General features: G+C 36.7%; 2 protein-coding genes across 13 annotated transcripts; one reads left to right on the top strand and one right to left on the bottom strand.

Moving 5' to 3' along the window:
* Window positions 1-21,431: 21,431 nt before the first annotated feature.
* RCHY1 (ring finger and CHY zinc finger domain containing 1) lies at window positions 21,432-56,973 on the bottom strand. 7 transcript variants are annotated; one of them, XM_055297320.2, is made up of 9 exons: window positions 56,688-56,973; window positions 51,671-51,790; window positions 51,308-51,423; window positions 36,268-36,346; window positions 34,057-34,101; window positions 33,892-33,950; window positions 33,779-33,805; window positions 32,751-32,871; window positions 21,432-24,943 (listed from the first exon to the last, which is right to left on the bottom strand). In XM_055297320.2, exons 1-9 carry the CDS (start codon window positions 56,775-56,777, stop codon window positions 24,815-24,817), a joined length of 786 nt encoding a protein of 261 aa, XP_055153295.1. In that variant the 5' UTR covers window positions 56,778-56,973; the 3' UTR covers window positions 21,432-24,814. The 7 variants fall into 7 exon arrangements, with proteins under 7 accessions (XP_055153295.1, XP_055153297.1, XP_055153298.1 ...); XM_055297322.2 differs by having other exon boundaries at window positions 56,732-56,917; XM_055297323.2 differs by lacking the exon at window positions 51,671-51,790 and having other exon boundaries at window positions 56,688-56,907.
* On the top strand, window positions 56,371-71,485 carry THAP6 (THAP domain containing 6). Of its 6 annotated transcripts, none has more exons than XM_055297330.2 (5): window positions 56,371-56,572; window positions 57,924-58,023; window positions 59,243-59,450; window positions 63,224-63,349; window positions 68,417-71,485. In XM_055297330.2, the coding sequence occupies exons 2-5, from the start codon at window positions 57,944-57,946 to the stop codon at window positions 68,669-68,671; spliced, it is 669 nt and encodes a 222-aa protein (XP_055153305.1). In that variant the 5' UTR covers window positions 56,371-56,572; window positions 57,924-57,943; the 3' UTR covers window positions 68,672-71,485. The 6 variants fall into 6 exon arrangements, with proteins under 6 accessions (XP_055153305.1, XP_055153307.1, XP_055153303.1 ...); XM_055297332.2 differs by having other exon boundaries at window positions 56,466-56,489; XM_055297328.2 differs by lacking the exon at window positions 56,371-56,572 and adding an exon at window positions 56,878-57,011.
* Window positions 71,486-72,089: the final 604 nt, after the last annotated feature.

The raw sequence follows: 72,089 nt of genomic DNA, 5'->3' as shown, positions 1-72,089 counted from the left end.
CCCCCACCTGCCCTCCAGAAAATATCCTTTATATAGCAAGCTTATATATCCTTTACAGAACCAGCATGTGCAGCTGGTTACACCTCCGACTTTTCTTGCAAAACTTGTGACTGCTAAGGAGGTTAGATAAGCATCTTACAAGGGGTTGTCTATTGTTTAAAGTTCTTGCTACAGAACATGTTGATATACAGGGGTCAAACGTCAGACACCATGGCAGTTTCGATTCAATATAGTGTCACTCTTGCCATGCAAGAGTCTGTTTTCCTAGACTTCACCCTTTAACACTGGCCCTTACAATCTCACATACCTGCCTCTTTCGCAATAGTCCCTGCACCAAGAGGGAGGGTGCTTAATGTTGTATAGCTTTAATAGCGGTGCATGGGCAATGGAAAACAGAGCAGGCTCAGCAGGACTCCAAATGAAGGCGATTCACATGCTTTGCTGAATCATCTCTAGTCTTTGGAATACCATGGTTCTGGTTTCCTCGGAAGAAGAAAAACAATGAGAGATACATAACATTAGTAATGTGAATAGCAGAAATAAAATGCACACAGGGATTACAATCAAAGAGAGAAATTATATGTCAGAATAGAAAGAAAGAAAACCTTATTCCATTAGGGAGCCAACTAAAAACATCATGAAGAAAATGAAAACCCAGTTCTTCTTTACAGATTTATTGTAGCCAGGATTTAACCCAAATTGTAGATAAATAATAAAAACTTAAAAACAATGGTCAGGGGTAAAATCTAATAAGCAGGTGTGTTATGGTTTTGTTCTGAAATATAATTTTCCTCTCTTCAGTCCCCCTTCCCTACCAAAAAGAAATAGTAAGACCAATTTATTTGCAAAATAAATTTTAGACTTATTATACTTGACCTGATCATTTGCATAAAGTGCAAGAATAGCAGTTGGCCATATAAGCTCCTTTAAATTTGCCTTTGCTGGAACTTTTTCATAAGGATTTTGAGATTAAACTTTTAAAAGCCTCTAGATGCTTAGAAGCCAAGCCAAGGACTTGCCATCCTGTAATGGCTGTATAAATTGGATGAATTCCTTTCTTCTCAAGGTCTCAAAATATCTTGAGGTTCCCGGGCCTGTCAGAAAGTTAACACTCTTTACTTACCACAAGGTCAGCAATCTTGTAAGTGAAGTATATAGACAAGGTACCGGGCCAGTCTTTCCAAGGGGGTTTGTATTGGCTCTGTAAAGTCAACCTGAATTCCTCAAAACTGTTTGGTCATATCGGAAAATTACCAGTGTTTCCAATATGTCCTGTTATAAAAGAAAACATTCTTATTGAAGTTATGCAAATAAATATATTGCTATAAAAATAATAATACTCTTGAATAGTTTACAAATTTTGGAGAAATTCGGTACAGAGAAAGGTAAATGTTTCCATTTTGCTCATAAAAGTATAATTTACCCAATGGCTGTAAGCAACTTTTCTTTTCTCTTTTTACTGTAGGTAAACTTTTCTTTTGTTGTTATTGTTTGTTTTTTGTTTGTTTGTTTTGTTTTGTGTTGAGACGAGGTTTTACTCCCGTTGCCCAGTCTGGAGTGCAATGGTGTAATCTTGGCTTACTGCAACCTCCACCTCCTGGACTCAAGCAATTCACCTGCCTTAGCCTTCTGAGTAGCTGGGATTACAGGTGCATACCACCCCGCCCAGCTAATTTTTGTATTTTCTGTAGTGATGGGTTTTTGCCATGTTGCCCAGGCTGGTCTCCAACTCCTGAGCTTAAGCAATCCACCCACCTTGGCCTCCCAAAGTGCATGGATTACAGGTGTTAGCCACCATACCCAGCCATAAAGTTTTCTTGACTCTGGAAAACAATATATAAAAGAATCAGCAATGTTTCAAACAAAAAGTCATTTTTAAAAAATCATTTTTTAGTCTTTCATCAGTTCAGTCCCGTGTAATTCTTGTTCTGCTTGATGTTGAGTTAGCAATTTCATGAAGACATCAATTTTTTATTAGAATTCCGGATATTTTTACCTAGTCCAATGGTATGATCTCCGAAGTTATCCTTAAAACCTGTATTCCTGATTTGTTGTCAGAGTCCTTTCCATTAATTTCCTTGAACACCAAACACTTTAGAATTTGCAAAAAGCTTTTAGAAAAAAAGCATCAGAATAAAACAATTTACTGCATATACCAAGACATATAAGATTTTAGGACTCTCATAATTTCAGAATACATATTAATAACATAGTCTTAGAAATACAACTCAAGGAAGCTAAATATCATTTCTTATTTGACAATGTTTCCCATATAATTTTAACATACCAAATAAGCCAAATATGTCTCTGTTGGCCTTTCAGATAGGGATTGGGGATTAAACCAAGACCAGAGGACCTAGGAGATCAAGTCATGCAACTACTGGACAGAAGAGCATGCATGTCAAAGGAACAGCAAATGCCAACACTATCTGGCATGTTCTAGAAGCCATGAAGAGGTCAGTGTGGCTGGCAGAAATAACAAGTGGGAGAGAAGGGAGCCAGGTAATGGGGCCAGATCATATAGGGCCTAGTAAGGAAGGAGAGAGGGAGAAAGAGAAGATGGGGTGAAGAAAGGTTGGCCAACATTTTGGGGGAATTAGTTTATGTTAAAAACAGAAGAATATTGGCAATTTTCTCCTCTGTCCACATATCAAATAACTCTCTCAAAGAGCCTGATGGCTTCACCTGACATCTCAGAAAAAATTTACAGTAGCACACTTAGCAAAGCCTCCTATTACCCTAGTTTTGTTTCTTCCATTTCATGAGGTGCTTAACAGCAGTGTGAGACACAAAACCCTGCCTGATTATGAACTAATAAATAAATAGAGTAAAATAAAATGAGAGCCTCAGAAACTCAGCAGCTTCTCTCTCAGTTGTAAATACTGTTCTTCTTCATCATTTGTCTGTGTTCCTGCATGGCATTAGGTTGCTGCTCCGGACTGGTCAGGGGAATGGGTAAGACACACTGAGTTTCTACCTACCACTTCCTAGCCACGTGACCCTCTGCTACAACCCCAGTTAGAGTCACTCCAGTCTTGTCCCTGGACTGCAACAGCATCTTAACTGGTTCTCCTGATTTTTTTGTTGTTTTGTTTTGTTTTGTTTTGTTTTAGAGTCTCACTCTGTCTCCTAGGCTGGAGTGCAGTGGCGTGATCTCAGCTCATTGCAACCTCAACCTCCTGGGTTCAAGTGATTATCCCACCTCAGCCTCCCGAATACTGGGATTACAGGTGTCCGCCACCATGTCTGGCTAATTTGTGTATTTTAAGTACAGACAGGGTTTCACCATGTTGGTCAAGCTGGTCTCGAACTCTTGACCTCAAGTGATCCACCGACCTCAGCCTCCCAAAGTGCTGGGATTACAGGCATGAGCCACCACACCCAGCCTGGTTCTTCTGTTTCTTGCCTCACTATAGGCTATTCTCCAGGTGTGAAATAATAAATATATATTTTGGTCTCCACCCCCAGTTCCTGATGTAGAGCTCCTAAAGCTATGGTAGATAGGGGTGCTACGAGAATCTTTTGTTCTAGTATTTGGTGTTTGACCACAGTTCCTAATGCAGAACTCCTAAGGCCTTTGTAACTTCCTGAGTGATAAGAGACATAGAGTTCCTAAATCACTTGGAATTTTCTGCACAATAGCAGCATTTTTTGAACTAATGAGGTGACTCTTGGTGGGCTCCTGGATAGCTTCAGGATGGGGCTGGTTGCCAAGGGAACCAATCGTGTGATAAGAGGATTGGACCCTCCAACCTCCTACCCCCCACACACCCGACCAGCTAGAAGGGGAGAGAGGCTGAAGGTTGAGTTGATCATCAATGGCCAGTGATTAAATTAGTCATGCCTATGTAATGAAGCCTCCATAAAAGCCCCAAAGGAGAGCTCGGAGAGCTTCCAGGTTGCTGGACATGTGGAGGTACATGGAGGGTAGCATGCCCAGACAGGACGTGGAAGTTCCACACCATTCCTCACCCTATGCATCTCTTCAGCTGATCATTCATCTGTATGCCTTGTAATATCCTTTATAATAAACTAGTAAATGTGTTTCCTGTGTTCTGTGAGCCATCCTAGCAAATTAATCAAACCCAAAAATGGGGTCATGAGAATTCCAATTTATAGCCAGTCAGTCAGCATTATAAGTGACAATCTACTACTTGCCACTTGGCATGTATAGTGTGGGGGCAGTCTTGTGGGACTGACTTATGGGATGTGACTTATGGGATGTGACTCTAACTCCAGGTAGCATCAGAATTGAATTGGAAGACACCCAGCTGGTGTCTGCTGGAGGATTTTGGTGACCAGAGGGGAATAGGGTTGTGTCGACTGTGTAAGAAAACCTCTTGTGTCTCTTACAGACCAGGCAACTACCAAAATGATATTTAAAGGTAAAATCAGATGAACTGTCTTTCTTAGAACTGTCCAGAGCTTCCCAATGACCAGAATAAACATCTACACTTCTTGACACGGCATTCCAAGATCTATGTGAATGGACCAGCTTTTAAACTCTCCAGCATGCCTTGTTCTACTCACACCCAGCACCATGCTCCAACCACTCTGGCCTCTTTCTTTCTCCCTAAAGAAGCCACACTTGGTTCCATCTCGGGTGCTCTGCGTCTGCTGTTCTTTGTGCTTGGCATGCTCTGTGCCCCCCAGCCTGCCCCATCCCCCACGACAGCATGCTTCTCTCCTTCCCATTTTCAATTCTCGCCTCAGAAATGCCTGAGTGGACCACCCTAGCTAAAGCAACTGTCCCCAATCAGACCCTCTCCTTCACAATACTCTATCTTCTTTATAGCACATATCACTGCCTTATTTATGTGTTTGTTATCTATCTCCTCCCATTAGAATACAAGTCCCTTAATAAAGGTAGGGACTTCATCTGACCTAATCACTGCTATATCCTCATGCCTTAAACAGTGCTTGTCCATAGTAAATGTTCAATAAATATATGTGATGCATTAATTACCATTACTTTCTGAATACAATCCAAATTTCTTATCATGAAAATCAAGTACTACATCATCTGCTGTTGGCTTATGTCTTCAGGCTCATCTGCTGCTGCTCCACTCTGCTCCAGGAAGCAACTGGGAGCCACTGTAAAGTATTGATTGTCTGATAAGTCTAAAAAGAGTAACTCTAAGTATATGAATGGCTTCTATAAAGTCTTTACCACAATCCAAATACTGAGAGAGAGGGAGGAAAGTAGAGAGGGAGGGAAGGAGGAAAGTGGAGAGGGAGGGAGGGAGGAAGGAAAGTGGGGAGGAAGAAAGGGAGGGAGGGAGGGAGGGAGGAAGAGAAGGGAAAAAGGAAGAGAAACAGACTTGCATGTGTTGGACATAAGTCACGGTGGGTAAAGGATATAAAAGCATCAGAATAAGAAGCTTACTTCTCATAGAGGGGGATTTGAATAAAGGGAAGAATTAGAATAAAGGATGGGGGGTTCTAAATGGAAAATTACAAAGATAGAAGATTTTATGTGTTATAAGTTGATATGGTTTGGCTTGTGTTTCCACCCAAATCTCATCTCAAATTGTAATCCCCACATGCTTAGGGAGAGAACTGGTGGGAGGAGATTGGATCATGGGGGTGGATTCCTTCATGCTGTTATCATGATAGCGAGGGAGTTCTCATGAGATCTGATGGTTTAAAAGTGTTTGGCAGTTCCCACCTCATTCTTACTCTCTCCTGCCACCATGTAAGATGTGCCTTGCTTCCCCTTCGCCTTCTGCTATGATTATAAATTTCCTGAGGCCTCTCCAGCCATGCGGAACTGTGAGTCAATTAAACCTCTTTTATTTATAAATTATCCAGTCTCAGGTAGTATCTTTATAGCACTGTGAAAATGGACTAATATATAAGCAAGAAAAGTGTTATAAGACATTGGTAATTTGCTACAGAAGTTTACTTATACATTTTAATTATTTAACTAGACAGGAATTACCTTTCTTCTTTTTTGTGGAATCCCCAAAGGCTTGAGTACAGCATTCCTCATGCAGTGGACAGACAACAAATTCTTACTAAGCAAATAAATGAATGGATGAGAATTGAGGGTCTGTGGGGTAGAAAGGGATGAGAGATAGGTAGTTGACAGCAAGGAAAAGCTCATTCCTTCTTTGACAAAATCAAGAACATCTCCATGGACGTAATCCAAGGATCCATCCCAAGGTCGGGGTCAGACCGAGAATCATGCTTCAGCAATGGAAAAAAACACAGTGGAAAATTATTCTTTACAAGAGTGGATGTGAGCCTGTAAGTGCATTCATCCATGTAGAGAAAAGGAAACCTATACCTGGCCCTCTAACTGGAGCTACTGTATGCTTTCAGGGCAAAGAGATAATTTTTAAGCATTTGAATAGAAAACATTAACAAAACCACCACTGAGAAGCACAATATCTCTTCTATCCTCCGACTTCACTGCAAACAGGAAAATGGCTTCCAAGGTCAGCTGTAAGGGTAAGGTAAGGCTGAACAGCAGCCAGAAGGAAAAGAGGGAATCTGCCTCTTTCAACATATTCTATGGAAATGCAGTCCCAGAGCATCTGAAAAACAAAAACAAAACAAAAAGACAAAAAAAAAACAGTGTGCTAAGTGTCTAGGAACAGCAGGCTGATGAGGACAGGCTGCCCTGAGTTCCTGCTCTGCTTTCAGCATCTGAGCCACACTTTCCCTTGGGCATGTCAACAGCACTTATGTCCCTGCAGATGAGCAGCTAGTACAGATTTTTAAAGTAAAAGCATAGCCTCAATTTAAAAGCAAGAAGAGAGAAAAGATAAAGTTCTTCCTTTAAAAATAAGAAGAAAATCATTCTTGCCTACCTTCCTTCCTTCTTTTTTGTTTGTTTTTTGTTTGTTTGTTTATTTGTTTTATGTTAAGTTCTGGGATACAGGTGCAGAACTTGCAGGTTCATTTCATAGGTATACATGTGCCATGGTGGTTTATTGCACATATCAACCCATCATCTAGGTTTTAAGCCTTGCATGCATCAGGTATTTGTCCTAATGCTCTCCTTCCCCTTGCCTCCCATACCCCGACAGGACCTGGAGTGTGATGTTCCCCTCCCTGTGTCCATGTGTTCTCATTGTTCAACTTCCACTTATGAGTAAGAACATGCAGTGTTTGGTCTTCTTTTCCTGTATTAGTTTGCTGAGAATGATGGTTTCCAGCTTCATCCATGTCCCTGTAAAGGACATGAACTCATTCGATTTTATGGCTGCATAGTATTCCATGGTGTATATGTGCCACATTTTCTTTATCCAGTTTATCATTGATGGGCATTTGGGTGGGCTCCAAGTCTTTGCTATTGTAAATAGTGCCACAGTAAACATACGTGTGCATGTGTCTTTAGGGTAGAATGATTTATAATCCATTGGGTATATAGCCAGTAATGGGATTGCTGGGTCAAATGGTATTTCTGGTCCTAGATCTTTGAGGAATTGCCACACTGTCTTCCACAATGGTTGAAGTAATTTACACTCCCACCAACAGTGTAAAAGCATTCCTATTTCTCCACACCCTTGCCAGCATCTTTTGTTTCCTGACTTTTTAATAATCACCATTCTGACTGACATGAGATGGTATCTCATTGTGGTTTTGATTTGTTATTTCTCTAATGACCAGTGATGATGAGCTTTTTTTTCATATGTTTGTTGGCCGCATAAATGTCTTCTTTTGAGAAGTGTCCATTCATATCCTTTGCCCACTTTTTGATGGAGTTGTTTGTCTTTTTCCTGTAAATTTGTTTAAGCTCCTTGTACGTTCTGGATATTAGACCTTTGTCAGATGGGGAAATGGCAAAAATTTTCTCCCATTCTGTAGGTTGCCTGTTCACTCTGATGATAGTTTCTTGTGCTGTGCAGAAGCTCTTTAGTTTAATTGATCCCATTTGTCAATTTTGGATTTTGTTGCAATTGCTTTTGGTATTTTAGTCATGAAGTCTTTGCCCATGCCTGTGTCCTGCATGGTATTGCCTAGATTTTCTTCTAGGTTTTTTATGGTTTTGGGTTTTACATTTGAGTCTTTAATCCAACAATAAGACAAGCAGAGAGCCAAATCATGAGTGAACTCCCATTCACAATTGCTACAAAGTGAATAAAATACTTAAGAATACAACTTATGGCTGAGGACCTTTTTACATGGCTAGCAGATTTAAACCAACAGACTCTCTCACTTTAGAGTTCTCTTTGAAACACCTCCTTTAATTCTAAAATGTCTGTTCTCTCCCCTCCTACCAATAATTCATCCACTTTAGTACTCCATTTTTTGCCTCCTTCATCCTCTTCCCTATACTTTCAATCATTCCACATTTAGTGTCTAGCCAGAGACCCCATAAAAATATACTTTTTAAAAAGTAGATTTGGAAGTAGGTCTTTGAAATCTGATGTGTACAAATAAAATCCCTCCATGTTTTATTTTCTTCATAGTAGCTATCACTGTCTGAGATAATCTTATTTGTTTACTTGTTTATTTTCTGTCTTCCCAAACACACACTAAAATATAAGACTCATGAGAGGAGAGACATTGCCTATTTGCTTACCATCTCCCTATTGCCTAGAAGAGAGTCATAGTGGAAGCTCAAGAAACATTTGGTGTTTGAATTAATAGTTCTCAGATTGTGGAGTTCTTATTTGATTTTGTTATGCCGCATTGCACACCAACCTTGCACATCTCTTTAAAATACGCTGTGTTTCCTAAGAATAACATCTGAAATACAGGCCATGCAATATGCACATCACTCTTCATCACAGCATATTTATAAATGAAAAAACATCAGTTAACACTCTAAATGCTCAACATCTATACATTAAAATATTGTGCAAGGAATTTAAATGATGTTTACAGAGAGACTGTAGTATTACAGGGATATGTGTGCTTTATTATATGAAAAAAGCAGGATACAATATGTATTACATTATGACCACAAACAAGGTTTTTTAGATGTTTAGAAAAAAGATTGTGAGGAAATAAATCAAAATGCTGACAGAGTTGTCTTTGGGTGGTACATTAAGGGCTACCAATTTTCTTTTTCTTCTTCTACTTTTCCACGTTTTTAAATTTTCTATCATGAATATGCGTTACTCTTATAATAAGATAAAAAATGACTGTGTTTTAAGAAAAACTAACTATAACTGCATAGCACTCTCACAATGACAAAGAAGTAGGCATTTTCACTGATTTTGATCCATTTTAAAGCAATAGTTTACAAAATGAAAACATAAGCCACCATTGTTATTTACATTGCCAAGCTGATGAGGGAAATTTTCTCCTTATAGTAATGCTTCAGTCAATAAACAAAAAATGAATAACAGAATATCACCATTTTCAACTCCTAGTAATGGATCTAAGACAATGACCATCACTGGCTACCAGTCATTATGTGTCTCCTAATGAGAAAACACAACATAACCTGCAAGTAGTCTTAGCAAAAATATAACTTAAATTTGATCTGGAGCTTCTGGATCAAGCTAGTTGTTCACAGGAAACACAGGAACTAGAAGAACACAATAAATGATAGTATAGGAATGCAAAATCCACAATGTGGAAAACTCTGTAGGACAAACAAACCAGTTCCCCAACAAATAAATAAAAGGAAAAAAAAGAGTAGGGAGGTAAGGAAGAATCCTATAGATTAAAAGAAACATGAGACACATAGATTAATTGCAACAAATAGGCCTGCACTATCCAACTCAGTAGCCACTACCCACATGTGGCTAGTCCAAATTGAAGTGTGCAAAATACACACCAGATTTCAAAGACTTCGTATGAAAAAATATATATAAAATATCTTATTAGAATATTTTAACTGGTGTGTTGACATAATAATGATAGTATTTTGGTACATTGGCTTAAAACAACAAATTAATTTCACTTTTACTTTTTAAATTAAAAATAAAAATTATATGTGGCTTATATTGCATCTCTATGACAGTATTGCTATTAATATTATTTCGATTCTGATTTAAATACACAAATAATATATATATAAAATAGTTAATTACTTTAGGTTTGATCATGGTATTGTGATTATGCTTTTAAAAATTTTTAAATAGTCCTTATCTTTTATAGCTACATATGAAATATATAGGGATGGAATGATATTATGACCAGGATTTGCTTTAAAATAATGTGATGGGGAAAAGTGGATAAGGGTATAGATAAATAAGAGTGGTCATGAGCTGGTCATGTGGAAATAAATAGGAAATTCACTGTATTAGTCTCTCCACTTTTGCGTATGTTTGACATTTTCCATGATAAAAAGTTAGAAGGGAGTGGGTGAGGCTACAACTGTGAGCATACTTTTAAGAACTAGGAGCAAGACGGTAAGTAGTCTGCCACAGCAACGGACCCCAGACCTGGTATGCTTCACTGTAGACTCCTTATAGGCTACCCCATCCTTGATCTCAAACCCTTCTGTGCTCAACCTCCTTTCTGTTATTTAGCTTTTACTTTGGAAATGCATCCTTGACTTAATTATCTTACCCCAGACCTTCTTTCTGGCCGATGGACCTTAACTTTATGTTTATTATTTCTGGTAACAAATTCCCCCAAAATGTGGTGAATGAAAACAACAATCATTTTATTATTATTTCTTCTGATCCTGGGGGTTGACTAGGTTGAGCTGGGCAGTTCTCACTAGGAGTTTGTCATGTAGTTACAATCAGGAGGTGATTGAGGCTAGAGCCATCCAAAAGCTTCCTCACTCATAAGCCTGTCAGTTAATGCCAGCTGTTGGTTGGGATGTCAGTTCAGGCTGTCAGCCAGAACACCTATACATGGGTTTTCCGTGTGACATGGGCCCCCTCACCATATGGTGGCTAGGTTTCAAGAGCTCGCATCCCAATAGTATCCCAGGTAATAAGTCTATCGCCTTTATGCCATAGTCTAGAAAACATCACTTCAACCATAGTCACAACCCACCAGCATTCAAGGGTAGAAAACATAGGTCCCACATTTTGATGGAAGGAGTGCCAATATCACATTGGAGATGAGCGTGTGGAACAGAAATCTTGTTACAGCCATCATGGAAAATTCTGTCTGTCATACTTTGGATCCCCCTTGTTCTACACATTTATTTCTCTGGCTCTGATTAGTTTCCAATTATTAGCAAGTCAAACAGCAGTTTTTCTGCTTAGAACTATCATCTATCTGATCCTCCTCAGCTTGCACATCATTCTAGCCACTGGTACTGCTTGCCCACAGACTTCTGCCTTTACCTCTTAACTCCCTCTATTCCTCCTTCATCATGTCTTGTCTGCTCCAAAATGTATAAGGACATAACATTAGAAAATAACATTGGCCATATACTCTTGAAAATACCCTACTTTTACAAACCTGACCCAAGAAATACAAACAGGCTGATATGAAATACAGTGAAAATACACATGCTTAATTAAATTTTAAAACTAGTCAATGACTGTGCATTCTTAATGTTTGGTTTATGTCATTATTATATAATGAACAATAAAAGTGCTCAATGTCAGTGTCCTGGAAAAGCTCTTACTTTTAAATACCAGGTAGAAAAAAAAAAAAATCATTCTACATAGAAGATCCCTATCACCAGAAACATTATGGCACCCTCTGCTGTCAGGAAACAAAGTTTAAAGGTACCCTGTGTTCATTTTCCCTGCAGGATTCTCCAGCATCCTGTTCCCATAGGCTGCCAATCATCTTATCCAAATGTAAAAGCATAATTTGGAGAAGTAAAGAAAAGCAAGGGGCTTAATGCGGGCAAGATATTAAAGGTAAAGGTAAAAAATAAAAACACATCAGTGTATGCAGTTCAATGTAAATAAGTCTGAAAGAGGAAAAGAAGCTTTGTATAGAACCTCAAGAGGTAGCCAATATCAAAAATATAATATAGCTATCTTTGTCTAAGCCCTTTATATAAGTAGTTAATCTTGACAAATTGCCCATGAAACATAGAAAGGTTAAATATAGCCCAAGGTCACACAGCAAGTAAATGGCAGAACCAAGATACAAACCCCAGAAATCTGTCTCTAGAGCCTGTATCTTTAATGACTCTGCTCTACTGCCTAATAAATAGCTATGACTACTAATGGGAAAAAAACTTCCTTATGTATATCAAGAACTACTATTAAGTATTATTGCCATTACCTAAAATTGGCTGTCAGGAAAATTTCTTGCCCCACATAAAGCAGAGAAAAAGTAATCCAAGTCTCCCATCCACAATTAAGCCATTCTGAAGTTTAATATTACTTTGCCTTCTAAATTTAGAAACAAATGTGTTCTTTGGAGAAATCAAAATGTATTACACTAACCTCAAAAGTAATTTCTCTCATCACAACCTCACTAAAATCTGTCAGCTGCTTTTACAGAGAATGGATTCCTCCCATAGCAGGCTCAAAGTTTGTGCAACCTGATTGTTTAATCCACCAACCAACTAGTCAACTGAGCAGTCACTCAGGATGTTCCAAATCCAAAGACTGGTTCACTAACCCAGTGAAACCTATAGTGGAGTAGGGAGCCTTTCCTAATGAAGGACAGGGCAACTAGTTCTCTTCCTCCATAGAATAATGAGCCAAATAGTTCTGCACCAGAATGAGAGGGATGCTCAAAAGGTTGGAGAGCTCTGGGCTGCAGACTGAATGAAGCAGGACAAAATTCCTGGTATGGTGGTAGAAGAACATCACGTTCAGTGAGACTCTGTAGGCAGAGTAAGGATCAAGGCCAAATCCACTCAAGGCCATCTGTCCCTGGTCGGACTTCCAAGTCCCCGCTGCTCAGAAACCAGGTGGTAACAGTAGGGCCTAGACTCTGTTCCAGTCGCTGGAGACGATGGAATTGGTACTGTGCACTAGGAGCACACGCTGGAAATCACCTCAATGCTATAAACAGGAAGGGCATGAATCCTAATATCTATTGATGGTCCAGTCACTGTGCCACTGCAGGCACAGTCACTAGTGCTTCAGACTTTCCCTTATTTAAACCTCACAATAAAAACCCCATGAGGCTGTGACCAATATCCCTATTTCACACAGAGGAAAGTGTCTAAGAAATTAAGAACTGACCCAAGGTTACACAGCAGTATGCACAGAATTTGAACTTCTGTTTCCATAGTCCAGGCCATTTCTATTATGTCAAGCTGCCCATACAACAATTAATGACGTTGGGCAACTATGATAGTTGTTTCTGACTCCTCCCCTGAAATTTTAGACTGGCCTACAAGCCAAATGTTTGGATATAAAAACACACCTAGATTGTGATGCTACTGTAACACTAGGAAGTACAGCTTGGGAAGGATACCTCTCCTACTTACCCCAAGTTTTCTGTTCTTCTCTCATATTCCTGTTTCCCTGTTCCAATCCCAGACCATCTCTCTTGAGCTGTATGTTTTGGGTAGGTGTTTCTCAAAGAAGACCACCCTATTTATGCCAGCCTCCAAGGTATTCATATACAGAACCTTAAAGGATAATGATACAGAAAATAAAGAGAAACTCTTCCTTTGCAGGCCTTCTAAGAAAGCTTGGACAAGTAAATTCAAGTTTGCTGGGCTTCAATTTGGCCAAGCAAAACCAGAGTGAGTTGGACTATATGATCTCTAATTCCCTTCCAGCTTTAGAGTCTGTAATTCTATTATTTTTAACTAAATCCACTAATCTTCACAATAAAATAACCACAAAGAAATATATCAACTTATAAAGAGGTCAAAAGAGACAGATTAATTCTGACAAATACTGCTTTGTGCCTAGGACATCAATGTGATTTTTTTTTAAGTGCACAGATTTACATTGGCTGGTATTACTTCATTCTTGAGATGACAGAGTGGAAGGCAGGCCTTGCCTGATGCCACAGCCAACTATCTCCGGAGGTCAGGTCAGTTTTAGAATCTATACCAGAAAGAGGTTATTTATCTCATGCTCCACAAGTTACCTTTGGCCCACAGGCTCTGATTACCTTCTATCCATAGGATGTCAGGGCAATACTAGGGTTGTCTCAGGGTCTTTGGTGTGAGGGATTTCTCCATTTTCTTGACTCAGCTAATTGAATAGAAAAGTCTTCCCCCTTTAGAAGTATTGGAAAGAAAGCCTCCCTCTTTCATGGCTCCACCATTCATCCCACCCCATCAGACAAGGGAGTAACTTGGCAAGATTTGGGGAAAAAGGCATTGCATATGCATGGTTAGGCCCCTTTCTAGGATCTAGCCTTTCCCCAGGCAGCTGCAGTGCTTAGACTCACTCCTCCCTTCCCCAGGGTAGATCCCACTCTGTGGGAAGGAAGGTCTTCAGTCAGCGACTATGTGGGTATGTTCTTAGAGCAAGGAAGAGCAAACTCAGTTTGGCCTTGGTTCCAAGCCACAATGTCTTTTCCAGCTTTATCATCAATATCTGACTCTCATATCTACTTCATGATTGATTCAGAACTTGATTCAGAACTCCAGAATAGGATTATATCCCTTTAAAACTTGGAGAAGGTACTGATCATATTGAGTTCAATTATCAGGCACTGTACTAAGTGATCTAAAGTAATTCAGAATTCAACAAAGGAGATTAGTGTGCAAATAATCTAAGCAAGGCAGAATGTAATAAATCCCAGTCATAGATTCAAACAGATGCTGTTGGGATGCCAAGTAGGGGGTGGAGAGAGAGAATGGGGAACAACAGTCCAGGACAATCAGGATAGGTTTCCAAAAGAAATCTTTTGATGTTGTAACCAGGCCCTGAGAGAAGATCCAGAACCGTACCTGCGTGTCAAGATTCTGCAGGCTCAGGCATGTTCAGCTCCTCGGTGTCCCCATACATTTGTAAAATATGAAGTCAATGGCCAAGTCCCACCTAAGCCCATTCTACTGGCAATGGTTGGAATTAACAGCAGCCTCTAGACAGACTAAACTGTTTTTTGCCATTCTTAGCTCATTCTGAATTCTCTGACTCTAGAAAAATGGAATATGTAAGATGAGGAAAAGGACAGAGTGAAAATGGGACAGAATAGTTGGAAGGAGGTGGGTGATTGCAAGAAGTTTTGACTCCAATTTGAACATATGTTGTTTGCCTCAGGAAAAATAAAAGTGCAACCAGCCTGACACTTTGATCCTGATCAGAGGTTTGCAAGATTAAATACTTGGCATGCCTAAAGGACAAAATCTGGTCAAGAACGATTGTATCACATATCACAGACTGGGCCTCTTTGCTAATTGACATCTACAGAAATTTAAGCTTGACTACTTATTCTAAAATAGAGAATACATAAGTCACAGGTTTACACACCTCCCAAAGACTATACCTTGGCGGTACCTATGTGGCAGAAGCAAGGCAAAAAGTTATCAAGAGTCTATTTCTAAAAACCCCTTACTTATTGAGCCACTTAACATGGATGTTAGAAATCAGTCAATGCACTCCTTTAGCACTTTCTATCAGACACATCCACTTCTCCTAGTGCAGGAACAACCTGAGGTCATTCTATGTCTTACTCATTTTTTTAATAACCCAGCTCTGTACATAATTGGTGCAAAATAAATGTTTGTTAAATGAAGTAAGGGAATCAAACAACCAGATTCCAGCATGACTTAATTAATCCCTATGTGTCCTAGTTTTAGAAAGTGTGATACCATCACATTTTAATCAATATGTTCTAGATTAAACATTTCTGAATTTTTGTGCATGTGTGTACATACACTCACCCTTCTAATCACATCCTTACATATAGTGAAAACTTGGAACACATTATGCTTTATATCTCACTAGAAATTCAACAAATTCTTATTAGTATCTATAAAGCAAGGTACTACAAGAGATGAAGGCTCCATCACTGTCCTCAAAAAGCAATAGGCTCTTTTTCTCATCCCCACTCCCACTGGGTTAGTGTCCTTCCACAGCCCATCTTAGCTCTCATCACGCTGTTATCTCCTATGTTTGTCCTCCACAAGCCAACTGCCAGAGGGCTTTCAGAGTCACAATTGTAGCTCGGCCCTGCAGTTTTATCCAATGGTAAGCTTTATATAAATTGTTTTTATACATTGTTGAAATGAGGGGAATGGCAAAAATTGAGCCACAATAAAGGAAATGGTTAAGTCCTTTAAGACTGGTACAAAGTACTATAGAGTTTAGAAGAGAGAGAGGTTACAAAAGAATCTGGATATTCATTAACATTCATTATATAACATTCATTAACATTAACATTCCAAGCCACAGTCTCCTTTCACAATCAGGGATATAGGCCTGTAATTTTCTTTTCTTATAGTGTGCTTGTCTGGCTTTGGTATCAGGGTAATGCTGGCTTCATAAAATGAGTTTGGAAGTATTTCCTGTTCGATTTTTTGGAAGAGTTTGAGGATTGGTATTAGCTCTTCTTTAAATGTGTGGTAGAATTCCACTATCATCTGTTCCTGGCTTTTCTTTGATGGGAGACTAATTAGATTCTATGTCCTTACTTGTTGGTCTGCTCAGATTTTCTATTTCTTCCTGATTCAGTCTTGAATCAAGACTTGGTAGGTTGTATGTTTCTAGGAATTTATCCATTCCTTCTAAGTTATCCAATTTGTAGGCATAGTTAGTGGTAGTTGATAGTGAAGAAAGTAAACCCTGAGCTGGTCCATGAAGAATAGGCAGGTTTCTGGCCAGGTGCGGTGGCTCATGCCTGTAATTCCAGCACTTTGGGAGACTGAGGTGTGTGGATCACCTGAGGTCAGGAGTTCGAGACCAGCCTGGCCAACATGGTGAAACCCTGTCCCTATTAAAAATACAAAAGTTAGCCTGGTGTGGTGGCAGGTGCCTGTAATCCCAGCTACTCATGAGGCTGAGACAAGAGAATCGCTTGAAACAGGAAGGTGGAGGTTGCAGTGAGCCAAGATTGCACCACTGCACTCTAGCCTGTGCGAAAGAGCAAAACTCTCTCTCAAAAAAAAAACAAAAACAAAAACAAAAAAACCACACACACACAAAGAATAGGCAGGCTTCTGACAACCTTTCCTTAAGAAAGGTTGCTCCATGAGGGAAGCATAAGTGCCAAGGCAAGGTGCAAAAATTAAGAGGAGGCATGTTTAAGAAATGTACATAAGGAAATAATGAAAAATAAAACTGAAAAGTTTGGAACAATATTTGTAAAAACTTGAAAATGAGTAATCTAGGCTTAGACAGATACACAGTGGGGAAGCTGTACATTATTTTGACCAAAACTGTAACGCATTTAAGCTTAGGAAAAGTAATTTGGCAGGATGGATAATAAGGGAGAGAGAAAGTGAAACTGAATATAGGAAGACTAGGTTGGTATGAGAACAAAAACAGATGTATAAGAACAAACAAAGGACAAAAGGCAGACCTGTCAATGTATTAACTGAACGTGAGGAAAAATTCACATGAAAATTACCACAGGAAAAAGTTCACTTAGTAAGAAATAAATTCAGATGAATACAATGCAAACAGTAAACATTTTAAATAAATTTAAACAGAGATGATTACAGTAGCCCCTCTGTATCCACAGGTTCCGCATCTATGGATTCAACCAACCATGGATTTAAAAAAACAACAACAAATCTACAAAGTTTCAAAAAGCAAAACCTGAATTTACCATGTGCTAATACTATGTTAAATCCACACAAATGAAGTTATGTGTAGGCACTGTATTAGGTATTATAAGTAATCTAGAGATTATTTCAGGTATGCAGGAGGATGTCCATAGATTATAGGCAAACACTACACCATTTTATATAAGAGACTTGAGCATTCACAGGTTTTGGTATCCTCAGAGGGTCCTGGAACCAATCCCCACAGATACCACAGGTCGACTGCATTTAAAGTGGCATAGGGTACTTTGAAAAATAAACAAAATTGATAAACCTTTATCCAGACTAAGAAAAAAAGAATGTTAAAATAAGTAAAGTCAGAAATGAAAGTGGAGACACTACAACTGATACTACAAAATGCCAAGGATCATAAGAGACTATTATTAAAAATTATACATCTACAAGTTGGATAACTCAGGAGAAATGGATAAATTCCTAGAAACAAACCATCTAGCAAGACTGGATCCAGAACAAACAGAAAACCTGAACAAAGAAGATTGAATGAATAATAAAAAAAATCTCCCATCAAAGAAAAGCCCAAGATCAGATGGCTGCATGGCAGAATTCTACCAAACATTTAAAGAGGAACTAATACCAATTCTTCTCAAACTCTTCCAAAATTTTGAAAGAGGAATACTTCCAAACTCACTTTATCAGACCAGAATTACCCTGATATGAAAACCTAACAAGGACATTACAAAAAAAGAAAAATTACAGGCCAATATCCCTGATAAAAATCAACGCAAATATCTTCAACAAAATACCAGCAAACTAAATTCAACAGCATATTAAACAGATCATTCACCATGATCAAGTGGGATTTATCCCTGGGATGCAAGAATGGGCCAACATATGCAAATCAATAAATATACCATATTAACAGAATGCAGCACAAAAACCATTTGATCATTTCAATAGACGCAGAAAAAGCATTTGAAAAATTCAACAGCATTTCATGGTAAAAACACTCAACAAATTAAGCACAGAGGGGACGTACCTCAACACAATTAAGGCCATATATGAAAAGCCCACAGCTAACCTCATACTCAATAGCGAAAAGCTGAAAGCTTTTTTTTTTTGAGACGGAGTCTCGCTCTGTCGCCCAGGCTGGAGTGCAACAGAGCAATCTTGGCTCACTGCAAGCTCCGCCTCCCGGGTTCCGGCGATTCTCCTGCCTCAGCCTCCTGAGTAGCTGGGATTACAGGCACCCGCCACCATGCCAGGCTAATTTTTGTATTTTTAGTAGAGACAGGGTTTCACCAAGTTGGCCAGGATGGTCTCGATCTCCTGACCTCATGATCCGCCCACCTCGGCCTCCCAAAGTGGTGAGATTACAGGCATGAGCCATAATGCCTGGCCCTAAAATTAGTAGCATTTATTTACACTGACAATGAACTACTGAAAAAGTAAGAAATCAATCTAATTCTCAATAGCATTAAAAAATACTTAGGAGTAAATTGACTCAAATAAGTGAAAGATCTGCATACTGAAAACTATAAAACACTGATGAAAGAAATAGTAGACAACACAAATAGATGAAAAGGTATCCTGTGTTCCTGGATTGGAAGAATATTGTTGTATTAGTCCGTTCTTGCATTGCTATAAAGAAATACCTGAAAATGGGTAATTTACAAAGAAAAGAGGTTTAATTGTCTCATGGTTCTGCAGGTTGTACAGGAAATATGATACTGGCATCTGCTTCTTGGGAGGCCTCAGGAAACTTTCAACCACAGCAGGAAGTGAAGGGGAAGCAGGCACATGTTACATGGCTACAGCAGAAGGAGGGTGGGGAGGTGCCACACACTTTTAAATGACCAGATCTCGTGAGAGCTCTATCACAAGCACCAAAAGGGGAAATCCACCCCCATGATCCAATCACCTCCCACCAGGCCCAACCTCCACATTGAGGATTACAATAGAACATGAGATTTTGGTGGGGACACAGATCCAAACCATACCCATTGTTAAAATGTCCATACTAGCCAAAACAATCTACAGGTTCAATCCAATCCCTGCGGTGTGACAGGTCCCCCACAAGGTTGCTTAAGGGTGTATGTCCACTGCCCAAATCCTGAATGCTGGGCGATGAGCCAACACCATGGTGTCCAGATGAGGAGCACGTGTCCCTGAGAATCTAAATATTCTAGAGAGTATCTGAGAACATACCAAGAAAAAGTCTTATTGCTCAAACACAATAGGCAAAGAGCCAGGAAATTAGCTTAAAAGCAGTTTAAAGATGGGATGTGGCACAGAGCTCTAGTGATGCCCTGTTGCCATCCAAGACTCTCCTGTAAATAAGTCCTAATAAACTCATCTGCTCCTCAAGCTGGACTTGTCCCAGTCATTCTTTGGTCTCTCGGCTCCTTCCCACTTTGAGTTGGAACATTATAGTCCCAGGTTTTTCTCATAACAACCCCTATCAAAATTCCAATGTCATTTTTCACAAAAATAGAAATAACAATACTATCATCTGTATGGTACCAGAGAAGACCTGAATAGCCAAAGCAATCTTAAACAAAAAGAACAAAGTTGGAGGCATCACACTACCTGACTTCAAAATCTATTATAAAACAATAGTAATCAAAACAGCATGATACTGACGTAAAAACAGATATGTTGACTAGTGGAACAGGAGAGCCCAGAAATAAACCAACACACCTACAGTCAATTGACTTTCAATAAATATGCCAACACTACACAATGAAGCCAGTCTCTTCAATAAATGGTGATGGTAAAACTGAATATACACATGCAGAAGAATGAAATTGGATCCTTATCTCACACCACATATAAAAATCAATTCAAAATCGTTTAAAGACTTAAACATAAGACCTGAAACTATAAAACTACGAGAACAAAACATATAGGAAATGCTCCACAACAGTGATCTGGGCAAAGATTTCTTGGATATAACCCCAAGAACACAGACAACAAAAAATACATGGGGCTTCGTCAAACTAAAAAGCTTCTGCATAGTGAAGGGAATGATAGAAGGAAGAGACAACCCATGAATTCAAAGAAAATATTTATAAATCATACATCTGATAAGGGGCTAATATCCAAAATACATAAGGTACTCAAACCACTAATAAAAAAATGAACTCCATTAAAACATGGGCAAAGGATGTAAACAGATATTCCTAAAAAAGATACAAATGGCCAACAAATATATGAAAAGATGCTCATCATCGCTAATCAGAAAAATGCAAATTAACACAACAAGGTATCACCTTCCTTACACCTGTTAGAATTACTATTATCAAAATGATAAAAGTGTTGACAGGGTGTGGAGAAAAAGGAACACTTGTGCACTGACGGTGGGAATGTAAATTAAAACAGCCAGTATTAAAATCAGCATGGAGACAGAAAACTAAAAATAGAATTACCATATGATCCAGCAATCCCACTTCTGGACATATAGCTAAAGGAACTGAAGTCAGTGTGTCAAAGAGGTATCTGTACCACCATGTTCACTGCAGCATTATTCACAACAGCTAAGATATGGAAGCAACCTTAATGCCCATCATCATATGAATGAAAACAAAATGTGGCATACTCAATGGAATACTATTCAGCCCTATAAAAGAAATAAATCCTGTCACTTGTGACAGGAACCTGGAAGACATTATACTAAATGAAATAACCCAGAAACAAAAAGGTAAATACTATGTGATCTCAGCTATCTGTGCAATCTAAAAAAAGGTGAACTCATAGAAGTAGAATGGTGGTTACCAGAGGCTGGGAGAGAGAAGTGGATGGGAAAAGGGGAGATGCTGATCAAAGCGTACAAAATATCAGTTAGACAAGAGGAATAAACTTTACTGATCTATTACACAGAATGGTGAGTATAATAAATAATGCATTGTACATTTCAAAAATATTGAGATTTTAAGTGTTGATTTACCACAAAAAATGGTATGAGGCAATAAATTTATTACATTGATTTAATCATTCTACACTGTAAACATGTATCAAAACATCACATTGTACTCCATATATAATATACACAATCATCAATTAAAATTTTAATAACAAAGGACAAAAGAAAAATAAAGTGGCATAGTTTTGAACAACTCCCATTTAAAATTAATTCATTTCAAATTAAACTATTCAACTAGCGAATACCTATTAAGTGCCAAGCACTTATAAAATAAGTTGGCTCTTTAGTACTTAGTAAATTTATTTTGATGCATGACCAAAATAAAAGGGAAATTTAACATGTATATCATATGAAAATAGGTTTTAGTGAAGAAATAAAAACTGAATTTGATTTTAAAATCTATGACACTATAAACAAACTACTACTTCAAACATAAGCTAAAGTTAATTCATACAGAGTTCTATGTACTGGTTAAGAAGACCCCAGAAACTAAGAAATGAACAACTTGATATACACTTATTTTTTTTTTTATACATACATCTTTAATGATAAAAGAAGCTGAGATGCTATGCACCAAAAAATTCGTAAGGGTATTGTTATTTTACTTTTTTCAAAAATAATACAAGTAAGCTATAGATACAAATTCTGTGGCAGGGCAACCTGACTTATTTCAGGAACAGATAATTCTAGTGTACTTAAGATCTGTCTAAGTATTTAACATTCTTGTAAGCGTTATAAAAAAGAATAGGAAAAGAATGAAGTTATCTGTTAAAATGTTAACAGTAGTTCTCTCTGAAAGAAGGGATTGTTCAGTTTTTTACCTTCTTACAGAGGTATAACCTATACTTATGAAATCAGAAAAAGAAAAAATATTTAAGGGTAAGATTATGTATTTTAAGTTTTGCATACTGAATGGTAAGGGATGTAGATTTTATTCTGATTGTGAATGAGAATTGTTGAAGGATTTTAATCATCGAGTTGACATGTCATGAACAAATACTTGAAGCAACTCTGGGTACCGAAGCCTAGAGACTTTGAGTGCATTTGAAAATTGCTTCAAGTACATGACTGGATAGCATAAACAAGTGATTGCATATGTACTCTGCATTATTTTGGACATGTTTGGATCCTAAGTTAAAGAATCAGATTGTGAAATAAGACTTTCTAACTAGAGTCACCTAAAAAATGAAAGGTTAATCTATCAAATCATGAGCTCTTCAATGATATAGATGACTAGCTGTGAGTGGTATTTTAGCAAAATGGAAGTTTAGGTCAAAAGCAATGTGGTAAAAGTGGGTTTGGAGTCAGACTTGGATCTGATTCCCAACTCCAACATATAGTGTCTGTTATTTACCCCCAATGTGTCATTTTAACCTCTAGACCTCAGCTTTCTTGTCTATGAGGACAAAACTTACCCCACAGAATCATTGTAGTAATTAATGCTAATGCATGACCCAGCACAGATGTTGAAAACAGAAGAGCCTTATTATTATATACTCACTCCTATTTAAAGATCCAATGATTCAATGATTAAAAACAGTAACATGATTGGTTTGGCAGAATAATACCAAACATAAAAAGTAACACATCTGGACCAAGCGCAGTGGCTCATGCCTGTAATCCCAGCCCTTGGAAGGCCAAGGTAGGAGAACTGCTTGAGCCCAGGAGTTCAAGACCAGCCTGGACAACACACTGAGACTCTGTTTCTACAAAACAATTAAAAATTAGCTGGGCATGGTGGCACACACCTGTAGTCCCAGCTACTCAGGAGGCTGAGATGGAAGGATCAGTTCAGCCCAGGAAGTCAAGGCTGCAGTGAGCTACAATCACTTCACTACACTCTAGCCTAAATGACAGAGCAAAACCACTTCAAAAAAAAAAGTATTAGATCTGGAAAACTAGTCTTTCCTTATCTGTATACTAATTGGTAATACCCAGGAACATCCTTTCCCAAATGAAGATCAGCACTGCTGCTCTGGCCAGGCCAAGGAAACAGATGAAGGGAAAGAACATAAGAAGAGTGGAATACAGAAGACAAGAAGGTGGGATAGAATAAAGATCTGAGTCCCAAACTGCTGCCTTTATCCAGGTGAATAAATTTCAACAAAAGAAGAAATAAATGTGCCAGAATTCTTAGGCTTTCTAGTTAAAAGGCTAACTTCCTTATTCACAGAAGATTCAAATAGCTCAAAGTTGGAAATACAACTGGTGCTCAACAGGTACTTATCAACTGGTAAGTGTACATTTTACTTCCGAGCCTAATGGTAAAGCTATTACAGAGATGATACTGTCAAACTCAGCTGGATCATCAAACATATTTGTTAACTTTGTTCCTGAAGTAAGAGTTATTCCACTACATAAGCCCAAAGAAGTATTATGAAATCAGAGATATTGCCAGGAATATCCCATGCCCTTCCCACTCATCCATCCCCTATTTTCACATGCTTAGGGAAGAAATATTCTATTCATTTACAGTAAGACATCCACTCCTTGCATAAAGAAAAATGAGTACATTGATCAAATATGATGAACACTAGAATGTAGTGCTGTGAGGACAAGGACTTTTATCTTTATTGTTCACTGTTGTCTCTACAGCATCTAGAAACATATCTGCCACATAGCAGTTGCTCAATAAATACTTGCTAAATGAAGGAATGAATGAATGACTCTTTGAAGAAATAATTTTGGGCAACCTAAAAAAAAAAGTTTTCAATGTTGATGTTTTTATTAAGGCTTTGGAAGAGTCTTATTATTTTACATAATAATTTTCCCAACTACTTTTACAGAATACCTCAAAAGAAAGAAAATTTCTTTTACATTATAGAACTGATGATACTGTCCTAATTGAGCCAAACATAGAAAACTTTGGAAAAAACTTTCTATAAAACAGTTTCAATATAATTTTATTAGCAGTTATTACATCAAAATTCACATTTAGAGGATCCAGGGGACTGTCTTAGAAAATTCTAAAGCGTATTTAATTAGGTTTTAACAGTAAGGGAGAACTTAATATAACACAGCCCTTAAAAAGTCAAGAATACTACTGAAAATTAAGTGCAGTTCTATCAAGAACTAGAAATGAACTGCGTGCGTAGTGTCACTTAAAGCAAAGTTTCATGAAAATATAATACCCTTCTATGAATGTATCAGTGGCAAACATCATTGGCTTCCAAAAAACTGACACTAAAGGAATTTCCAATCAAAACACAAGCACAGTGGCTTTCATTCAATATAGAGCTATGATAATTCTATCAAAAGACCCTAAATCCTTACATACTTGTAATATGATTTTATGCTGTGACACTAGTACAAAACACATCAACTCTAATGCATAGATGATGACACATGATAACATGATACCAAGGAAAGCCTTTCTCTATATCAGAAAATGCCAAGTTCTCCAGTACTGCGTAGGCTCATCATTGCTGATCCAGTGAAATTCTACGTCCTCCAGCTTGAGCAGTATTATAGGATTCACAAATCTTACATTTCATGCCTAATATATGAAACTGAACAGTGGATCGTCCATTACAGTCATTGCAGAGAATCTGGAAAAAGATTAATTCAAATTAACTATTTTAAACCTTATAAATACAAGTAGCATTGTCTGCTCATAATCCCTTGAAAACCATATTAAAGATGTGAAAATACATGCATAAGTCTAAACATTTCCAAAAGTAGAAATTTCTTTTTATTTTTTCACTGAAAACTCTAAAAAGCTATTAAGGTGGCTCTGAATTCAGAAAATGAAAAGGCAGATTTGAGCAAAAAAAAAGCTTATTTTAAAATAGTTTCCAAATATTAAATATTATAAATATTACAAGCAAGAAAATTAACCTAGGCATAATCAGATGAATACCTGATACTTATAATTCAAAATAACAACATGATTTCATTATTTTTCCATCAGAAATGTATCTCAGTTAATAAAACCAAAATTTTTACACAAATAATATTTTTGCTTATTTTTTAGGTTTAGTATACTGTTCCCTGTCTTCTCTGCCTTAGGAATGAATTAAATTCCAAAAAGAGTAGTTCCTAAAATTGAGTAAATAGAGAGGCTCTTCGCTCATCCCTACAATAACAATAAGATGCCGTTTAAGAATTAATTTCTTCTAGTGCTAAGAACCTGAAAAATAACAAAGGTGTTAACCTGAAAATCAATACATTACTATGCAAGAAAAGCACTAGTTTTTGAATAGTCACACTATAAGCAGAAAATTTCCAAATTTGCTCTAAATTATAATTTGGAAAATAATTATTTAAAAAATATGATCTAAATGGAGAAAGTGGATTAGTGGTTGCCTAGGCCTGGGGTGTTAGGGAATGACTGCTAATGGGTACGAGTGTTTCCTTTTTGGGATGATAAAAATGTTCTAAAATTGTGGTGATGTTTGTATAACTACATGAACATTTTAAAAAGCACCAAATTGTACAATTTAAATGAATGAACTGTATAATATGTGAATTGTATCTTAATGAAGCCATTATTTCAAAAAATTATCTACATGGAACATAGCACACTTCAGCCTCTAGTCAATCACATGATTATCGGTTAGTATTCCAAAAGTGATTTTTCATTGCCCTAACAATTTAATTATCCACATGAATTATGAAACACTCCAGTGTAAATAAAACAAAAAATAATTTTCATTTGGCTTTGCTACATGGTTTTTATCCTCCTATGCTGAAGTATCTGAAGATGTTCAGAAAATGTGTAATATAAACCAAAACTTATCTAGCCAGAAAACTAGGCTTTCTCATTCTAATCTAAAACTCAATATCATGTATGGCTGAGAAGAGACAGCAAACACATCTTAATTAAAGGAAAAAAGATGATCACTCTCCATAAGCCAAAAGGCACAGAAACAACCTTTTATGCTTTAGGTTGCAAGCTAATTGCAACCAAATAAAGAAAGTCAAGACCCTCCAAATCTATTCTGGTTCGGGGCTGCCTGATTCACAAATTGTTTCTCAATTAAGTTCTGTTAAATTTAATTTGTGTAAGGTTTTGCTTCAAACAGCTGGCAACAGAAGTGGGATTTGAAGTACAGCTTTCAGTGACCGCCAGGAGCACCAAGGGACCCAGTAAGGTACCTAACGTTAGGTCCTTTGTGTCCACTGCTCTCTCGCAGCCATTAGGAATCATGGTAAGTTCTCAGATTCTAAAGCTCTGCGGATTTGTGTTTTGAGCTATCCAAGTTTTTCTGAACACATTTTCTATCTGAACTGGATTCAGAAGTCGCAACAAAAACTGGACTGGGTCCAGGATCCAACTGCCTTGGATCTAGCTAAAGAACTCTTATGTCTGACTGGGTCAGGCAGAAGCACAGTAAATGGCAAAACAGCAGGGGGTGCAAATTTTGGCTTTTGGAAATTCACAGGGTTTTTTGTGTCCTGCCCTTTTCAATTCTTCTTCTTGCACGTTTAAGTAGGGAAAAATCACTGGTTAAGTTTACCAAGGAAATATGAGAGCCAAAGCCAAGATTCAAGGTGAAAATGGGATCCTTAATTTCTGAAGACCTGAGCAATCCACCTTCTGGCTCTGCCTACATTTACAAGTGTAAGTATTAGGCCCCAGAAGCAGCACTTTTTAAACATTTTATAGAAGGATAAAATGCCATTTGCTTATAGAAATGGCAAAACCTTACTAAAGGTAATTTAAAATTATAATGGAATGTCCCAAATGAACACTTAAAACTACACTTTAAGAAGTGCATTTGATGATGGCCATTAGGAGCTGTTAAAAACCAAACCAAAAAAAAAAAGTGCATTTGAAAATGAGGGCTCCCAAATTAGACTCAGCTAAGAATGCCTATTGAGTGAAGCTTCTAAAAATATTTCAATATTTTTATTGCCTTAAAAAAAGATGTTTTAAAAGGCAAATAAAAAGCTTAACTAACTGATAAGAGAAATTAAATCTACTAGCCTTTTGGCTTAGTTACTATACTGCCCTGAAGACTAAAAGAAAGCTAGCCTGGATAAAATGTTTATAAAATATAGGCCCTCAGGGCCAGGCGCGGTGGCTCAAGCCTGTAATCCCAGCACTTTGGGAGGCCGAGGCGGGTGGATCACGAGGTCAAGAGATCGAGACCATCCTGGCTAACACAGTGAAACCCCGTCTCTACTAAAAAATACAAAAAAAAAAATTAGCCGGGCGTGTTGGCGGGCGCCTGTGGTCCCAGCTACTCGGGAGGCTGAGGCAGGAGAATGGCGTGAACCCAGGAGGTGGAGGTTGTGGTGAGCCGAGATCGCGCCACTGCACTCCAGCCTGGGGGACAGAGAAAGACTCCGTCTCAAAAAAAATAAAAAATAAAAAAATAAAAATAAAAATAAAAATAAAAATAAAAATAAAATATAGGCCCTCAGGTAAAGCTGACTTGCCTCTTTTTCAGATCTATCCATACTGTGCCCAGGCATGGACATGGACACTAAGATACTTCTGTTTAATTTTTGAGTAAACTGCAAACAATAAAAAAGAACGCTTTCTTTCCCCTACTGTCTTAGTGGGCTCCACCCTGAACTCAGTAATTTTAGCTAAGAAACAGTAGTTAAATTTTTAAAAACCATCTATGGAACTAAAGTATACCTTTCTGGCATTCAACTGGCTATACTGAAGGCTATCCTGAAACCCTTTGGTAAAATCAATTTTTATCTATAAAGGAAATTTCCATTTGTAAAGGTGTCTGTCTGTGTACATTAGGAACTCTTATCACTATTTCAAATTTCCATAGTAAGTCATACCTTTGTTTAAGGTGACTGGCCATCTTGTCTTAACTTTTACTCACACCATTTTTTCCTTGGTTTGAGCAAATGATGGTACAATATTTACGTCTAAAGTCTTAGCTGTGTGCTTTTAAGATATACATTTTCTACCTTGTTTGACCTAAGAATTGGCCCTTTAGAAATGCATATTTAGGGCTGCCTAGCTAACAATTGCTTAGGGCAATGAAACAGGTTAATTGGAAAACTGATAGTCTGAATGGGGAATAGAAAAACTATTTAAAAGCCAGCAAATGAGAATCCTTTAGGAAAGCTCTAAGATCTGCTTCTGCCTGTGTCTGTATTCCTATAGGTGTTATGTGTATGTGATAACATTTGGTAAATAAAGCAGGTTTTTATATTGTTAGTAAATAGGAGTGGCTTCAGAGGTGTCTGTTGAATATAATTCAACACTTGCTTATTTGACTGTGAGCTTGTTTTGGGTTTTGAACCTCTAGATTCTGAAGTCTGGCTAGGTGAGGCCTGGGTACATGTTCTCAGTGCCTAGACCCGTAGCTACAAGGCAGAATCAAGCCCACTAGGGCTTCTTCTTCCCTGTCTTAGCTTTGCCTCCTGGCTATTCTGGGAGGGGTTCCATCCTCCAGGCATCATCTTTACAGCTCTGTCTTCTGTTCAAAGCTCTGTAAGTGGTATGTAAATTCAGGACTCAGGCTCTGCCCTTCATAGCCCTCCTGGTTGACATATGACTACTTGAGACTCAAGATGACTGGGAAAACATTAGAGAGGGTACACCTGTGTCCTAATTTCAATTTTTTTTCAGTAATTTAAAATCTTACAGTCATATGTTTAAGTAAATAATCATAAAACTTTTAAGTCATTTGTAAGTTAAAATGCTAAAACATTAATTATAAGTTTAAGTTTATATACTTTGGCATTTTATTTTTATATAGTATAGAAAAGCTAAATATATTTAGATATCTTAATAAATAATAATTTAAGGAAACATCCTTCCAAAAAATTAAAATGGCTTCCATCTATAAATACTGATACAAAACAGTTCAAAATTACTTCCTAGCGTTTTCACTGGAAATTAGGATTACTAAGAGTTAAAACCGTAGTTAATGTAATTAAAACTACTAGATGTAAGAAAAACAATTCCCTATATGGAGTGTAAAAACAAGCAAGATATACTTTTGGTGAGACAAGCTGCAAAGGCATGTGTTTAAAAAAATTCAGCTTTAGGAGGCCAAGGCGGGCAGATCACAAGGTCAGGAGTTTGAGACCAGCCTGGCCAATACGGTGAAACCCCATCTCTACTAAAAGTACAAAAATTAGCCGGGCGTGGTGGTACGCACTTGTAGTCCCAGCTACTCGGGAGGCTGAGGCAGAAGAATTGCTTAAACCCTGGAGGCGGAGGCTGCAGTGAGCCAAGATTGCTCCACTGCACTCCAGCCTGGGTGACAGAGCAAGACTCCGTCCAAAAAAAAAAATATGGTCTAGTTTGAAGTTGCTTAACGGTTGTTTCAAATTGAAGGAATAAAAAAGTGTAGGTTAAAATACAGAACGTTCAAAAGAAAGAATTTTAAAAGTTTATAAGGGAATATAAAAGATTTATGGAAATCTTACATGGTAAAAAACTGACAGATTGGATGGATTTGTTTATAAGGTTTTATTAAAATTAGCTTTAGTCCTAACAATACAAAGGTAAAATCTGGTTTTCTCTCTTGAACAAAGATTTCATGTAGTATTAATAAGACAGTAAAATATTTTTGTTTACTTTTTGGGGAAACTTCAAACAAAAAGAGGAGACAAGGGGAAACAGATTTTGTCTCCCGCTGTCTCAGGACTTTTGATTGTTTAGAAAACTTGAGTTTCAAAGAGTAAAGGTTTTTGCTTTTTAAAACCTGTTAATTCTCATATTGGCTAAATAAATGACTATTATTTTACAGTGACTTGTGATCCTATTTTGGTCAAGCGTTTTAAATCTTTGACACACTTGACAAGCTTCCCAAAATCAAATTTCAACTTCAAAATTAAGTCTTTTTTTTTTTTTTTTTTTTTTTTACCTCTAACTTTGGCATGCTACAAAGGGCTCCTGCAGCATCCAAAAGAGAGAAAAAAAGGATTTTTTGATCTGTTAAATTACATAGGAAGCACTGTCAAATAAGAAATGATATTTAACCTTTGTGTTATATTTTTATTAAGATTTATTCCAAAATTATATGAGATTCTAAAATTCTTCATGTCGGGGTATGTGCTATCAGTCTTAATTATGGTTACTGTGTTATTGCAGGCCACAGAAATAACCAATTTCCTTGCCAATCATGTCTTTAACTATAACCATTTTAAGTTGTTTCCACAGTTAACTGCTTAATTCTGATGCAGTTTCTCTGAAAATTAGACAAGCAAGCAAAATCCTACAGTACTGTGTCTTCAAGGAGGTTCATGAAAGGATGAAAAGGACCCTGACAAACTCTCTTAAATACAGACTTCTGACAACTTTAGGACTTGGACTGGATAACAATTCCTAGAACTCTAATGGAGAGACTGACTGGTTTATAAAACTGCTAACCCAAGCAGGATAAAAATTAATTGAATACCAAGAAAATACTTTGCCAGATTTTCACACTAAAGCAGTCAGTACTGAAATTGTTTAGATTTCAGTCTACTCCACAATCCAAGTCAAATTACCTATAATAACCCTTCAGTTATCAGTGGTAGGCACCTAACCTGGTATTTAAGAGGACACAAATCCAATGTTAAGCGTGGACTCATGGAGAACCTGGACAGCCACCTGGCCCTTCCTAAATCCTTAAAGCTTCCATTATTAAAAGTTCTGCATTCCAGCCAGGCAAGGTGGCTCATGCCTATAATCCCAGCACTTTGGGAGACCGACGCAGGCAGATCACGAGGTCAGGAGTTCGAGACCAGCGTGGCCAACATGGCAAAACACCGACTCTACTAAAAATACAAAAATTAGCCAGACGTGGTGGTGGGCACCTGTAACCCCAGCTACTCGGGAGGCTGAGGCAGGAGAATTGCTTGAACCCTGGAGGCAGAGGCTGCAGTGAGCCGAGACTGCCACTGCACTCCAGCCTGCACAACAAGAGCAAGACTCTGTCTAAAAAAAAAAAAAAAAAGTCTGCATTTCATGGCTCATCATGGAAAAGATAAAATATTCCAAATGTTATATGTATATATAAAATTTATATATATTGCTAAATTGCTAAAATAATTTATGACCAATGTTTGCTTTGTCAAAACCATAATCCTGGGAAGACAATCAAAACTTCAAGTACATTTCTGCTACCTGATGGGCCATTTAAGTATTTATAGAGGGATTACATTCAATTGTCATTTTGAGTGCACGTTTTCTGGTTGTATAGAAGGTATCCCAGGCAAGAGGGTTAACTCTATTACAGTACCTAAAAGGTTATTATAAAATGTGTTTCTCTCATGGGACATTCCTAGAGAAATCTCCAGTGACAGAGATACTTATTTCACTGGACAAGTTGTAAAATAGTTAAATGAGATATTACAGATACAATAGCATTAGGCAAAACGAACTGAATTGACTGGATTGCTTTGGTCAAAGATATTGCAGATTGATAGCAATCAGATCTACTTGGAGTGGAAAACGTAAGTTGACCCCTTACGAAATAATCACTGGAAGGCCTATATACCTAATAATAAATAGAACCTCATGTATCTTCCACTACCAAACTCTGATATGACTAAATGCCGCAAGGCTTTTATGCATTATGCCAAAGTATATTTTCACCAGGTAAAGAAAATTTTGATGGTCCAATGACTAAGAACAATCAAACCCTTCACAATCTAGAATCTGGAGATTGGGTCTCTGAGAACAACATCAGAGAAAGACTGCCTTTCCCACCTACACTAAAGCTTCTGGACTTTGAACTTTAGGTTCATTATCTCACAATTCAGAAGGGACTCTCCACACTCTTGGAACTGGACACCCATTAGAGACCTTAAGACAAAGTTAACCAGGAAAGTTTCTCCCCAGAAGCAAGCAGCATTTTAGCGTGGACAGTTTTCTCCCAAGATCATGAATCAAGACTTCTCTGTAATTATGACTCTTATCTCTCAATTTGTTCCTTGCTTATGATTCTGTGAACGACAGAAGTGAAAAGGGGGTCTCCTGTGTGCACTCCATAAAAATAAGTCTAAGATGGAATAAAAAGGGTAATAAACACTCACAACCAAAACGAAATCTCAAAAATCAGCAAATATGTTCTCCTGAAATAAAATGTAAAATAATTAAAAATAAAATGTACTTAAAAAGTCCCACCAGTGATCCAACCCTAGTCAGTTATATTACTGACTGACTGACTCTGGCAAGTAATATGTAAACAATTCAGAATAAAGTTTTTGCCTGCCATCTAGTGTTGGGAAAAACTACATAAAGGTATTCTTAAGACTTTTTTTTTCCTGATCTGAGCTACTTAACTAAAATTTAAAAATCATTTTGTGCTTTGCATTAATCATCACATTAGCATCTGTGTCAAACCAGTATATATATATATTTTTTTTTGGCAAATTCAAGCATGAGGGCAAAAATAAGAGTGGCAACAAGGAATCTGCAAAGTTTTAAGTACTGATTCTACTCACATCCACAGTCATATTCTGATATTCTGATGGCATAGGAGTCTGTGCTACTTCATCATCCAGCTGTCTCCAATACCTGGTCATATCTAAAGCAGAGTGCATACATAATGGACATCTGTAGCCTCTGAAAGAGATAGAAAAGGTTATTTTCCAAATATTAAACAAAGAATATATTAATTCAGGTATACAAGAAGATGCAAGCTAACTGCCACATGAACCATTCAAAACAGGCATTTTCCTCTACTTCAAGATAATCTCTTAGGAACCTGGCAACTTTCACACTATAAAACTTTTAAATTAATTCCTGTATACTTATTTAAAACTAAGTCTTTTTCCTCAGTACTCTAAAATGGAGAGGAATTAGTCCATATTCTTTGTAGAATACACTTCATATATTTTTATAAACTAATTAAGCTACTCCTTATCTAAACAACCTTAATTTCTTAATACACTCATGCAAAGAGACTGTATTTGTTTAAAATTTTCAGATATTATTTCCTTTCTAAAAATTTGAAAAAAGAATGCTCTCTCTAGCTCTTCACATTTTTGCTCATCAATCTGCAGAACCAAAATACAGTCTCCTCTTTTCAATTATTTTCATCTAATTTTAATATCCTTTCCATTAATAAAGTCTTAGCTTTAATAATCACTTCACCTACTTTCTTTTAGTTTACTATGCTTGGCCAACATAACAACCTAACAAATTTTTAGCAATATTCTTCAGCATTTTTACAACACTATAACTGCATCTTGCAAAAACTGCGCTTCCTGGTATATATGGCCAGAAAAAAAAGAGGTAACTATCTCAAATTGTGGGAGTAGACAAGGTTTAAGAGAAACATATGGCAAAAGTGTAGTTCTATATCCAAGACGCCTTGTCCAGTTTTAACAATATTCATCTACCCTACCCATTTCAATATAAATAGCCATGCCCAATACAGTATAAGTAACAATGTTTGTCCACCTCCCCACACCACACACACAAAAAAATCAAACATCTTACAATTATTTTTAAAATCCCAAACACTCACTCTTTTAACATTTCTTCATAACACGTTCTGAAAGAAAATATAAGATTATTTTAGTAAAACAAAAACTGTCTCCACTATTTTCAAACATCATTGAAAAAAAGATGTTACCTTACCTATGTAAAAGATGTCCACATGGCAAGACATGAGCAACAACACGGGATGTGTGAATGTCCTATAAAGCAAATAAATGTTAGTGCTTGTATGATGACAACATAAACATCCAAGTATTTTAAATTCAAGAGCTGAGACTTCCACAGTACAAAACATTTTAAGCCTACCTCCAAACATATGGGACAATTCTGTCGGGACACATTTTCAATACACTGTTTGAAAGAGAAATTCACATTAACAAAAGCTTAACTAGATTAAAATGTCAGGTATAACAGTATTAATAATAAAAATTAACAAAACCAACTTACTGAAAATAATAGCTAACATTAATATATGCTTTTTATATGTCAGAAAAGAGTTTTTTAATAGTTATTTAAATCTCACACTATTTCAGGCTTGGCATATTATCTGACACAATGAAAATGCTCAATAAACATTATTGAGATTACCTTCATTTCACAAATAAGGAAAGTGACTTAGGAATTCAAGACACTTACCCAAGATCCAAAGATAATAAGATTTGGAAACTTTGCATATTATGTATGTTTTGCTCCAAAGCCAGTGACCTAAATTAGTGGGCTCAATTACTTACTAATAATATTGGTAATAATAGTTCATATTATTGAAATATACTACATGCCATGTTCAGCACAGTACCTGTATAAGATCAATTAAATCTCACAATCCTAAATGAAATAGGCTATGATTGTTATACCATTTTACAGTTAAAGCAGTGGAGCCCTAGAGAAGCTAAGTAACTTCCAAAGTCACACATTAATAAGAGGCAGAATTAAACTGGAGCTCCAGCAGGCTAACTTCAGAGCCAGAGTTCTTAATTTGACAAGATGTAATGTCTGATTAAATCCAAGGAGGTAAGGGAAAGCACTGTGCCATGGAAGACTCCCAGGTTTTTAATGGAAGCACTTAATAGATGGCAGGACCACTTAGTAATACAGACAATAAAAGATAACTGAAAAACAACATAACAAAAAAACCGTAACCAAAAAATAGATATAAGTTTTTGAAAGATGACAGTATAGTGGGGAGAAAAACCCTCAAAATAATAAGCTTAATAGTAAGTTTAAAAATCTAGACTGTAATCCTAGCTCTGCTATTTACCAGCCCTTGAGATTTTGGACTAGCCACCGCTTTAGTCTTACGTTTCTTATTTATAAAATAAAATTAATACATATTTCATTTGATTCTAAAGTGCACCTCACACATACATTTTAACATCCCCGCAATTACAACATATCTGATCATCAATGGCATCTCTGAGTTGATGGAATGTAAATGCTGAGGTGAGGATGCAATGAATTAGTGTGTGCACACACACTACACATGCTTTGGAAACCAGGACATCATAGAAATGTAATCTATAAGATACTACTAATTCCTGGCTATCTCCATTAGCATAGCTTGCCATCACCCCAAACTCAAGTTTAAAAACCAAACTTAATCTTTTATCTTCAAAAAATTTACAATCTACTAATCAAGTACCTTAAGCTAAGGCTGAAAATCTTCAGAGTCATCTTTACTCTGCCTCATTCTTTTTCCTTAATACCATTACCACATCATATATGTTCATTATTCATCTCAATTTTCCTCACCACTTTACTATTCAGGCCAAGTTCTAGCTAATATTATATTTCTGCAATAACTTCTTATCCTTATCTTCTATCAAACCTACTATACTGCTAAGTAAATGATTTCAGTCTCTTTCCAATTAATGTCTATCTGTCTCTCTCTCTCTCAACAGCTACAATGTTGCTACTTACACTGTTCTCCCTTACCTGGAATTTCCTATACTTGAACAAGTATGATTTACACTTCACTTTACACCAATCCTCCATTCTCTTAATTAAATTCTTACAGTAGATAGAATCAGTAATATAATGTAATACTTTATTAGATTTTTTTTTAAATAATGAAAAAGGGCCTGGGATTGTGACATAATTCCTACATCCAGATTTAAATATGTATGTCTTAATTATAAAAAGAAACAGTAAAATATTTTCTGAATTTTCTTAGAATGTTGTGCTAATTAGGTTACACCATTCAGTATTTCTCCTGTTTTAAAGCTATTCTTAAAAGCAGTACCAATGGTAAGAATCCACAAACCAACCTGGAAGTTGTCAACATTATGCTAGTAAGTGATATAAGCATTCTTACACTATAGAGAAGAAAAGGAACTATAGATCAGCTATTCTGAAGTACATATTTTAAAATATCTACTTGTTAATACTGCTTTTCAAAAAAGCAATATAGTTGCACTGGGAAATACATGAAAATTAGCATGCTTCCAAAACATATTAGAAGTTAAGCTTGTTTCAAAAACACTGTAATACTTTAAAAATTATACAAACTAAATTATATACCTTGTGTCTTCCTTGAAGATTCATAGCTAGGCATAAGTTACATTTCAAACAATGGAAAAAATCTTCCTTTGGACCAATCCTAGCAAAACACATGAAAACCAAAAGATTAGATTATTTTTTACTACAGTCATGATTTGTTCATTATGTAAAACACAGTTTAGTCTCTGTAAAAAAAATTTCCAGCTACAATGGAGAATATGGGATAAACCCCTATCTCCCCAACATCCCTCTCCAAATGTAAGCACTATACACAGAGTGGTATCTACCCTTCTAGGCCTTTTTTTTCTTTTTCTATGAAATTGCAAAAAGAGAGAAACACAGACACACACACACACTTCGGGTTTGATTTCTTACATTAATGGATTCTTTCTACAGATGCCGTTCTGCAACTTTTTTTCACTTAATATATTCTGAGGATTTTGTCTGTCTACACAGAACCACTTCATTCTTCTTAATAGCTACATTAATGGCATGGATGTATACTAATTTTTTTAAATATTCCCTCATAAAGATCATAATTTATGATCTTTAGTTGCTACAATGATACAGTAAACATCCTTGTCCAGACATCATTTAGTTCACATGTTGATTATTTTTTACAAGATTCCTAGAAGTGAAACCACTGAGTCAGAAGATGTTGCAACATTAATTGTGATACTGCCAAACTGACCTCCAAATAGACAGTACCAATTTATACTTCCACCAACACTGCATGAGAGTAAACATGTTCCCCACACTTTGGCTAACATGGTTACTTGTATTATAGACAAACGAAAGATGTCATTTTAATTTGCATTTTTCAAATTATGAGACAGGGACTGTACATTAATGTTTGTGAACTACTTGGATTTCTGCGGATTGTCTGTTCATATGCTCTGTCCATTTTTCTACTGAAGTATTTGTTTTTAACCAATTTACAGGTAAAAAATATATCATGAATATTAGTTTTTTATTTATATAATGAATATCAATGTTTTCATTTGCATGTATTATACTTCTATATCATCAATATCAATTTTTTATTTGCATATTTTATATTTACTTTTCTGGTCTGTAATTTCTCTTAACTTTGTCATATGGCCATTTTTAATTACTATGTAGTAAAAAGTCATCAATATTTTCCTGTATAGCTTATGCTTTCTGTCTCTTGCTTAGGAAACTTTTGTAACCTATAGATCATAAACAGACTCTCCTATGTAGACTTCTAGTACTTACAGCTTTTCATTTTTATATTTTTCTTTAATCCATTTGAAATTTGCTATATATGGCAAAGGTTAGATTGCTACTTGTCTGTAAATTTCTATTCTCCACTTCCTACAATAATAGGGTATTTAGCTAGGCACTGAGCTATTCAGAACTGTCCTGAATAGACTATTTTCCAACATACCTGGAGGTTGGGAACAGAAGAGATACATGAAAATTCTGCATTGTGCCCTCAGGAGGAAAAATATGCCTTCCCTTCACCTAACTGTAGCCTTTCTACAGACCAGAATATGAGGAATTTTAGACTACAGAGACAAGAAAATATCTTATGGGTGACAAGGCAAAAAACAAGAACAGCCTGAGTTCCTGTTTAGCTACACAACTCAGATTTTCCATGAGAAATGAACTTCTGCCTTTCTTGAACCACCATTACTTTGGGTTTCTGTCACAAGACACTAAATCCATATTCTAATGAATACAGTTTGAAGAGTCCATTTTTGGTTTCCAAATGGATAATCAATTATCTTAATACTACCCTTTCCTGATTTAAAATGTCACTTTTGCCATAAATTCATATGTATAAATATTTGTCTGTGTATATACACACACACACACACACACACACACTCTATGTTTGTCCATTTATCTATTCGTCTATTCCTGCACAAATAGCAAACTATTTTAATTACTATAGCTTTATCATGTTTTGATATGTGGAATGGCAATCCACTCTTCATTGTCCTTCCTTCAAAATTTACTCAGCTATTGTGAATTTTCTCTTACAAATGAACTTTAGAATAGCCTGTCAAACTCTGTAAGGAAAATTCTGCAGGGACATTTCCACTACTGCCAAAGATAGAATAACCGAGATCAGATCTACCTTCCCATCTGAAACAATAATGACAAAAGACAGAATAATGAAACAGCAGTTTCACTGAACATCAGACAACAACACAGAGTGATCTGTGAGAGACAAGAAACAAAGTAAGTGAGCCCTAAAATTGCTCGTCTATTGCCTGGAGAGTCTTGAGGCCAGGACAGATTAGAAGAACTAAGGGTGAGACAGAAAGACATCATGATTGAAATGATGAGCTGAGGGAGTCTAGAGAAACCAAGACAGATTCATAGGACAGAGCATCAGATAGGAGAGAGCTGCACAGAGAAACCTCTGAAATATTTAGTAGGATACATATCAGCACATGGGTGTCAGAAAACTACCCAAAGCCAGGGAAACAACCTTCTAAAGAACGAGAATAACAGTACTACTCACACATAGCTAGGAACAGTGCCTGATCCCACCAAACAGACTGGGGAAACTCATAATTCACAGGCTCCGGGTAGAGTATTCAGAAGGATATTGCCTCAATAGTGGAGAACAGCCCTGGGATAAGCCCTTCTGTAGATCTACCTAACAAATTAGAAAAGTAAATCCCAGAAAGTCTAAACTGTTTCCAAGTAACTTAACTGCATCTCAAAACAAAGCTCAAGAAGATTTATAGGAATACAAAAATACCCAGCATTAAACATGATAAAAAGAAAAATCACATCTGATATCCAACCCACAATAACCAGAAAACAAAGAGGCAGAAAAACACAATCTAAAATGAGAAGAATAATCAATCAATCAACCCAGAACGGACACAGATGTTAGAATTAATACAGGGCATTAAAAGTTATTATAACTGTATACTATTACATTAAAAAAGTATTAAATATGGAAAATATGTTTAAAGACCCAGATCAAACTTCTAGACATAAAAACTACAATGTCTGAGATTTTAAAATACACTGATGAAATTAATGGCAAGTTTGATATTGCTAACAAAAAGGTTAGTCAACCTGAAGGCACAGTAATAGAAACTATCTGAAATGAAATAGGAAGAAAAGGGAATTTTTAAAAAATGACAGAGCATGAGTAAGCTGTGAGACAACTTCAAGCAACCTAACATACATGTGTTCAGTTGAGCCTAACGCTGCCTCCTACATATTTGAAGATCGTCCTAAAAGGCTTTGCTGTACATAGTTAACTGTAACCTAACCGGATGTGTTTACATATAGTAACCTACTCTTATACCAATCAATCACCAAGTTTCATCCAATCACAGGCAGTCCTCTGTTCAAACTGTGTTCAAATAAGGCAAATGCTGAGCTGTAACCAATCCAGCTGTTTCCGTACCTCACTCATTTTCTGTCTGTCACTTTCCTTTGTCTGTCCATAAATCCTCTCTGACCACATGGCAGAGCCAAGGTTGGTCTGAACCTATTATCATTTTGGGGCTACCCAACTTGCAAATCATTCTTTGCTCAATTAAACTCAGTTAAGTTTAATTTGTCTTAAGTTTTTCTTTTAACACATGCAATTGGAGATCCCTAAGGTAGGAAGCAGAAGAAGAGGACTGAAAAAACATCTGAAATAGTAATAGCCAAAACTTTCCTGAAATTAATGAAAAAAACTATAAACCAACGGATTCAAAAAGCTCAACAAACCCTAAGCACAAGCAACATGAAGAAAACTATACAATGGAACGTCATAATCTAATTGTCAAAACCAGAGACAAAGAAAAAAATCTTAAAAGCAGCCATTTTGAAAGAAAGAAAAGAAAAGACACGCACAGAAAAAAAATAAATACGACTGGATTACCCCCGGGACAGACTTCACAAACTCAAAATTGGTAAAAGGAAAGAAATAATAAAGAGCAAAGCAGAAAAAAATGAGAGTGAGACTAAAAACACAATACAAAAGACCAATAAAACAAAAGCTGGTGTTTTTGAAAAGATAAAATCAAAAAAAATTTAATAGACTACAAAAAAAAGAAAACCAGAAACAAAAGAGAAGACATAAGAACTCAGACCACAGAAATACAAAGACAGATACTATTATGAACAATTATTTGACCACAAATTGGAAAACCTAGAATAGATAAATTCCTGGACACATCCAACCTTCTGAGATTGAACCAAGAAAATACCTCAATAAGCCAGTAACAAGTAATGAGACTGAAGCCATGACAAAAAGTTTCACATCAAAGAAAAGCCCACAACCTGATGGCTTCACTGCTGAATTATGGCAAACATTTAAAGAAAGGAAGGAAGGAAGAGAAAGAAAAGAAATCCTAAAATTTATATGGAGCCACAAAAGACCCTGAATAGTCAAAGCAATCCTGAGCAAAAAAAAAAAACAAAACTAGAGAGGCTTCACACTACCTAACTTCAAAATATACTACAAAGCTATTGTAATCAAATCAGCATGGTACTGGCATAAAAAGAGACAAATAGACCAATTATACAGAACAGAGAACCCACATATAAATGAATGCACTTACGGCTAACTCATATTCAAGAAAAGTGCTAAAAATGTACAACAGAAAAAGGACAATCTCTTCAATAAATGGTGCAGAAAAAAACAGGATACCATATGCAGAAGCATGAAACTAGATGCTTATCTCTCATCGTACACAGAAATCAAATCAAAATGGATTAAAGACTTAAACCTAAGACCTGAAACTAAAAAACTAACGAAAGAAAACACTGGGGAAACTCTCCAGGACCCTTATCTTGGCAAAGATTTTTTTGTGTAAGATCTCAAAAGCACGCACAACTGAAACAAAAACAGACAGAATTACATCAAGCTAAAAAGCTTCTGCACAGCACAGGGAAACAAACAACAAAGTGAAGAGACAACCCACAGAATGAGAGAAACTATTTGCAAACTATCCGCCTGACAAGGAATTAATAACCAAAATATATAAAGAGCTCAGACAACTTAATAACAAAAAAAAATCTGATTTAAAAATAGTCCAAAGACCTGTACAGTCATTTCTCAAAAGACAAACAAACGGCCAACAGGTATGTGAGAAAATACTCAACATAACTAATCATCAGAGAAACAGAAATCAAAACCACAATGAGGTATCATCACATCCCAGTTAGAATGGCTTATACCATAAAAAAACAGGGAATAACAGATGCTGGTGAGGATATAGAGAAAGTGGAACCCTTGTATATTACTTGTAGAAATACAAATTAATACAGCCATTGAAGCAATCTGTGTGGAGAGTCCTCAAAAAGACTAAACATAGAGCTACCATATGATCCAGCAAGTCCACTACAAGTACATATCTAAGGGGAAATCAGTATATCAAAGGGTATCTGCACTCCCATGTTTACTGCAGCACTATTCACAATAGCCAAAACATGGAATCAACCTTAGTGTCCATCAGTGGATGAATGGATAAAGAAAATATGGTATATGTACACTATGGAGTATTATTCAGCCATTAAAAAGAATGAAATCCTGTCATTTACAGCAACATGGATAGGATGGAGGTCATTATGTTAAGCGAAACAAGCCAACCACAGAAAGACAAATATCACATGTTTTCAATCACATGTGGGAGCTAAAAACTGGATGTCATGAAGATAGAGAGTAGGCTGGAAGATACCAGAAGCCTACAAGGGTAGGGAGGATGGGGCGGGGGAGGGGATGAAGAAAAGTTGATTAATGGATACAAATATACACTTAGAAGAAATAAGCCCTGGTGTTTGATAGATCAGTAGGGTGACTATGGTTTACATTAATTGATTATACATTTCAAACTAGCTAAAAGAGAATTAATTCAAATGTTTCTAGCATAAATATTTAAGCCTGGGCAACATGGGGAAACCCCATCTCCACAAAAAATTAGCTGGTTATAGTGGCATGTGCCTATAGTCCCAGCTACCCAGGAGGCTGAGGTGGGAGGATCACATAAACCTGGGAGGTCAAGGCTGCAGTGAGTCATGATTGTGTGATTGCACTCCAGCCTGGGCAACAGAGCAAGACCCTTTCTCAAAAAATCATAAATATTTAAGGTAATGGATAACACAATTATCCTGATTTGATTATATGAATGCACTGAATTATCACATGTAGTCCAAAAATATGTACATCTAATACATGTCAATACAAATAAGGATAATCAGAACACAGCAACCACTTCTGCTATGCGACTCTGTCTTATAATAAGCTCTGGTGCTTATTTAATAACAATGAGAAATTGGTTACTTCCTCACTTTTTATAAAGCTCATTCTTGTCCATTACAGTAAGGATATATGTCCATTACCAAAAAATTAAGACCAGATGTTTGCCCGTATTTACCGAGAACTGAAACCCCATCTTTAGGGCACATCAGTCTTTGAGAAATACAGCCACAGTCCAAAGATAATCTATAACCATAATGAAGCTATTTTAAAACATAAATCAGGAATAATACACTATTAAACTCTGTAAGAAGCACTTGATTTGCTTACAGTGATTCTTGCCTAAGGATGAACAGCAATTTTTCAAGCCCACACCTCCAGATGAGAGTCAGATATATCTTAGATGAAGCAATAGGGTCAAGAGTAGAAATTTCCGTAGGAGAGCTATGCCAAGAAGACCTGTTCATCCTTGCCTTATAGATTTATTTAATGAACTAAAAGCAATGACAAACTTTCATGATATACCTAAGACAAAAATGTTTAATTCACAAAAAAGACTTGGTGCAAAAGACTATCAAGAATGTGCAGCTCCAAAAAGACTGATTTTCAAACAAAAATACAGGAATTAATACATTCAAATAACATGATTTTTTTAAAAGTTATCATGAAAGGATAGTTTTCAACTCTAACCAGTTTCTCAAATATATATTTCTAACTTTTATACATACTATATATAATAAAATATGTATTATATATATATTTATATATATATATATATATATATTTTTTTTTTAGACAGAGTTTTGCTCTTGTTGCCCAGGCTGGAGTGCAATGGCACGATTTTGGCTCACTGCAACCTCCGCCTCCCGGGTTCAAGCAATTCTCCTGCCTCAGCCCCCCGAATAGCTGGGATTACAGACATATACCACCACGCCTGGCTAATTTTGTATTTTTAGTAGAGACAGGGTTTCTCCATGTTGGTCAGGCTGGTCTCAAACTCCCGACCTCAGGTGATCTGCCCGCCTTGGCCTCCCAAAGTGCTAGGATTAGAGGCGTGAGCCACTGCGCCCAGCTCTTTTAATATTTTTATTATTTAAAAAACAATAGTCATTATTGATGATCATATGTCATTTGACTAAAGACAGTATTTGTCAATCTTAATAGATTTTGCTTCCAATATCTTTTGGCAGATTTTTTAAAAATCAAAAGAACTCAAAAATCCTCGAGGGTAATTTTTCAGTATGCCATATGCACTCATTAAAAGCAACTGCAGAAAATAAATATTTTTGAACAATGACAAAAGATAAAATGCCTCCTAAAACACCTACTTGAAGTGAACATAATTATTTGTCTATAACCTGAGTCACATAATATTACAATACCCAATAACATAAAACAACTTTTCTATTTGAAAATTCTGTTATTCTATACATTAAATATCTCCTAATTATGTTCCACTGAACATGAAAAGGATTCCATAATCAAATACTGTTATTAGAAACTCAATATACTTGGATATTTGCACTGTACAATTAACAAGTTAAAAGTTCTGAAAAGGCTTGGTGCAGTGGCTCACGCCTATAATCTCAGCACTTTGGGAGGCCAAGGTGGGAGGATCACCTGAGGTAGGGAGTTCGAGACCAGCCTGACCAACATGGAGAAACCCCATCTCTACTAAAAATATAAAATTAGCCAGGTGTGGTGGCGCATGCCTGTAATGCCAGCTACTCTGGAGGCTGAGGCAGGAGAATCTCCTGAACCCAGGAGGCAGAGGTTGCGGTGAGCCAAGATAGTGCCATTGTACTCCAGCCTGGGCAACAAGAGCGAAACTCTGTCTCAAAAAAAAAAAAAAGTTCTGAGAAGGGATTTTGATTAAATTCAGCATTTAACAAATCTTTATGACTGCAAAAGCCTTTTTTATACAATATTCACTCTGTATCCAGGTCTAGTTCTTTTCTTAATCAATTCTGTTTTAAAGATGAATATTTTATGACATTTATTCTTTCTTTAGAAATCTTCCAAAGAAGGCCGGGCGCAGTGGCTCACACCTGTAATCCCAGCACTTTGGGAGGCCAACGTGGGCAGATCACGAGGTCAGGAGATCGAGACCATCCTGGCTAACACGGTGAAACCCCGTCTCTACTAAAAATACAAAAAATTAGCCAGGCGTGGTGGCGGGCACCTGTAGTCCCAGCTACTTGGGAGGCTGAGGCAGAAGAATGGCATGAACCCAGGAGGTGGAGCTTGCAGTAAGCTGAGATCATGCCACTGCACTCCAGCCTGGGCGCCAGAGTGAGACTCCATCTCAAAAAAAAAGAAAAAATAAATTTTTAAAGAAGAATATCTACTTTTTCTTTCATAGAATAAACTCATTCTATTCTGTTTGCAATTATCATATGGGTCCATTGAACCCTTTCATAAATCTGATACATTATAGAATCTTAATAATCTTATTTTTCCTAATTTTCGTATTTCAGCATCCTAGGAATCCTTTCACATTAATTATTAATCGTTGCAAACTATCCTAACAAAAAGACTAAAATGCAAAGCATGGTAGAAAGACCTTTCATGTAGAAACATGAAAGAATGACATGAAATAATCACTAATGCATAATCCTTCAGTTTTCTTTCTGTACTGCTCAAAGTATTACATCATCTTTCCAGAAGGCATTAAAGAGTCTGCAGATACCTTCTTTGTAGTTTTCCTTGAACACAGTTGAGAAATCAGAATTTTTCATTTTTCACAAATAGAAAAAAAAAAAGACAGGAAAATTTAGACAAAGTAGAAGATAAATGCAAAAAGGCAGATAACCACTCTAGACTGAAGGTTCTCCACCTAGGCAATATTTACATTTTGAACCAGATAATACTTTGTAGCAGGAAAGCATCTTGCACATTATAGGATGTTTAGTAGCATCCCTGGTCTCTATTCAGTAGATGTCATTAGCATCCGCTAACCCTCACCCACTGGTTACAACAGCTGAAAATGTCTCCAGGCATTGCCAGATATCACCTGGGAAAAAACTGTCCCCAGTTGAGAACCAGTGCTCTGGACTCTAATTATCATAATGGTGAAATCAATCCTATAAGCAACAAATCAGATTATGATTTTCAGATGATGTACTATACGAACGGTCTCACTGAAAAAAAGGAATGAACAATATATTTCTAAGGACAAAAAGAAAATATGGTGGCCAGGCACAGTGGCTCACACCTGTAATTCCAGCATTTTGGGAGGCCGAGGTGGACGGATCACGAGGTCAGGAGATCAAGACCATCCTGGCTAACACAGTGAAACCCCATCTCTACTAAAAATACAAAAATTAGCCGGCTGTGGTGGCGAGTGCCTGTAATCCCAGCTACTTGGGAGGCTGAAGCAGAACTGCTTGAACCCAGGAGGCGGAGGCTGCAGTGAGCCGATATCACACCACTGCACTCCAGCCTGGGTGACAGAGTGAGACTCCGTCTCAAAAAAAAATTAATTAAAAAAAAAAAGAAAATATGGTATCCTCACTTAGTCATTTATTAGAAAGGACTTCAAATTACATTATTTCATGACAAAAACCTGGACATCCTTAAAGAATGTGTGATAATATTCTTCCATCTTTTATGACGTTTGTACACCAAAATTTACTTAATATGGTTCATAGGTGGACAAACATTGAAGGCAGGTACATATGTTAAAGTGCTTAGAAGGAAATAGATGATGTAAAAATGAAAAAAATTCATTAAAATGTTTTGCAATTACAGAGCATGCAATTATGAAGAAAAGCCATCTTTTCTTCAACCAAATTATGACTCTCAAAGTTCTCAAATGTATTTGAATTTGGTAATGTATGTACAGAAGTAATGACAAGCCAAGACTTATTAGTGGTGTATTTGAGATCTGGAATTAGTATTGCATTTTGATGATGCAAATACAAGAAGAACCAGAAGTAATTACAAGCTAGAGACAATTAGAAATGTATCTAAAATCTAGTATCAGTTATTTACACAATGCACATGTGCCAGATTCAAGCATGACAACTGACAAGTAAATACAGTTGACCTTTGAACAACATAAATTTGAAGTACACAGGTCTACTTATAAGCAAATTTTCTTCTACCTCTGCCACCCCTGATAGCAAGGCCAATCTCTCTTCTTCCTCCCTCTTTTCTGCCTACTCAACATGAAGAAGGATGAAGACCTTTATGATGATCCATTTCCACTTAATGAACAGTTAACATATTTTCTCCTTATGATTGTCCTAATATTTTTCTCTAGTTTATCCTAAGAATATAGTATATAATACATATAACATACAAAATATGTATTAATTGGCTATTTGTGTTATTGATAAGACTTCCAGTCAGTAGCAGGCTATTAGTAGTTAAGTTGTGGGGAGTGGAAAGTTATACTCAGATTTTCAACTGAGCTGGCAGTTGGTACCCTTAACCCCCAACATTGTTCAACGGTCAACAGCAGTTACAAAGGACACTGACATATTTGAGCACACATTATCTTCAACTTGGAATACATGGAATTAAAATTTGGGTTTGCAGTGTTGAAATTCTTAGTAAAATTTCCAATGAAGTTGATTTTCACTATCCTTTATTCTTTCGCCTGCACATTATTCATAAAAGGGCTTTAAAATATTTTTAAAAATAAAAAAATCCATTATACTTAAATGGTAAATGGTGATGACTAATTTTTCTAGTATATTCAGGGTTATCATAATACTGAAAACACTGCCAAAGATATACTGCCTACACATTACTGTGCACCTACTGTATATACGGCAGTGGTCACCAACCTTTTTGGCACCAGGGACTGGTTTCATTGAAGACAATTTTTCCATGGACTGAGGTTGGGGGATGGTTTCGGGATGAAACCATTCCACCTCAGATAATCAGGCATTAGATTCTCATAAGGAGTACACAACCTAGATCTCTTGAATGCACAGTTCACAATAGGGTTTGTGCTCCTGTGAGAATCTAATGCTAACGCTGATGTGACAGGAGGCAGAGCTCAGACAGTAATGGTCCATCACCCACCACTCACCCCCTGCTGGGCAGCTCAGTTCCTAACAGGCCATGCACCAGAATCCGCACCCCAAGCACTGGGGACCCTGATATAAGGCACTCCCAGGTATAGAAATTTAAAATATGAAAATACCATGATCTCATGAAGTTTAATATTTACCATGTAGCATGAGATGTGTACTTTGCAGTAACAATAACTTGAATGTCAATAAATTGACTAATAAAAGAGGGTATGATTTTCTTGATTGTGTATGGTAATTAGAAGCTATGTGTAGATACGATATACAAAATAACATTACAAAAGTGAAAATAAATTAGAGTTAATCAAATAGGATGAATCTTAGAAACAGAGCTCAGTAAAAAAACAAAAAGAAAAAAGGCCATATATATGATTTGTAAAATAAGCAAAATGAAACATATATTGTACCTTCTACTTCCACAAATGACGAAGTAGCTTCTATAGGACTAAAACTACTGAGAACTAGAAAAACTCAATTTAAAGAAAACAAGCTGTTTAAAAGTAGTAAAGAGCAACTGAGTGCTTGAAGGGCAAAGATCTCAGAGAGAAAGGAAATATACTGAGGCAAAGTCAATAGTCTCTACTTCTTTCTTCCTTGAGAGATTTTTAGACCCTAAACTGTGCTGTGATAAGCTAAGAAACTAAACAGAGAGCAACAGGTAAGAGCCTAAGAAACTAAGTAAACCCTCTGGAAGTATTCCTATGCTAGGGGGCCAAAATTTGGAGTCCAGGTTCCACTACGGAAGAGATGGGCCTGGTAAACAACCCTAGCTTTAAGTCAAGATTTCCAAGGGACCATGTCCTAGGAGCATAAGAATAAAGGCGGAAAAAAAAAATAGAACAGGACATACAAAAAAAAACAAAAATTAGACTCTAATTGTATCAATGCTAAATTGGATTAAGGTTATCCATCCCTACATTAACTGCCTTCTGAAAGAAAATTAAATTCTCTCTGAAAAAAAATAGCATCCAGAGCTTAATAAATTTTTACATATTATGCCCAACAATCAACTAAAAAAAAAAAAAATCAAGTATGTCAAAAGGCAGAACCAAACACCAAAGGAGAAAAAACAGAAAACAAAACTTACCATAGGTAATCAAGATATTGGAGTTATTAGGCACAGCCCTTTAAATTATCTGTGATCAATACATTCAAAGAAAAAAAAGGTGAAGAATATCACCTGACAACTAGAAAATAACAAGAATGAAGATAAAATATAAATTTTAGAACTTAAATAAATAAATAGATAACTTGGTAGGCTTAACAGCAGATTCAACACAGCAGAAGAGAGACCTGGAAGTTAATCTGTGGAAAGTATCCAATTTAAGCATAAAGAAAATCAAAGTAGGAGAAATACAGGAAAAAAAAAAAGAGATATGGGATGTAGTAAAAAGATCTATGGGATGGAGTCTCAGAAGAGGTGGGAAAATGGTACAGAAACATTATCTGAAAAGAAACTGGCCAAAAATATTTCAAAATTGACAGAAGACATCAAGCCGCAGATTCAAGAAATGCTACAAACCCCAAGCCAGATAAATATTACACTCAATCAAACCTGGACACATGGAAAAAATACTAACAACCAATGACTTAAAAAACAGCGAGAGGAGGATAAAAGACACCTTAACTTCAAAGAAGCAATAATAATCCTGAGAAGTGATATTTTTAAACAGAAACCATGGAACCAGAATATCTTTAAAGTGTTGGGAGGTCAGGGGGAACCAATACCTGTAAACTTAGAATTCTACACCAAGCAAAAATATTCAAAAATGAAGGCAAAAAAAGACATTTTTCAGAGACAAAAAAAAAAAAAAAAAAACTGAGAGAATGTATCATCAGCAGGACCTCACTAAAAGAAATACTAAAGAGAATTCTTCAAGCAGAAGAAAAGTAACTCCAAAGATAATGCTGGAGACTTACAGGAAAGAAGGGCAATAGAAACAGTAAATATATAACAATCGCATATAAAGACTCTTAGTGTTTAAGGTCCTAATATTGTCCAAGAAGTGATAAACATATTATTCTAGTAAGCCAATGATCTATGTTATAATTTCTAGGATAACCACTAAGAAAATAATTGAAAAATGTGTAACTAACAAGCCTATAGAGAATAAAAGCAAATAGGAAAGCAACGGATTAATCCAAAGAAGACAAGAAAGGAGAGGAAAAAAGACAAATACTAAGGCAATAGAAACTACCAAAATTGTAGATTGAAACACGAACATATCCTAACTACCTTAATAAAAAACGAACTACATACTCCAATTAAAAGAGTTTTATCAAAATGGATTGAAAAATTAAAACTCAACTATATGCTGTTTTACAAGACACATGCCTTAAATGTAAGTATACAAAAATGTCTAAATGGAAAAGGATATACATGCAAAAACTCATCAAAAGAAAGCTGATATAGATACAGTAGAGCCTAGGGCAGGAAACATTACTAAAGATAAGAAGACACATTATATAATAATAAATGGGTCAATCATACAGGAAAATGCAATAATTTTAAGTATGTGACCACCGAAAGACATGGCCTTAAAACATACAAAACAAAAAACAAAAGAGCATATACTATATGATTCCATTTATTAAAAACTTCCAAAAGTCAGCATACTGGTTACCTTTGGGGAAGTGTATCAATTTGGAGGGGGCACACAGGAAGCTATGAAGGTGCTATGAATGTTGTGTTTCTTGATCTGGGTAGTGGTTACAAAGGTATGTTCATTTGTTAAAATTCATAAAGTCATTTGCTTATAATTTCTGTATCTTTTGGTAGGTTGGTTATCCTTCCTTAAAAACAAACTATATTTAAAAAAAAAAAAAAAAGCAAGAAAGTGATTTAAAATATTCAAGACAGTGATTACCGCCAGCAGGGACAAGAAAGGACTGAACATGGAACACCTTGGGCTTTGACAGTATTGGTAACATTCCTTTCCTAAACTCAGTGGCTTATTCACTATACTGTACTTTAGACACACTTTACATACTGCTTTAATATACATCTAAAATACTCGAGTTTTTTAAGAAAGAAAATAATTCCTTATACACCGACATGTCAATAGTAGCTTGTCTGTGGTTAGGCTCTGGGTTATTTTATTTTTATTATTTCTACTTTTCTGTTTTTTCCAATTTTTATAAAATCACCCTGTATTTCTTCATAATTTTTTAAATACTAATTTTTACAAAGGAAAAATTTATCCCAATTCTCTACCTCAGTTTCCAATAAAACACTTTATATAAAACATATGTTCTATTCCAAAGGTAAAATTCTAAATAGCTATACAATAATTGATGGGTAAATTAAATTATTAACAAATTATGGCCGGGCACGGTGGCTCACGCCTGTAATCCCAGCACTTTGGGAGGCCGAGGCGGGCGGATCACGAGGTCAGGAGATCGAGACCATCTTGGCTAACATGGTGAAACCCCGTTTCTACTAAAAATACAAAAAATTAGCCGGGTGCGGAGGCGGGCGCCTGTAGTCCCAGCTACTCGGGAGGCTGAGGCAGGAGAATGGCGTGAACCCGGGAGGCAGAGGTTGCGGTGAGCCGAGATTGCGCCACTGCACTCCAGCCTGGGCAACAGAATGAGACTCCATCTCAAAAAAAAAAACAAAAAAACAAATTATGAATAAACTTTTTAGAATGGATATGTTCTATGGCTTGATTCTGCTGATAGTAAAAGAGATATCGGTATTTATCAAAACTGAATTGGACACTTAAAATGAATGTATCTTATCAGACATAAATTACACCTTAATAAAGTTGATTTTAAAAACTATTATTGCATATACATTAGAAGCAATTAGATAAGAACATTTTACATACAGTACCTACAAATTCCACAGTTTTCACAGTGATACTGCTTCTTATCTTTGTCAAACAAATGGCATATATCGCAATAATATTCTCCAAACAATGTGCTACATTCTTCACAAGTCTGTTGGGCCTAAAAAAGACACGTAATTTAAAAACTGCAATAAACTAAACAAAACACTTTGAGTTACCATTTGAATATCTAGAACTTATGTTGAAGTATATGCAGTTCATTTTTACAAGTTTTGAAACACCTAAACCAAAGATATTGCTTATTCTAGAAGTTAAAGAAATCTTATTTATAATACTTTTGGTTAAATTTTTTCAAACCACCTTAATACAGCTTTTAAAAAGAAAATAGAAATGTCATAAAATCTTACATGTTGAATTTTTTCACAGTTTATGCACTGCACTTCCTTCACTTTAAAGCGATCTAGTTGATGATCTTCATTGTTATCATGACATAAGCGGCAAGTATATAGCTTGTCACAGCAAGGTGCCTAACCCCCATAGAGAAAAAAGAGATATAGTAAGAAGCAGAAGAAACTAAATGTGCAATACAAAAAGAAAATTTCTTCCTCCTCCTCCTAGATGGAACTGAAAGATTATGCCCAATAGATCAGTTGCTAAACTGATGCTAAACATAACATTTCACTAGTTTCTTGGCATATTTTATGTTAATTCTTCCCTTCAACATCACTATGTCTGTATGAAGTTGAACACAACTTTAAAACAAAAGAATTACGAAGGAAATCCCTAGATTGAAACACTAATCCCACAACACCTGATATGCTTTGGCTGTGTTCCCATCCAAATCTCAGCTTGAAATGTATCTCCCAGAATTCCCACGTGTTGTGGGAGGGACTCAGAAGGAGGTAACCGAATCATGGGGGCCAGACTCTCCCGTGCTATTCTCGTGATAAGGAATAAAATCTCATGAGATCTGATGGGTTTATCAGGAGTTTCCACATTTGCTTCTTCCTCATTCTCTATTGCCACCACCATGTAAGAAGTGCCTTTTGTCTCCCGCCATGATTATCAGGCCTCCCCAACCATGTGGAACTGTAAGTCCAATTAAACCTCTTTTTCTTCCCAGTCTTGGGTATGTCTTTATCAGCAGTGTGAAAACAGACTAATATAACACCCCAATTTCATTCTGAGCCTAAACAGCAAACAGGCAACCTCTTCTTAGACATTTCCAGATAAATTCATTTACGTTAAAAATAATAAAGATTATATTCTTATTTTACTAGTTTTTATTAACCATCAACCTCGTATCTAATATTGCAGAAAATGCAACAAATGTAAGAGATAGCCCTTGTTTTCAAGCATGGCAAAGACTGTCGGTTGTCCACCAAAATCTATCCTCTCCTTCCTGGGCACAATTGTTCAGCTATATCAGACAGATGGCCATATGCCCTAAAACATGACAAAATGACACAACAGAAAAATCTCATCCCTGGAGTGACCATGTGGAACAAAGCCTCATCACCAATCCACATCACTCGCCTTGGAATTGTTAAATGAAAAGAAATAAAACCTTTATTCTTTAATTTACATCACTGTTGGGTTTTTTCATTACAGCAACTTTACCATTACAAGTATATCAAGAGATTTCCAGGCCAGTGAGCTAACTCAATACTTTCCAAGACACTGTGACCTTGCAGATCCACTCATTTCTGAAGGCTTCCTATGCCTTGACTTACCATAATGTAGCTCATTCCTTAAAGATTTTAACACTTAACTGGCTTCCTTTTTCTGCAACTCTCAGTTCCTTGACTTTGTCATTTACAATAAGCTTGTCCTCCAACCCACTATTCTCATAGTTACACCGCAGAACAGTAGTTTTCAAATGCTTTGGTCTCAGGATCCCTTCACACTTTTTAAAATTACAGAGAATCCCAAAGAGCTTTGGTTTATGTGGATTTTATCTATTGACATATACCACATCATAAATTAAAAAGGATAGGTTTTTAAAATATTAGTTCTTTTTAAAAGTAACAAACTCATTACTTGTTAACATAAATAACATATTTTAATGAAAAGTAATGTATTTTCCCCCCAAACGGCTGAATTCTTGTATCTGCTTATGCATTCAAACAGTTGTGGCTGAAGTACAAGAAGAAACTCTGGCCTCACACAAATATGTACACTGGAAAAGAAAGGAGTATTTTAATAGCCTTTTTGGAGAATTATGGATATCATTCTCTGATATTACACTAGAACAACAACTCTTAAAGGGTAGTTGCAACATGAAATCTGAAATCTTATCAATGAACTTTTCTTCCTTGGTTACATTAAAATCTATTATCTATCTTGCACTTCAAATGGATGTTTTACTCATGCATTGGTCATTTGGAAAATACCAGTTGAGTGAGTTATTTACATCTTCTAAATGTTCACACATTTAACATGCAATATCAAAAAATCATATTCATTAAAAGTCTTTAGGGATTGAAGAAAATCTCACCAAAAAAAGTCTTTTAAAAAGCTTCCAACCTCACAAAAGCTAATAAAATTTTCCAAAATTCTAATTTTTGTGTGAAAGCTTGAATTTTATCACTGGCAACAAATACTGTCATTTTCATTTGTAGTGAGTCTCACTTTTCTCCTTTTTAAGAAAATGTCTGCCAACTACCCAAATGTGAATGACTACAATTTTTTCAAGTAAAAAATGCTGTTCCATGAAAAAAAGCAACTAGTTCACTTTACAATCCAATTGCACAGGAGCTTTTCCTCAAGACAACCCTCTAATTTTAGTTTGCAGAAGTGTTTGATCAAAACTTCCCATGTCATTGAACAGCATATTAAAAGATATATTCAAGGGTTGAGATTTGATTAAAATTAACGATTTTACTGCTTTATCAACATTTTTAAGTGAAGCTGGCTTTTTAAAAAAATTATAGGTGTAGTATAGTTCAGTGCCACTGTCTTGATTCAAGCTAAGGTACTAGCAATACTAAACAGTGCTTTTCCACCATCAATGTGTGTGTCAACAGACTGAAAAAAAAAAAAAAAAATACCTTAGTGTTCATAGAAAGTAGTTTTGGCCTTGCAGATCCCCTGAAAGGACCTCAGGAATCCCCAGGGGTCCATTCACCACACTTTGAAAACCACTGCTACAGAACAACGGCACCCTCTCTGCATCTCAATTCCAAGCATGAAATTCTCTAACCATTATCTCCTCCCTAACTTACTCCAAGTCTCCCCTTGCAACACCCTAGTTCCCTTCTCTCTTCCTCTACACTCATGGATAACAATCCCAACCCTGGTTAAATCCCATTTGACTTATATCTGAAGCAGCTGAATATGGTTAGAGAAAAAGCATCACCATCCTTGCTGGTTCATATGAAGTGGACACTTACTATCACGTTTCCCTAGTCAATTCTCTCATTCTTCTAGAGTCTAAGACCTAAGATTTAGATGATCATTTCACTTCTTCTCCTCTGGCTTTAAAACTCTAACAACTCTTTCTCCTTAACACTCTGCTGATGACCTTATTTCACTATAAAAACAGTAAACATACTTCCTGCTGACAGGCCTGAAAAGAACATCCTCCTATAAGCTCTATTAACTTACTTGCAAATATACCTCATTCTCTGCCTTCCCTTAGGAAGAACTGACAGTCTATGTTTCTAAGGCCAACTCCTTCACTTGTGCACTGGATTTCATCCCCTTTGGATACTCAAGGACAATGCCCTAATAGTTTTCTCTCTCTCTCTCTCTCCTGCATCATAAAATGTTCTCACTCTATTGTATCATTTCCTAGAATATACAAACATGCCGTAATACTTCCTCTCTTAAAAAGTAAAAAATATGGTGCCAGATCTCCCAGCAACCACACCTTATTTTTTGTTCCCCTTTACAGCTAAACCCCAAGAACAGCCTATAAGTGCTATTTTCAATTCCACTCCTCCCATTCTTTCTTAAATTCACTCGAATCCTGATCTCTCCACTAGAACTCCTCTTGTCAAGATCACCAGTGACCTCTTCATTGCCAAATCCAAAGGGCAATTCTCAGTTATCTTACTCAAACAGCTGCATTTGACCCAGTTGACCACATCCTCCTTGAAATACTTCACTTGGCCTCTGGTATTTAAGAGAGAGAGAGAGAGAGGGAAGGCAAAAACTGTTTGACACCCAGGGCGAAGTATCTTAGTGCTATGATACACAGATCTAATTGTGTGGTTTATGGGGGGCGCCAAGATGTTAAATTCCGTTTTAGACCTCAAGTTTGAAAGAATAATACATCTCAGTAGAAATTGAATCATAAGGATAGCATTCAATTTCCTTACACAACACTTAGTGGATGACCAACACTTTTAAGGAGCTTCATCCAGTTCAGTGGAGCAATGTTCATGAAGCCATGACCTACAGAAAAGAGTTTAGGATGCACGTACAGGCCTGAGACTAGAACTTGCTTCTAGTAATGAGGCAGTGACCAGCAAGGCTGACTTGTGAAGTGAAAGAACAAAAAATAATAATACTCAGATTGACGATGATAGTAATAGTCATGGTGGTATATATTTACTACTCATTTACTTCAGGGAATGCACCCTGTTAAACACTATACACGCCCTTTAGTATATAATCCTCGTACACTTTTATGAAACAGGCGCTATCATCTCCATTTTACATGCGGGGTAAAGAGGAGCTAGCTAAAATCACAGTTATTAAAGAGGAGAGCTAAGATTTGGGGATAGGGTGGTTGAGGTTCCAAAGCTCAAGTTTTCTAAGCAAAATTTTTGTACTGTTTCTTGCAAGGAAAATCAGAAAACTTCAACTGAATACGTGCCAATTTAAAAAAAATACAGATTAAGAAGTTTTCTCAAAGTAACAATACATGCTTATTAGGGACTTTCCTATACATAATTTCCTATTTAATGGCAATTACATGATTATCTTCTTTTTTGGGACACACGTTTTCTCCTACGTCTGAACATACCCATTGCCTCTAAAATGAAGCTGGCAGGCTATAAAACTTTACCACAGGAGCTGAAATCGTACTCGGGTTCTCCACTTGCTTATTTCCATTATCTCCACTTCCGTTATTTCATCACACACCTGAACGGAAAACCCCAGTACAGGCCCGGGGCTGCCTCCGTCTACTTCGGCAGCAAAAGACGAATAAGCCCACTGGCAAAAAGACCACTGTGCAAGCCTAATCACTTCCCAAAAAAGAAGCGTTTTGCTTTAAAGGTACGAAGCAGGTAGAAAAGGTGGGGCTTATCGCCTTGCCAAAAACGTTCTCCTCAAGAAGAACCCAGTTCCAGGTGAAAAAGGTATCCTGAAAATCAGGTTAACCTCAAACTTAAATCCAAGCCTAACCGCCTGCCCAGCCCGCCCCAGCCCAATCCGACGGAAGCTTGTCAGGGAAGAGCCCATAGAAGGCGTCACCTTCAGGAGACATCCTCTGTCATAGTGCTCGCAGCCCCGCTGACCTCGCTCTTGACCGCTGGCGCCATCTTCCCGGGCCGTCGCCGCCATCTCCTCCACCTCTCCTCACATTCCACCGATCCTTCCCCCAGGATAAAAACCACGCCCAGAGAAGCTGCGCCTCTCTAGCACACCCCTCCCAGCCCCAGCGGCCACCAGCGACAATATGGCTCCTAAGCACGTGACCCGGGGCAGACGGATTTCCGGTTCCCGGGGCTACGAGGCGGAAGCGAAGGTAGACGCAGTCTCCGTCGTTGACGTTAGTCGCAGTCTTCGCTGCTAACGGTAATAACTCTTAAGTAGCCTGTTTTCCCCCAATCGCTACCCGCCCAAATCTCAGGGCGTGGTTCGGCGCGAGGTGGGCGGCAGCGGCGCGGAGACGCTGGTTGGCCCCAGAGAAAAGGACGCTCACTGGGCGCATCGTTACCTGTGCCGGGCCTCCCTCTCTCCCTCAGGTGGCGGGGAGCCTGGAGAAAGGGGCGGAGCTCGGCCCCGGCCCTGGGCTCAGCGGGTCCCGCGCGCCGCTCTTGGACCCAGGGCACTCGCTGGCACCTGGAAGTGCTTCTTGCTTCCTCCCTTTCCCGTTTACTTGCTGTTCATTCCAAGTATGTACTGACATTCACTATTGCCAGTCACCAGCTAAACCGTGAGGACGAAAAGTAAGGAAAAATAGACACACTCCACCGTGACCTCATGGAACTAACAAGACTGGTGGAGGAGGAAGACATTAATAAGAGTAATCACTGCAATAAGTGTAAGATAACAACCTGGAGAAGTGCTAGGAAGAAGTGTGTGTCCTGTGGGAGCTAATGTTAGAGCAGCTCTGACAATCTGGGTGTCAGTCAGGGAAGGCTTTCCTGGGAAAGCGATGCAAGCCGGGGGCTGAAAGATGGGTAGGAATTAGTGTGCAAAAGGCTTTGTGGCACAGAGAACATGGTACCTGTCAGAAGGTGGAAGGGGAATAAATGTACAAGCCAACAAAATTGAAATCAGACTCGGGGTACATAGCTAAATGTTTCTCCTTATTAAAGAGTCAAGGCCCTGGAAAATGATGTAAGCAAAGCTACAGGTGTTAGAAGAAGATATTTGTCTTTAGCTTTCTATCCTGATGTTGTGTTTCCTAAAACACCGGGAAAGGGAAAATATTCCCCTTCAGCTTTCCAGTTACTGACTCTTAACATTCTAATTTTCTTTCAGTTTTGTTATGAGTTGCTAAAATGGTGAAATGCTGCTCTGCCATTGGATGTGCTTCTCGCTGCTTGCCAAATTCGAAGTTAAAAGGACTGACCTTTCACGTGTAAGATTTTGCTGTAGTTAAGCCAAATACTTTGGCCATGTTATAAAAAGCAAAAGACAGTTCTACTTAAGTCTTCAATTTTGAACTTTAGTTCCCGAGTCCTTTTTAAATAACCTTTTTGTTAAATTTGAAGTGACAATGTGATACCTTTACATGTTTATAATTTAGTTTAAAAGTTTTAAGATACTCTAAGATATCAGAGACTGGTTTACAAAAAATACCATAAGGCTAACTTTTGCTAATATTATTACTTTGTATTTTATCACACCGCCAAAGAAATTCAATGTTGTTTACATATAGTTTACAATCTGAATGAAGGAGCTTTGCTCGAATATATTGCCCTCTGTATTTAGAAATAGATCAAGCATAGGTTATAGAGAAAAAATATAAATTACAAGTTCAGACCAAGGGATCTTTAGCTGTGTTGCAAATAATGATTTTAGTTTCATATTTTAGCCATTCTCCTGACAGCCATGAAGGAGTAAGTGAAGGAGTAATAAGATTTAATAATTGTTCACTTGTTAAAGGTTTATTTTGCTGCTTTTGTGCCAGGCACTGTGCTATGTGTTAGAGAAAGATCTCCTAGCTGTTTTGTTAGATATAATAAATCAAAAATGAGCATATATATCCTACCTTATTTTAGAAAAATTTGAACCAGCTTGAAAATTGAGTAAGATATGGCTATTGGGCCTTCATATCTCTCAAAATAGCACTGATCTCCAGAACTCCACACTCTACAGCTATTCTCTGCATTCATTCACTAAGCATCTGTAGACCTGCTATGTATTAAATGCTGTACTAAGCAATTTTCTGATGCTGACGGAAGAATGGAATTACAAGGGGCCCTTTTTATCGAGGATAAATTCTGGATATTATTTCAGATAGGAAAAGGCCCAAGTGATAATTCTTTTATCATCTATAGATGAATAAATACCTTCAATTGTGGATCTTACTATAAGATGCTAAATATCCATTGAAACTTTTCTTCCTTATGAGAAAAATTGAAATGAGGGCCATATATCTGCAGCATGATTGGCAGAAAATCTGAATATTAAAACGGAAAGTAACAAAAGCATGAATTATGGCTTCCTAAATATAATTCTCAAGACTAATAAACTAGTTAACGAATCAATTTAGTCACAGTTGTATAAGGCAGCTTTAATTCAATTATATAGCAATAGTATTTGATTTTAAAATATTTTTTGTATTTTTTTTCTAGATTCCCCACAGATGAAAACATCAAAAGGAAATGGGTATTAGCAATGAAAAGACTTGATGTGAATGCAGCCGGCATTTGGGAGCCTAAAAAAGGAGATGTGTTGTGTTCGAGGCACTTTAAGAAGACAGATTTTGACAGAAGTGCTCCAAATATTAAACTGAAACCTGGAGTCATACCTTCTATCTTTGATTCTCCATATCACCTACAGGTTTGTTTATGAGATACTATTTGCCATCATTGCTCACTTTTTTTTTTTTTTTGAGATAGAGTCTCGCTCTGTCACCAAGGCTGGAGTGCAGTGGCACGATCTCAGCTCACTGCAATCTCTGCCTCCCGGGTTTAAGCAGTTCTCTGCCTCAGCCTCCTGAGAAGCTGGGATTACAGGCGCCTGCCACCACACCTGGCTAATTTTTGTATTTTTAGTAGAGATGGGGTTTCACCATCTTGGCCAGGCTGGTCTTGAACTGCTGACCTCGTGATCCACCCTTCTTGGCGTCCCAAAGTGCTGCGATTACAGGCATGAGCCACCGCGCCTGGCCATTGCTCACTTTTTATGATACTGTTGAAGAACCTTCACCACTCTTGCTAACATTTTTATTGTTTGCTTATTCATTTGAAGTCCATTCTTAAAGTTTTAAATTTGTAGACTGCATCTTCAACTTTTGTAATGTGTAGTAGGAGTATTTTACCAGTAACCACTCATAAATATTTGTACATTACTAAGGTTTGATGAAATTGACTGACTGTAGGAATTAGCATAACTCAAGATTTTTGTCTAAAAATGGAAGTTAACATAAGAAGGTTGAACTGATGTTCCAAGTTGGCAGTCCTTAACACTGGGGCAGAAGTCAAGAGTAGAACCACTAACAGGACTAAAGTACTTGTAAGAGCCACATACATGCAAGCATAAAGTCTAGGTAGGATCAAAAGGAAGAAAACCAAAAAAGAGATATAAGAACAGGAGAAGAAAAGGTCAGGAAAAGAAAGAACAGTCAAATAAGTAAACGCTAATTGAATTCTGTGTTTTTACTGTGTAATATTCCCATGAGTTGGCTGCCTCACCCTCAGTATCTCTCTTGACTTTACATACCTGAAAGTGAATTTCTAGAACCTACAAACATTGACTGATTGATTCCAATGTGGAAAATTCAGGGAGAGCCTCCATTGAAAGGGATCTCCTTCCTGGCAGCTAAAAACAAGGGAAGTAGCCAGAAGTGTACCCGCTCCCATGCAGTCCTGGTCACTTTCTGCAGTTAGTGATCAGGTAGAGAATGCCTCACTTTCTTCAGTGCTAATAAATATACAGTATCTTGGGAAAGTTGCTCTAGGGCTTTTGTTTTTTTCCTACCACCAACGTGTCATCTAGCTGTAATGTTAAGGGGACCTTAAGAAATATGGGCATAATAAATCAAATAAACCATAAGTTACTAACTTTCAAAAACTATTGATTTTCTTATAAATTTTTCATTTTAGAAAATAAGATTATAGGAGCAAAAATAAAATAATCACATAATCCATAGATAATACTGTGAACACTTTGATCTCTATCTTTGTAATTATTTGTAAATATGCATCTATACTTATATAGATAATCTCCTGGAAGTAGAATTACACTGTATACCTTTTCCTTTATTTGCTTTATTGGGTTTTTTAAAATAGTCTGTACTATGTGCCAGGCGCTATTCCAAGTACTTTACATATCTATTAACTCAGTCCTTGAAAGAACCATGTCAGGTAAATACTATTATTATTTTCATTTTATCACTTGAGAAAACTGAGGCCAAGAGAACTAGAATGCCTTCCCCAGGGTCACACCTCTATTAAATGGCAGAGGCTAGATTTGATCCCAGGCATTTTGACTTCAGAGTCTGCTATTAACTACTACTCTCCATGACATTAAATATTTTCCTACACCGTAGCTTTCAAACTTTAGTCTACATAATGATTTTCCAGTGAGTTTGTTTAAAATACAGAATCCTACATCTTCCAGAGAATTAGATTCAGTAAATTGGAGTGTACTTTCTAAAAAGCATCCCAATCTGTTTGTGCTGCAGATCTATGGATCACATGTTTAAGAGAAACCTATGTAGACCATCACTTTTTTTAACTAAACTTTGTGTTGAAGTAAAACATATTTATGGAAGAGTGCTTATAAGTGTACAAATCAGTGAGTTTTCACAAAGTGGGTACACTCATGTCACTCCCGTCAGACCAAGATATAAAACATTACAAGTGCCCCAGAAGCCTCCCTCACATGGTTTCCCAGTCACTACTGTCTTGACTTTATCACTGTCAATTATATACATGGAATCCTGTCTACAGTATGTACTCTGGCTTCTTTAGCTCAACATCTTGTATGATTCATCCACATTGTAGCATGAGATACTGGTCCATTAATTTTCTTTGCTGTATAGTATTGCGTTGTACAAATAAACTAATTTCTTCATTCTACTATTGATAAATGTTTGGGTGGTTTTTCACATTGGGGCTATTATAAATTGTGCAGCTCTGAACATTTTGGGGCATGTCTTTTGGTCCATTTATGTACACATTTCTATAGGGTATATATACGCTTCAATTAGAAGTGGGAATTACTGGTGATGTGGATGTTCAGCTTGGATACATATTGCCATAGTTTTCCAAGTTACTTTTGCACATTTATAGTCTTACCATCAGCGTATAAGAATTCGTTTGGTTCCCTATCCTTGATAGTAGTTGGTGGTGTCAATTATATAGACCATTTTTTACTGACCATATAGTAGTTGATCCTACATATGAACAATAGTATATGTAATCAGTCTTCAATATTGTGTATAGGCTGCATCTTTCCTTATTTTAAACAGGACTAAAATGAACATTATTGTAGCTGGCTTATATCCTTATTTCCTTGAACTAAATTCTGCAAACAAAATTGTTGGATCAAAGACTATATATACTTTTTAAAGATTGGCTTTTGATAAAGATCATCCAAAGCCTCATTAGAAAGCTTGCACCAATCTATCCCCCCTACTAGCTATGTGTAAGAATGTCTACCTACCGTAATCCTTGGTATAAGTTGTGTTTGTAAACTTTGCTAAAATTGATAGGCAAAATGTTATGTTATTGTTTTAATGTATCTATGAATATTCCTGCATGTCTATGTTTTTTCATATGTTTATTGGATAGTTGTATTCTTTTGTGAGTTACTTATTCAGGTCCTCTTCTATTATCTTTTTCTATGCTGTTTTGTAAAAACACTGGATATCGAGGATAGGAATCATTTAACTGTCATCTACATTGCAGTTCCTTTTTTTTCTCCCCTTTTCTCCCACATTCCTTCCCAGTTACTTTTTATTGTTTTGTCTTCAGTTCTAGTTATGGCATGGGTTTTTTTTTTTTGAAATTCAGGCTTTTTTCAATGTAGTCAATTCTATATTTTCTTGTGTTATATGACGTTAGCCTTCCTCACCTTAAGATTTTATAAATATTCTTTACATTTTTTCTACCTCCTCATGGCTTTGTTTTTTACATAGAATTTCAGTACATGGAATTTCATTGTGGTTTATTATGTATAAAGGATACAACCGCTTTTCTTAATTAGTTGATTTTTACGTGGTTTGTGGCCTTACTCCACTTTTAGAATGCCTTTATCCTAAAGGCATCTATCTACTTGATGATCTATTTCTAGATTTTTCTGTCTAGTCCTAACAAAAGAGCATACTATTTTAATTATTGTTACTGTATATTATATTTTTAATAGCTTGTAGGGTGTATCCTTCTACACTCTTTCTTTTTAGGAAAATTTGTGTTTTCAGATAACCTTAGAGTTGTTTTCAGAAAGTTCTTTTAAAATTATCTGGGTGGAATTTGCTGACTTTTAAAAGCAATTTCCATGAAAAGAAATGTGGTATTAACGTCACTATACAAAGTTAAGAAGGAATAAAAATTTAAGAAAGGACAAAAGTATCTCACTTGATGATTGTTATTAACTATTCTTAACAGGGGAAAAGAGAAAAACTTCATTGTAGAAAAAACTTCACCCTCAAAACCGTTCCAGCCACTAACTACAATCACCATCTTGTTGGTGCTTCCTCATGTATTGAAGAATTCCAATCCCAGTTCATTTTTGTAAGTAAATTACTTACTGAGCTCATGTTAATTCTTTTAAGATGAATGTGTCCTCTCCATTACAATCAGGTTTTTCAGAATCCTAGCAAAATCTAGGGGTTAATATGTAGTATCTACAAATAATATTGCTTCCTAGAGTCATTGTAATTTATGTATATGCAACAGCAAAATAAAGATAGTTAGTCCTTTGGTTACATACGTAGTTCATTGAAGAAAGCTTTTGCAAGGATATTTCTACCAAGGAAATAATTCTTCCCTCTAACTGCTGTAATTTCCGTATGAAATATGTAATAAAAAATAGCTATTTATTTAAGTTTTTTCAGTCAGACACATACAGAGTATTCAAGCTTGCATTTATTTATTCATCTCATTGCTTATTCATGTTAGAGGCAGGCATGGAATCTAGATCTCTTTTACTATCTTGATTAATATAGCTTTATAATAATTTATTTTTGTGGGTACATAGTAGGTATGTATATTTATAGGATACATGAGATATATTTAGGTATACAATGCATGATAATCACATTAGGGTAAATAGGGTATCCATCACATTAAGCATTTATCTTTTATGTTACAAAAAAATCCAATTACACTTTTAGTTATTTTTAAATATACAATAAATTATTGTTGGCTATCGTCACCCCGTTGTACTATCAAATGCTAGATCTTAGTCTGTCTAACTATATTTCTGTACCCGTTAACCATCCCCACTTCCCCCCTATCCCACTACCCTTCCCAACCTCTCATAACCATCATTTTACTGTCCTATCTCTGTGGGTTCAATTGTTTTGATTTTTAGATCCTGCAAATAAGTGAGAATATGTAATGTTTGTCTTTCTGTGCCTGGATTATTTCACTTAACATAATGTTCTCCAGTTCTATCCATGTTGTTACAAATGTCTAAATCTCAGTTTTTTAATGGCTCAATAGTACTCCATGGTGTTTAAGCACCACGTTTTCTTTATCCATTCATCTGCTGATGGACACTTAGGTTGCTTCCAAATATCGGCTATTGTGAACAATCTGCAACAAATATGGGAGTGCAGATATCCCTTTGATGTACTGGTTTCCTTTCTTTGGGGTATACACCCAAGAGTGGGATTGCTGGATCATATAGTAGCTCTATTTTAGTTTTTTGAGGAACTTCCAAACTGTTCTCCATAGTGGTTGTACTAATTTCCCCCGACAGTGTACAGGGTTCCTTTTTCTCCACATCCTTGCCAGCATTTGTTGTTGCCTGTTGTAGGTATAAAAGCCATTTTAACTGGCATGAGATATTTTCGCATTGTAGATTTGATTTGTGTTTCTCTGACGATCAGTGATAATGAGTACCTTTTCAAATGCCTGTTTGCCATTCATATGTCTTCTTTTGAAAAAATGTGTATTCAGATGTTTTGCCCAGTGTTTAATCAAATTTTTAGATTTCTTTCCTGTTGAGTTTTTTGAGCCCCCTTATATATTCTGGTTATCAATCCCTTGTCAGATGGATAGTTTGCAAACATTTTGTCCCATTCTGTGGGTTGTCTCTTCACTTTGTTGATTGTTTCCTTTGCTGTGCAGAAGCTTCTTAACTTGATGTGATCCCATTTGTCCATTTTGCTTTGGTTGCCTGTGCTTGTGGGATATTACTCAAGAAATCTTTAGGCCGGGTGTGGTGGCTCATGCCTGTAATCCCAGCACTTCGGGAGGCCAAGGTGGATAGATAGATTGCTTGAGCTCAGGAGTTCGAGACCAGCCTGGGAAACATGGTGAAACCCCATCTTTACCAAAAATACAAAAAAGTTAGCTGGGGGTGGTGGGATATGCCTACCCAGCTGCTCAGGAGGCTGAGTGGGAGGATCGCTTGAGCACTGGAGATCAAGGCTGCGGTGAGCTTGATCGCATCCACTGTACTCCAGCCTGGGCAACAAAGTGAGAACCTGTCTAAAAAAAAAAAAGAAAGAAAGAAATCTTAGCCCAGACCAATGTCCTGGAGAGTTTCCCCAATGTTTTTCATAGTTTGAGGTCTTAGATTTAATTCTTTAATCCAATTTGATTTGATTTTTGTATATTGTAAGAAGTAGGGGTCTAGTTTAGTTTTTCTGCATATGGATATCCAGTTTTACCAGCACCGTTTATTGAAGAGACTGTCTTTTCCCCAGTTTGTGTTCTTGGCACCTTTGTCAAAAGTGAGTTTGCTGTATGTGTGTGGATTTGTTTCTGAGTTCTCTTTTCTGTTCCATTGGTCTGTGTGTTTGTGTTTAGGTTTATGGCATCTTTAACTTATCACAGGCTATGTTAAAGTGGTATTACTCCCCTTTATATACAAAAATCTTATAGTCGTATACTTTCATTTTTCCTTTCTCAATCTTTGTGCTATTGCTGTCATGCATTTCACTTTTACATATGCTATAGACTCCACACCATTATTGTTATTATTTTTGTTTAAACAGTAAATTATTCTTTAAAGAGATTTAAATAATAAGAAAAAAATTGACATCCATGTAGGTGCCATTTCCAGGGCTTTTCATTCCTTTGTGTCAGTCCATATTTCCACCTGTTATCATTTTGCCTACAGGACTTACTTTAACATTTCCTATAGTGCAACTATGCTGGTGATGAATTCTTTCAATATTTCTATTTCTTAAAAAGTTTAATCTTCACCTTTGAAAGATATTTTCACTAGGTAATCAAATTCTAGGTTAACAGTTTTAGGGGCTGGGGCAGTTGTTTTTTAAGATGCTGCCCTGCTATATTCTTACATGCACCATTTCTAATGAAAAATTTAATTAATGTCATACTCACCTTTATTTTCTATACCTAATACTTCTTTTTTTCTTTGCTTTTAAGAATTTTTCTCTTTTTTAAAATTTTTTATTTTTTTATTTATTTTTGGAGACAGGGTTTCACTCTGTCACCCATGCTAGAGTGCAGTGGCACACTCACAACTCACTGCAGCCTCAACCTCCCAGCCTCAAGCAATCCCTCCACCGCAGCCTCCTGAGTAGCTGGGACTTACAGGCATGTGCCACCATGCCAGGCTAATTTTTGTTTGTTTTTGTAGAGACCAGATTTCTCCATGTTGCACAGGCTGGTCTCAAACTCCTAAGCTCAGGTGATCCCCCTGCCTCGGCCTCTCAAAGTCCTGGGCCAGGCGTGAGCCACCGTGCTGGACAATAATTTTTGTTTTTTTCTACTGCTTTTGCCTAATCTGATGATGATATGCCTTGGTTTCATTTTCTTCATAGTTCTTGTAATTAAGATTTGTTGAGCTTTTTTATTTAGCAGTTTATACTTTTTATCAAACTTGGAAAAATTTTGGCCATGATTTCTTCAAATATTTCTTTCTATCCCAATTTTTCCCCTCCTTCAGGGATTCTAATTACGTGTATATTAGGGTGTCTGAAATTGTGCAACAGGTTGCTGATGCTTTATTTTTTTTCTAACTCCTTTTCTCTCTGTAGTCCATACTGGATAGTTCCTGTTGCTGTAACTTTACATTCACGAAATCTTTTCTTCTTCAAAAAATACACTGCCATTCTCTCCAGTGTATTTTTTTACCTCACACATCAGTTATCTGTAGATATTCTATTAGTCTTTTTTATATATTTTATGTACTTAAATTTTTGAATATATGGAATACAATTTTAATAACTTTCTTAATTATATTGTCTGCTAATTCTAACATTTGGGTCAGTTCCAGCTTGGTTTCCACTGATTGATTTATCTCTTATTGTGACTAATGTTTTCCTGCTTATTTGCATGCCTGGTAAATTTTGCATGCCTCGAATTTTGGGTTTTAATTTGCCAGATGCTGGATATTTTTGTATCATGTTTTCTTGAGCATTTTTCTGGGGTACAGTTAGTTAGAAACTGTTCGACCCTTTCAGATTTTACTTTGTTTGACAAGACTGTTTTGTATACTTACTGTCCATGAATCTTGACATTTTCAAGTCTGGCTAGTGGGAATAGTGGCTATGCCCTGTGAGCACAGGGCACCCCTAATCTCTGGTTGTTCTTTCCTCAGCCTTGAGTAGTTTCCTCACGTGCATGTGCTGATCTTACTCCATGGAATACTCAAGGGGGAGCCTCTGAAGATCTTGAGTTTTTTTCTGTGCAGCTCTCACCTGTCTAGTACTTTGTCCTGTGAACTGTAGCTACTTTGGTCTCCCTGGATGTTTTGCACTACCTCCTCAGCTCAGTCTGCTAAGCTCTGCCTGGGTTTCCCTTCCTTGCCCTGAGGCCTAGAAACTCTCACGCAGTTAGCTGGAGCAGTCTTAGGTCTCACCTCTTTGTTTCCCATCTGTCCACAATAGCTGCTGTCCTTGCCAAATATCCATTATCTTAAAAGCTATTTTTTTCTGTTGTTTAACCTTGTGTTGGTTCTTTGAGGTAGGGGTCAATCCAGTCTCTGTTACTTCATGTTGGCTGGAAATAAAAGTCTTCTTTACTGATTTTAATATTAAATAATAGCTTTTCAAAATTATTTTATAGTACCTTTATAAGCTATGTCAGTGTTGTTTTCCGTATTTTCAAATGAAAAAGGATTAAAAGCATACCCAGCAAATATAAGCATAACCATAATAAACACCGAGAGGAGTTGTCTCTTGAAAATTCCAAGACCAGAGTCCTCTCTAAATCCCCAACACCGAGCCTGAGAACCTGCTGCAGTACTCCTTTCCTGTCATACCTTATCAAATGCAATAGCCATCCAATAAAGTAACCCAGTTAAAAACTTAATTTAAATTTGATAGGTAAAAATTAAACTTAGCAGCACCACATTGAATGAACAAAAGCTGTAGAGTCATTGCAAGTGTCATGCTATTCATAGAGATAAGTGCTTCCCATCCATAATATTCTGCAGTCCTTGTGTATGCCTGGCCTTAGTAAAAGGAGGGATGCCCTTAGCACCCTAAATATTGCTTCTACCCCCATCTTCTTCCTGTGTTCCTTAAACCTCTAACTATCACCAACTTAAAGATGTTCTCTAGGCATTGTAGAGGAAGAAACAGCTTAGACCTAGTTGTAAGCTTTTATCCAACTACATATCTGTCTGATTTAATAACTTGGTGTTTATGTTTTTAGGAACATAGCTACAGTGTAATGGACAGTCCAAAGAAACTTAAGCATAAATTAGATCATGTGATCGGCGAGCTAGAGGATACGAAGGAAAGTCTACGGAATGTTTTAGACCGAGAAAAACGTTTTCAGAAATCATTGAGGAAGACAATCAGGGAATTAAAGGATGAATGTCTGATCAGCCAAGAAACAGCAAATAGACTGGACGCTTTCTGTTGGGAGTGTTGTCAGGAGAGCATAGAACAGGACTATATTTCGTGAAATAATTTCATGTTACGTTCTACCTAAAATTGTCATTGGTACAAATTTTTATAAAATCTTATTTACCATCACTAAATAATATCCATCATTTAAAGTGCTGCTTTGGATTCTTGGAGCATTATGCATTATAGTTGTTATCCAAAGACTTTCTTGAAAATATGCAGAAATTTGTGGTAATTATGTATTTGTGTGACTTGTGACAATTAGGTTTTATAGACCTACACTGGTGCCAGGTCACTATTGTAAGATGTTAAAATCTCAAGAAAATTTCACAGAGCTAAAGAAATGATGTCAAATTAGTCACATTAAGCTGTAGTAGAAGGAATTGGACACTTCTCCAGATTTTTGTCTTCAAAGGAGTACCTTTACTTACATGTGCTTTATGGTAAGTACATTGAATTTTACTTTAAATGCATTTTACTACAAAGCACAATTCATTGTAATACATATCCATCTTGGATTCAATCCAAGGTGCTTTAGCTGTCAGTAGTACCAAAGGATCTTTTTACAAGGCTTCCTGTGGTATCGACTCTGAGAATAACTCATAGTGAAGATCTGTGGGCTTTTAAAATTGTTCAGAGCCAATTTAAGAAGACCCCTCATGAAGTCTCAGTTTTCAGTACAGTACATCATTCCTCCTCACTAGGAGCACTTTGATGTAAACCAGAATAGCTTTAAAAGACAAAAGGGATCATAGATTTGATTTTTAAATGGTTATTTGCACTGACGGGTCTGAATACTTTGCTTCATGACTATTTCATCATAAAGATACATGTTCAAACTCTGAATGCCAGTACTAGCTCTATACTTTAAATACTGCCTTGTATTTTATATATAAAGTAATATTGCTGACATTTTAAAAAAATACAAAATACAAAAGAAACCATTAGAAATTAATAACTGTGGCTCTTCCGGTTGAAATAGGAATTGGAGAGAAAGGATTAGAATATTTTAATTAGGGGAGTAGATTATTGTCCAAGGGCTTTTATTTAGAGAAATGGGTAATTAAAACAGCAGCTTTAGAATAGCTTCTTACTGAATATGCAAAAGAATAATGCCTTGTTAGTTCCTAATTGATCCAAGTCTCATAAATTTAGCTTTTGTCATAATTCCTTACCGAAAACAACTGAAATTAAGAGTCATAAATACTGTGGGTTAGAATAAAAACCATTTGCCAAAGCAACACTCTACTTAGAAGCACATGTACATACACGGACCTCATTCAGAAGTCTAAGCTGTAGCAGTTAGAATTTAAGTGTCAGCCGTTTCATTGTAGTAACAAAAATTGAATTGCATTTTGTGCTCAGTTGTTTATTGTAATTTTATTTTTGTTACATTAATATTAGTTAAGATAATGGTCACTTGGATTTTTTGTATTTAAGAATTTTCTGTTTTAATGCATGTTACACTTTTATGTAGGATTCCAAACCTTACCTCTAAATGGGATTTAACCCACATCTGCGAGATCAACGTTATGCTAAGAGGAAATCACTGAGGCCATATCTTTTTACAACCTGAAAAAAGGTAGTAAAAAAAAAAAAAAAAAAAGGCCGGGTGGTGGCTCATAACTGTAATCCTAGCACTTTGGGAGGCCAAGGCAGGCAGATCACTTGAGGTCAGGAGTTCAAAACCAGCCTGGCCAAGATGGTGAAACCCCATCTCTGCTAAAAATACAAAAAAAATTAGCCGCGCATGGTAGCGCATGCCTGCAATCCCAGCTACTTGGGAGACTGAGGCAGGAGAATTGCCTGAACCCGGGAGGCAGAGATTGCAGTGAGCCAAGATCACGCCATTGTACTCCAGCCTGAGCAACAGAGCAAGACTCCATCTCAAAAAAAAAACCACTTTCATTAATTACCCATTATTTATTTTAGTTACTTAATTTTGAGTTCATAAATGGACACCCTAATGGAAAGTTTGGGTATGATCTTAGGTTTTATGGAGATGTTTTCAATAGAGATTATTTTTCCCTCACCCTATTTGTGAATATATAAATTAAAGTAAGAATATATAAATTAAAGTAAGACAATGGAGTAAGTAAGAGGGTAGATCCAAACACAGTATGTCTAAATTCTAGCACTCTACTGGCTGCTTAGAATACACCAAACCTGGAAGACCTTTCCAAGAGTAAAATCCCGGTCTGCCACTATCAGAATTGCCACAGTCACTTTTACTACTTGTGTTCATAGTAGACTCAGCACTTCTTTTTCACTGGACCTAGTATAACTGAGAAATAAAAAACTGTGTGCAAAATATTGGTATCATTAAGGACCCAGAGCTGCCCATTTTCTCTTTATTCTAATAGGAAAACAATTACTGATAGAAATCTGAGATTAAAAATAGGGTCCTCCCTGTTGCTCCAAAAAAATACCTAAACACAGTACGTATCTCAGTCCTCTGTTCCCAGAGATTCCAGCCTACCCCAGGAAAGAACTGTCCTGTATGAAGCAAAACCCAAGTCATCCCTCTCCAGAAGTTTCTCTGGCTGCCAAGCCTGACCCTGAGGGTTCCACTTTGCTTTAAAAGCTAGGAATGGCCTCTAGAGCCAGGAACACATTAATACAACAGTTCAACCTCAGCACCAAGTCAGGTACGAAGCACTTGATATGTGGAATTTATATCAAGTTTAAATTTCTGGAAATAGACTTTGGTTGCTAATGACAATTACAATTATACCATAGTCTGTAATTTGAGAAAAGGTGAAATGTATTAAATATATATTTAGTTTTAATAAAAAGATAAAATTATTACAGAAATAATCGAGAGAGAGAAAATCTATTATTTATTTGAAAAATAAAACATTTTATCCAGTAATGTGTTATGTGGTTTTATACATTGAGTTATTCAATAAAATGGGCAGAGAAAAATGAAGAGTACATATGTAGAGGTTTTGCTCTGATTTCTCCTCCACCAATAACTCTAATACAGGGTCTGCAAGGTTAGATGACCCACGTAGCAGGCCAGCTCTCAGCACAATATGGACCTACCATAGAGCCCTTTTCTGCTTTGGCCCTCACTCAAAACTGTCAGATTTGATGTCACCCAGTAAATAAAGGAGAGCGGCATTCCTAGATGTGAAATATGCTGCCTTTCGAACCCAAAGAGGCCTGTCAGGCATTGTGCTTTCTTCTTCATAGTGGAACATACAAGTTGTAAATAACTTGTCTCTTACTTTAGAGGGGATGTCTTAGCATGCCCCAGATCACTGGATACTTCTCCCCCAAAATTTTACTGATGTTATAGGCCCCTGAATTTCATAAGTTTTATCTCACCCTCTGGAGCACATGTGCTTTATCAAGGCCTCCAACTAACTAGTCCTCCCATTGAATTAACATAATCCATTAGTAGAGTGAACTAAGTGATTTTCCATAGAATGTGTGGTCTAGACTTCTTTCAATTATAACAGAAGCAAGATTAT

The sequence above is a fragment of the Symphalangus syndactylus genome, chromosome 10 (assembly GCF_028878055.3).
Source record: "Symphalangus syndactylus isolate Jambi chromosome 10, NHGRI_mSymSyn1-v2.1_pri, whole genome shotgun sequence".
Taxonomy (NCBI): Eukaryota; Metazoa; Chordata; class Mammalia; order Primates; family Hylobatidae; genus Symphalangus; species Symphalangus syndactylus.
Note: the sequence above shows the minus strand (reverse complement) of the source record. Positions and strands in the feature narration are given on the sequence as shown.

Bases quoted from the DNA above. Each gene is read 5' to 3' on its own strand.
- RCHY1 (XM_055297320.2), bottom strand. From the start codon at position 56,777: ATGGCGGCGACGGCCCGGGAAGATGGCGCCAGCGGTCAAGAGCGAGGT. The intron at 33,951-34,056 runs GTAGGCTTAAAA...TTTGCTTTATAG, and splicing joins ATTGTCCCATATGTTTGGAG to GACATTCACACATCCCGTGT. The intron at 33,806-33,891 runs GTAAGGTAACAT...ATTTTCTTTCAG, and splicing joins TGTGGACATCTTTTACATAG to AACGTGTTATGAAGAAATGT.
- THAP6 (XM_055297330.2), top strand. From the start codon at position 57,944: ATGGTGAAATGCTGCTCTGCCATTGGATGTGCTTCTCGCTGCTTGCCA. The intron at 58,024-59,242 runs GTAAGATTTTGC...TTTTTTTTCTAG, and splicing joins AAAGGACTGACCTTTCACGT to ATTCCCCACAGATGAAAACA. The intron at 59,451-63,223 runs GTTTGTTTATGA...TATTCTTAACAG, and splicing joins ATTCTCCATATCACCTACAG to GGGAAAAGAGAAAAACTTCA.